The sequence below is a fragment of the Ostrinia nubilalis genome, chromosome 7 (assembly GCF_963855985.1).
Source record: "Ostrinia nubilalis chromosome 7, ilOstNubi1.1, whole genome shotgun sequence".
In the NCBI taxonomy this organism is placed as follows: Eukaryota; Metazoa; Arthropoda; class Insecta; order Lepidoptera; family Crambidae; genus Ostrinia; species Ostrinia nubilalis.
In genome coordinates this window covers 7,305,473-7,366,908 of record NC_087094.1, presented here as the reverse complement: position 1 = coordinate 7,366,908, position 61,436 = coordinate 7,305,473, and the positions used below count along the sequence as shown (strand labels likewise).

The 61,436-nt window shown below is 36.2% G+C and overlaps 3 protein-coding genes across 3 annotated transcripts; 2 read left to right on the top strand and 1 right to left on the bottom strand.

The window, feature by feature from the left end:
* Nucleotides 1–696: 696 nt before the first annotated feature.
* On the top strand, nt 697–10,737 carry LOC135073481 (uncharacterized). The gene is made up of 10 exons (XM_063967665.1): nt 697–971; nt 1,492–1,703; nt 3,084–3,275; nt 5,433–5,500; nt 6,507–6,684; nt 7,125–7,302; nt 8,803–8,868; nt 8,915–9,217; nt 9,823–10,087; nt 10,543–10,737. The coding sequence occupies exons 1-10, from the start codon at nt 838–840 to the stop codon at nt 10,735–10,737; spliced, it is 1,791 nt and encodes a 596-aa protein (XP_063823735.1). The 5' UTR covers nt 697–837.
* A 1,303-nt stretch (nt 10,738–12,040) lies between these two features.
* LOC135073480 (uncharacterized) lies at nt 12,041–16,065 on the top strand. Its single transcript, XM_063967664.1, has 6 exons — nt 12,041–12,274; nt 12,745–12,821; nt 12,864–13,059; nt 13,628–13,757; nt 13,923–14,103; nt 15,647–16,065. The coding sequence occupies exons 1-6, from the start codon at nt 12,041–12,043 to the stop codon at nt 15,804–15,806; spliced, it is 978 nt and encodes a 325-aa protein (XP_063823734.1). The 3' UTR covers nt 15,807–16,065.
* A 3,527-nt stretch (nt 16,066–19,592) lies between these two features.
* LOC135073160 (cytochrome P450 4g15) lies at nt 19,593–27,206 on the bottom strand. The gene is made up of 9 exons (XM_063967208.1): nt 27,100–27,206; nt 25,321–25,546; nt 24,680–24,883; nt 24,162–24,341; nt 21,218–21,414; nt 20,637–20,924; nt 20,310–20,547; nt 20,020–20,205; nt 19,593–19,820 (listed from the first exon to the last, which is right to left on the bottom strand). Exons 2-9 carry the CDS (start codon nt 25,526–25,528, stop codon nt 19,639–19,641), a joined length of 1,683 nt encoding a protein of 560 aa, XP_063823278.1. The 5' UTR covers nt 25,529–25,546; nt 27,100–27,206; the 3' UTR covers nt 19,593–19,638.
* Between the last annotated feature and the right edge of the window lie 34,230 nt (nt 27,207–61,436).

Here is a 61,436-nt window from a genome sequence, read left to right as displayed (position 1 = left end):
TGATAAAATTAATATCAAGCGGAATTCTGAGAATACTCACACCGCACTGTTATGAAAGTTATGCCAATATGGTGCCAATATTGTGCCAACACAAGCACATTCGTTTACAATCGAATGTACCCACTGGGGATAATATTTTGCGAGACCATCTATTGCATACAAATATGTAACGTATCAGGAAAAACTTTGCCTCATAAATGCACACCACACTTATTTTTCGGTCAAATAGTAGCCATATTCAGGAAATGCCGTCCCTTTTGTCGAAGGGCAAAACCTATAAACCTTAACAAGATTACACATAAAAAATAACAAGCCGTGCCATTCAAAAAATATATCCGCATTAGTAAAATAGTGCCTGTATTTTATGGCAAAAATGTGGTAAAATGAAACGCCTATCATTTTCTTAGAGCAAAGTTTCTTGATCAAGAACTTGCTATTTTCTGTTTTTAGATAATAATATTTATATGTATTAACGCATGAAGGTAACTGGTATCTGGAGAATATTTTTATGGTCCAAGCATTTAACATTGACCTATTCTTTCTTATTATTGTAAACAGGTGTATTCACAACATCGTAGATAGGCATAGCATAGATAATACTTTAACAGCCTTAAAACCTGTTTCGTGCGTCACTCTTACTAGTTGTAACTGACCACAGACGCGGAAATGTGTCGTAAAATGAAGAAAAATATTTTTTGCCATTGATATCTGTCATTATTTATCACAACAAAATCAAATGTAAACAGTTTTATTTATTGAATAATATCTACAATATTTATTCAAAGTTTTTTACTTAATAAGAAGTTTTGATGAGGGTATTGTAATAGAATTACCGTCATGACGTCCCGAGCCGCGATGAAGAGGCGTGAACTGCCCAAACTTATGGCCTGTATGACCAAAACTAGTTTGGAGAACATGAGGAATAAAGCCCTGTTTAGCTTGGATATGCTTGATGCGAAAGGGATTCGAAGGTTTGTATGATGTCCATATAATAAGGAACCTTGTTATAGGTCAAATTAATGACTTTGTACTTCTTACTCTATTGAGTGAATTACATTCCACAGAAATCAGAATCCTAGTAAAATTTAGAGTAAAATACCTAAAGGAACTGCTATAGGCGTCTCACGTGGCTCAATAGGGTAACGTGCCATACGAAACAGAGAAAATAAATCTTTATTGCCATGGTTATAATATCAAGATTATAGATACGCAATTCGATTCTAAAACTCATTCAACTATTCAAAATATTATTTACATTTCTCGCATTTTACTTACGTTTTTAAATATTCTGCAGATCCATTAGGTAAACGGTCCAAGGTTGCAAATCCATTAGGGAGATTGACTGTTTGCCTGACATATATTTTAAACTGCTTGCATGCGTTCTATGAAGGATTAAAAGCTCTATCTAAACTGAGTAGTTGCAAACTAATTTCCTCAACAAGATTCTAGAGCTGTATATTTAATCACAGTCACATTTCATTTCTATTTCAGGAGGAAGTTTCCTTTACACGAGTGTCTCATTTTAGAGTTGAGAGAGGCAGGTTACACAGAATCCTCTGACTACCTGCAGGATCTTATTTACGATAATATGCAGCTCGTAGCAGAAGACGAAATTGGTATAGTCGTGGATTTAAGAAAGAGAGTAGATTACTTGGAGCACATTTGTTCCGGTCTGCAGAAAGCTGAAAAAGAGAGGGATAAAGGTAGCTAATAAAAGTTTTCCCGATGTTTCAGATGTAAATTAAATTGTGTCTTTTTCGGACAAAACATAAAAAAAGTATTTAAGATAAGGAACAGTTGGTTTACCAGTTTCAATTCCCTACTTGTGTAATATAACTAGTGTGATGGGACTTAAAGCTGATTTTTTCCTAAGGATAATCTTATAGTTTCGGCTTTTGCGTGCAGGTGTAAATAAAAGATTCCCTTCTATTGTATACAAAATCCCAGTACCCAACTTACGTCCACATACATTACCCACGATTTATTCCGCACACGGAACAACCTTATGTATGTCTAGATTATCTTGTTATAGCAGATAAATGCTCTACTTTCGCTGAACGTTTGTTTCGACAAAATAATTTGTACGTTACTTAACTTATTTTCACAACAAGCACAGATAAGATTGAAACAAACTAAAGCCGGATACAGACGAATGTAACTAATGTGTAATGTAAGACTACGTGTATTGTAACACGAATTCTACGTGTGGATATCGTATCGTTTAACGTAGTTCCGCTACGAGCATTACATGTAAAGTGCTGGCCATATTATATCCATTACATTACACGTTACACCCGTCTAGATACGGATTAAGTACACTTTGTCTTCAGAAAAAAATACTTTTAAACACTAAAATTACTAACAGGTGGTTAGAGTGTTAATTGTTGATTAATATTAGTAGTTTGCACCGACTACCAATTTTTTTCTACGATACCACATCTACGCGAGAAGGTGCAAATTCAATCAATGTAGGTATTTACATGAAAAGTTTCTTGTTTCTTATAATTAATTGTTGAAGTTTGGAATACTTGGCATCGATTTTCCTCTGTAGCACCGGATCATTAATAGTGGGTAAAGTATTCTGTTGTCGTTCATCTTTATTTCTATTTATCCACCGCTATGGTTTTCGCCACGGGACCGCTTAATGGCCCATAAATTCCTGTCGCAACTATAGGAACTATTGTTGCGTAAGCAATGGTATTAAAAATACATTTTTGGACTATTGCCCTTCGAGACTTGACTACGATATTACTTCGGAATTTTTGGAGTAAGTTGGCACTTAATATTTTCTGAGATACGCAAAACTTAATCGGTTCTGAAAGTTAAAGTCAAAAAGCTTTTTCAGTGATCTAAAACTTTTAAGTTGTTTTATTGGATTTGTCATCTTCAATAGGTACTTATTTTAGGTATTCAAAGTTTTAACTTAGGTATAATTTCTTAGAATATCTAGTCATATTGTGTTTTTCTGGCAAATAAAAACAAGATACTATAATGTGCAAATAACCACTTGAGCTTGTTAATTGCCACTAAGCATCGTCATTATGCTTGATACTCGGCACAATATTAATGTTATACAATTTCAGGAAATACGAAAAAGGAATGCCTAGGACTTCTAAGCCTAGCCATGCATTACGCAGAACAGGGAAAAGGTATCTTATGGTTGGCAGAAAAGTTCTATTTGGCATCCATTGCGGTATCCAGCCAGTATCTCATAGACGGCGGTCGCCAGAAAGCGTGCTGTAAATACCACTACGCCAAATTCTTGCTGGACAAATGTAAGTTTTAAATGGGACATAGAAAATAATAAATTATCTTTATTTACTATTGGGAACAATATCAAAGTAATAAATAAATACTGGGCAGTAAATAATGTGCACAAACTTTTTGAAGACGACCGTTCGGAAGATTGAGTCAGATCAACGTAAAGATATGCTATTTTTGTCTTTTTCCTGTGCAAGGTTGATTTATAGTCTAGATATGGGTACAAAAATAGATGTCACAAGGATCTTTTTATAGATGTTAAGAAATAATTCTAATTTATTTACAACTCAGTAGTATAAATATGTGATCTTTCCCACAAAAGGTCATACTGCGATTATTTAAATAAAACTTTCACATAATCCTAATAAAACTAGTTAGTATAGTATTTTTAGAATTTTTATTACGAAATAATCAACACTTAATGACTTTTACTACGTATAGTTCATAATTGACTGTTGATAGGATATCAGAGGTGGAATTGTGTAAAGCAATCGTAATCATTTAACAGTTCATAACGTACGATAAAGTCAGCTAAACAAAGCGTTTGACAAAATAATCGTACGTTATGAACTGTCAAATGATAACGATTGCTTTAAACAATAGACAGTTTGACACCATACCCCAATAATTCGAAACCACAACTGTTTTAAAAAGACCCTTCATTCTGGTCTTAAAAACTTAATTCATTTTAAATTACCTGTAAATTACGATTTTTGTTCGCATTGTAATTGAAAAAAGTAGTTTGATTGAGTTGACAAAATAGTGACGTCACTTGCTTGTAATGCCATACAAAATCTATGGGAGAGTTTCGTTTTGACAGTTTTAAAAAGTACGTCAATTGAGTGGTGGTGTCAACATGTCTATTCCACCTCAGAGACCAGCAGGGCTAGGATGCAAATATTATCGACGATTTTAGATGACAAATGTATGGATTTATCGGATAAAATCGATAAAACGACGCGATAAAAGCTTATCGCGTATCATCCTAGGCATAGGCCTTCTGCCTAGAGGTAGCTCTTCGTATCGAGTAATTATGTCCCAGATAGAGAATAACTAGACCTCGCAAAGGTCGTAGTTATTATTTGCCAATTTATACCGTAAAGGATATACGTATAGGCAAATAATAGTTCGCGAAGAGGAAGTAATGTGGTAAGTTATCCTTCGTCATGAGGAAATTCTTGTTTACAATCTCCATAACAAAAGTAAAACTGGAATACCTACTTAGCTTTATTAATTCGAATCACATTGTAGAGACCGCTTATTTGTAGAGTATAGTGGGCATATAGGTAAATACCGAGTTTTATCTTCCGAAAAATACCTATACTTACTTTAATCATATTCAAGTCTAGATTATTTTTAGCTATGCAAATTACAAGCTTTAAAAGAAATACATGGTACCTTCTTTTAATAATAGGTCTAAATAAACGAAATCGATTCTCTATTTAGACAGGAGTCTTTTACAATTCTGAAAGGATAAATTTTAAAATATTTTTTTTGCGAACGAAAATTGAACGAACGACGCAAAAAGCTGTCAACTAACTATAAAATATATCTTTGCGTCTGTTACTGAACTGTTCAGTTGCTGAGCCTACGTCTTAAGTAGATGCATATAATTCGTAATTTGGCAAAACGCTCATTAAAGAGTGTCAAGCGATTTAATTACAAGTTTAAGTGCTAACAAGTTTAATGTCCACAATATACTGCCTTGATATTAAAGTTTTAAATAGAATGGCCATATCGTCATTTATCGCTTTTTATGTGCATACTTAACGTAAGTTGTGCAAAGTGTTAGAAGTTTACCTATTTACTTATCTACCTAAATGTATGGAGAGCAGATCAACTGGCCCAAATTCTCCAATCTCTATCGTCACCGCAAGCCTGGACAAGCTGCTCAAAGGGTAAAGTTACAAGGGTAAAATGGGCTGTTCTGGATTGGCTGAACCACAAATCCAGTCAGAAGTCAAGTCCAATCAGAAGGCTTATCATCGTCATCATCATCATTTCAGCCATAGGACGTCCATTGCTGATAGGCCTCCCCCAATGATTTCCACATCGCCCGGTTGGTAGCAGCCTGCATCCAGCGCTTTTCTGCTACCTTTATGTAATTGAGGAAAACTATGCCCGTCCAAATATGTACCTAAATGTATATAAATACAAATAACCAATGATAGTTCCAGGATCTGATCCGGAGGAACCTTCAGCGATTCTTACTGAAGTAAGAGACAATGCTATAGGAAAGGTACGTATAATATTATAGTATCTGTTTGTGACAATATCTGATTATTTGAGTAGTATCAAAGGCTGCTGGCGATTAGCTTTTTTAACAGTAGTAGAAATATAAATTATGATAACTGTATAAATCGTTTCATCCATGAAAACGCGCCCCACCAATTTTTGGTCGAGGGAAGCACGGGGTGCGGGGAGTTTGTTCCGAGCAATCCGAGCGTCATTATTGTAGTGTGCGTGTGCACTCATTGAATTTAGCGTGTACCGATAACATTCAAACATTCGCGGAAGAATGGTGGGGCGCGTCTTCGTGTATGAAACGATCTATCTATACATAGAGCTTAATCACATAATTTGTTAAAATCTTTGAAAATTGTACTTTGGTTCCTGTTTTTTTTTTTGGTATCGCGACTTTGCTGAGGACAGTTATGTCACTGTCCTCGCGCGTAATAAATATCATGTCATGACGCATCCCATTCGCGGTAAGCAGTCTTTTATATCCATCAGCGACTTTTTTGGCTATTATTTTTTATTTTCAGTACATACTTGTTTTTGAATTACGTGAAATGTTTTTATAGTGACACTTTTGTTCCTTAGGTATAATATTATAAAAATAATCGTCTGCCATGACGAATCAAAAAGGTTCACTTGTTACCTCACTAAATTATCCTGTAAGGTACAGCCAGTGTCAAATAGTTCATGACACCCCATGTAGCCAATAAAGTTCGCCACACGTCTTTGATACAAATGGAATAAGGTTGTGTGTCAACTTATTTGCTACTTTGGGTGCTACGAACTATTTGACACTAAACTGTACAGTCTAAATTAGGCCTTGTCAAAGCGGACACAGTCTTGTTATTCCAGTCATCTTTACATTATTGCAAAAACACATTTTTATTTTTACGATCTAAATGATTTATTCAAGTTTTCAAAATTGACAATGTCTTTTTTACCCGACTGCATAGGAGGGATGTTTTTACGACTAATTTAATTAAACATTTTATCACTATTTTATTTAGGACTGGCCGCTCTACGAAGCTGAGAAAGAAGGTGACGAGGTGCCGCCGGACACGGTGTTCGCCATGACGGCGGTTCAGCTGCATCGGGTGCTGCTTGCCAAGGCCAGGGCAGCCAGGAAGACCGACCCCGCCAAGGCGGAGAGGCTCTCGCGGTTGGCGGAGAGAAGGGCTAAAGATGGTAACTAATTAATTGAGCTTTTGAAGTTATATCTGTATTTTTTCTTTAGTTAGTAAAAGGTGTAAAAAAAGATAATATAATACCTGCTGAGTTACATTTAACTAATTTTGCTTATTTCTATGCATATTTTTTCGAAAGTTAGTGGTTTCCTTAGACGATATAAATTCAGAAGAATCCTATGGTCTGTATTACGAAATGATGCATAAATCTTGATCAAATCTCAAAAAAGTAGGTCTAGTTCTGACTGGTTTAATTTCAATAATTCCACCAATCACAGAAAATAATTAACTAGGATAAAATCGAGTTTGAGCGTTGTTTTTCCATACGGACTTAAATATTCTAATCCAACGCCCAAGGTTGATCTCGTGAGATTTTGCAAATTGTTTTTGTGTATTAATGAATCCGCCTCAAGGGTAAATAATTTTCTATGTTTTTCCTAGCCGACGACATCAATAAAACCGCGGAGGCGATAATTGAAATTGGCGTGTGTCAGCTAATGATGAATAACTTAAACAATGCTCAGAAGACTTTCGAGAGGGCGTTCAAGATCCACACAGCTAGTAGCAACGTGGAGGGCTTGTGCGAAACGAGAATGCACCTTGCTGCTGTCATGCAAAGGTACACATTTATACAGCAAAATATTTGTAATTTTCCAAATTTTTAACTCAAAACTTCAATACGTTTTCATTGGAAATAGCGCCAAAGCTGTTATGACGATGCGTTATGACAAAACACCTTAAAGCCTAAACATGTTTATTTTTGTATTAAAATATACCATGATGTCATTAATTACTTATTAAAGGTATACCTGTTTACGACCTCGATTAGATTAATATTCATAGTAATGCACTTTTATGTTAACGCGTGTATTAACAATGATGCGCATTTTACAGCTTCATCAATATTCATTGTTTACATTCTAGTTATAATATAATCAAATTAATTTGACTTTCTAATCAAAAGAAAAATATGTGTGAAAAAATATACGTATAAAAATACAAAATATCAGACGTCAAGACCACGTAAGACGACGTAAAGTGCACGAAATTTATTTATGAGCGGATATGAAATAGCCAAAACCAAAACTCTAAACCAATTTCTGATAAAGTTTCAAGGAAGTTTATTATTTACCTGTAACATACCTTCAGCCCAATTCCTTAGTCCGAATCCTGTGAAACCAAGGGCCAGTTTCACCAATGGTGCTCCTTGCTTGAGTAGTGATCTACGATGAACTCTCAAATAAAAATGTATGGTCTTGGAGAGATGCTTATTGAATTCAACAATCAGTCAGCAAGTCTGCTGACGAAGATGGACTACGGCAGCGTTTGGGGCCGCGCTGATGATTAACAATGCGAGATTTATAAAACCATAAGCTGTTATTCCTGAATCCTTAACCTTTGCAACTGACTATGCGAGCTCGAGCGAGACTGCTGACGGAGATGAACTATAGACGGGACTTGTATTAATTAGTTGCTCCTGCTGATAAGCCTATCACTTCATGACATCAGACTGGGTGACCACGAGATGGCGGCGCGGCTGCTGACGTTGACACTCGCTAATAGTTTATCAGCAACTTATCTGTCAGATAAAATGCAACTTTTGGATTTGCAAGTCTCGGATACAGATAATTCAAAAAGTTGAAATGGTTTATCAGCAACCTTATCTGTCAGATAAACTACAACTTGGGCTGACATGTCTCAGATGAGTAAGTGATATCAGAGCAATGCAGTCACTGGTTATCACCAACTTTATCTGTCAGATAAACAGCAACGTCGGTTTCAAATGATGTCTCAGGTTTCAAGAGATAGGTATCTGACAAAAATGAAGACACCGGTTATCAGCAACTTTTATCTGTCAGATAGCAGTATTTGTCAGGAGACTATCAGAAATGTCAGGTAATGAAACTGACCCAACTTTTGGTACTTATCTGCTAGATAAGTCCCAGATAGACTATCTGAGACTTTATCAGGAGACCTGGTCATAACGGGCTAGGCAACTACGAGATTGTGGCGCGGCTGCTGATAGAGATGGACTATGGAAGCTTCTGGAGCGTGCGCTGAAGATGTCTTATTACGAGTATATCTCTAGTTGGTCCTGATAGCTATCACTTGACATCAGGCTGGGCGAGCACGAGACGGCGGTGCAGCTGCTGCTATGGAAGCTTCTAGAGCGCGCGCTGAAGATGTCTGATATCTCTAGTAAGTCCTGATAGCCTATCACTTGACATCAGGCTGGGCGAGCACGAGACGGCGGCGCGGCTGCTGACGGAGATGGGCGCGCTGGCCATGGAGCGCGGGCTGCGGCGGCAGCTGGGCCGCGCGCTGCATCTGCTGGGCGAGCTGCATCTGCGCCGCGAGCGCCCCGAGCTCGGCACGCAGCATCTGGCCGAGGCTTTCACGCGCTCCATGGGCCTGTGTCGCCACTCCCTGATTGTTTATCAGCAACTTATCTGTCAGATAAAATGCAATCTTGGGATTGACAAATCTCGGAAATCTCGGATAGACACAGCTCTTGAAAAAGTTGAAAATAAATGGTTTATCAGGAACTTATCTGTCAGATAAACCACAGATTGGGATCACAATGTCTTGAATATACCTAATCTAATGTTTGGCAAATGAAAGCCACAAGTTATCAGCAACTTATCTGTCAGATAGCGGTGTATGTCAGAAAACTAAAGAAAATATCAAATACCTAGTATTGAAACTAGCTAAAAACTTAGATCTTATCTGTCAGATAAGTCCCTGATAGCCTATCAGAGACTTTATCTGGAGCTGGTCTTATAGACTGGGCGGTGCGGCTTCTGACGGAGATGGACTATGGAATCTTCTGGAGCGCGCGCTGAAGATGTCTGATATCTCTAGTTGGTCCTGATGGCTATCACTTGACATCAGGCTGGGCGAGCACGAGTCGGCGGCGCGGCTGCTGACGGAGATGGACTATGGAAGCTTCTGGAGCCCTCGCTGAAGATGTCTTACTCTAGTTGGTCCTGATAGCTATCACTTGACATCAGGCTGGGCGAGCACGAGACGGCGGCGCGGCTGCTGACGGATCTGGACTATGCCTCTGGGGCTGGACTAATATCCTTGTTTAAGCTATAAGCTGCTCCTGATAGCCTATCAGTTCACTCCTTGGCATCAGGCTGGGCGAGCACGAGACGGCGGCGCGGCTGCTGACGGAGATGGGCGCGCTGGCCATGGAGCGCGGGCTGCGGCGGCAGCTGGGCCGCGCGCTGCATCTGCTGGGCGAGCTGCATCTGCGCCGCGAGCGCCCCGAGCTCGGCACGCAGCATCTGGCTGAGGCTTTCACGCGCTCCATGGGCCTGTGTCGCCACTCCCTGATAGTCTCTCAGCAACTTATCTGTCAGATACAATGCGACTGCGATTTGCAAGTCTCGGATAAAGAGGTCTTGAAATGTTTTATCAGAAACTTATCTGTCAGATAAACTACAACTTTTGGGCTGACATTGTCTCGGATGTAATACTGATATTTGACAAATGAAGATACCGGTTATCAGCAACCTTATCTGTCAGATAAACGGCAACTGGTTTCAAATGTCTCAGATTTCAGAGATAGGTATCTGACAAATGAAGACACCGGTTATCAGCAACTTTTCTGTCAGATAGCGGTGTTTGTCTGAAAACTAAAGAAAATACCTATCAAATATTGAAACTAGCTGAAAACTGGAAAGTTATCTGTCAGATAAGTCCCAGATAGCCTATCAGAGACTTTATCTGGAGCTGGTCTTATAGACTGGGCGGTGCGGCTTCTGACGGAGATGGACTATGGAATCTTCTGGAGCGCGCGCTGAAAATGTCTGATATCTCTAGTTGGTCCTGATAGCCTATCACTTGACATCAGGCTGGGCGAGCACGAGACGGCGGCGCGGTTGCTGATAGAGATGGACTATGGAAGTATCTGGAGCGCTCGCTTAAATGTCTGATATCTCTAGTTGGTCCTGATAGCCTATCACTTGACATCAGGCTGGGCGAGCACGAGACGGCGGCGCGGCTGCTGATAGAGATGGACTATGGAAGCTTCTGGAGCCCTCGCTGAAGATGTCTTACTCTAGTTGGTCCTGATAGCTATCACTTGACATCAGGCTGGGCGAGCACGAGACGGCGGCGCGGCTGCTGCTATGGAAGCTTCTAGAGCGCGCGCTGAAGATGTTTGATATCTCTAGTTGGTCCTGATAGCTATCACTTGACATCAGGCTGGGCGAGCACGAGACGGCGGCGCGGCTGCTGACGGAGATGGGCGCGCTGGCCATGGAGCGCGGGCTGCGGCGGCAGCTGGGCCGCGCGCTGCATCTGCTGGGCGAGCTGCATCTGCGCCGCGAGCGCCCCGAGCTCGGCACGCAGCATCTGGCCGAGGCTTTCACTTGCTTCATGGGCCTGTGTCGCCACTCATCTCGGATAGACACAGCTCTTGAAAAAGTTGAAATGGTTTATCAGGAACTTATCTGTCAGATCAACCACAACTTGGGATCACAATGTCTTGAATATAATCTAATGTTTGGCAAATGAAAGCCACAAGTTATCAGCAACTTATCTGTCAGATAGCGGTGTATGTAAGAAAACTAAAGAAAATACCTAATTAAACTGGCCCAACTTTTGGTACTTATCTGCTAGATAAGTCCCAGATAGACTATCTGAGACTTTAGCAGGACCTGGTTATATCAGGCTGGGCGAGCACGAAACGGTGGCGCGGCTGCTGGTAGTCATAGTCATAGTCATAGTCATAAATGTTTATTGCATATAGAGATAGACTATGGAAGTTTCTGGAGCGCGCGCTGAAGATGTCTGATATCTCTAGCTGCTCTCGATAGTCTATCTCTTCTTGGCATCAGGCTGGGCGAGCACGAGACGGCGGCGCGGCTGCTGACGGAGATGGACTATGGAAGTTCCTGGAGCGCGCGCTGAAGATGTCTGATATCTCTAGTTGGTCCTGATAGCTATCACTTGACATCAGGCTGGGCGAGCACGAGACGGCGGCGCGGCTGCTGCTATGGAAGCTTCTGGAGCGCGCGCTGAAGATGTCTGATATCTCTAGTTGGTCCTGATAGCTATCACTTGACATCAGGCTGGGCGAGCACGAGACGGCGGCGCGGCTGCTGCTATGGAAGCTTCTGGAGCGCGCGCTGAAGATGTCTGATATCTCTAGTTGGTCCTGATAGCTATCACTTGACATCAGGCTGGGCGAGCACGAGACGGCGGCGCGGCTGCTGCTATGGAAGCTTCTGGAGCGCGCGCTGAAGATGTCTGATATCTCTAGTTGGTCCTGATAGCTATCACTTGACATCAGGCTGGGCGAGCACGAGACGGCGGCGCGGCTGCTGACGGAGATGGGCGCGCTGGCCATGGAGCGCGGGCTGCGGCGGCAGCTGGGCCGCGCGCTGCATCTGCTGGGCGAGCTGCATCTGCGCCGCGAGCGCCCCGAGCTCGGCACGCAGCATCTGGCCGAGGCCTTCACTTGCTCCATGGGCCTGTGTCGCCACTCGCTGATTGTTTATCAGCAACTTATCTGTCAGATAAAATGCAACCTTTGGATTTACAAATCTTGGATAGACACAGCTCTTGAAAAAGTTGAAATGGTTTATCAGGAACTTATCTGTCAGATAAACCACAACTTGGGATCACAATGTCTTGAATATAATCTAATGTTTGGCAAATGAAAGCCACAGGTTATCAACAACTTATCTGTCAGATAGCGGTGTACGTCAGAAAACTAAAGAAAATATCAAATATTGAAACTAGCTAAAAACTTAGATCTTATCTGTCAGATAAGTCCCTGATAGCCTATCAGAGACTTTATCTGGAGCTGGTCTTATAGACTGGGCGGTGCGGCTTCTGACGGAGATGGACTATGGAATCTTCTGGAGCGCGCGCTGAAAATGTCTGATATCTCTAGTTGGTCCTGATAGCCTATCACTTGACATCAGGCTGGGCGAGCACGAGACGGCGGCGCGGCTGCTGATAGAGATGGACTATGGAAGCTTCTGGAGCGCGCGCTGAAGATGTCTGATATCTCTAGTTGGTCCTGATAGCTATCACTTGACATCAGGCTGGGCGAGCACGAGACGGCGGCGCGGCTGCTGACGGAGATGGACTATGGAAGCTTCTGGAGCCCTCGCTGAAGATGTCTTACTCTAGTTGGTCCTGATAGCTATCACTTGGCATCAGGCTGGGCGAGCACGAGACGGCGGCGCGGCTGCTGACGGAGATGGGCGCGCTGGCCATGGAGCGCGGGCTGCGGCGGCAGCTGGGCCGCGCGCTGCATCTGCTGGGCGAGCTGCATCTGCGCCGCGAGCGCCCCGAGCTCGGCACGCAGCATCTGGCTGAGGCTTTCACTTGCTTCATGGGCAGCTCTTTTCAAAAGGTAAGGGGGCGAAACATTGTTCCTTATTTCTTTTTACATAAGGTAACTAATTGCGCCTGTTAAGCTCTCTAGGAGTGTGTTCACTGCCATAGTTCTTAATATCTTAAAAACTTTTAATACCTTCAATTAGCATGAAAGGGTTCTAGGAGCCTAGGCACAGACCATCGACTTTTATTGGCTGATAAGTTGGAACGGGCTGTTAACCAGTATGGACATGTATGAAAGTGCGCACATTATATCGATTTGATATCGGCCGCAATCGGCCGATTCCTAATACAAGTTAGAATTGGGCCCTACTATTGGCCAACTAAAAGTCGATCCCAGGCTATGTTTTGAGCTTGCCACCGCACCGGCACATAGGCTGAGTTGCACGACCTTATTTTAACCATAACTATAACCTTGACCGGTGATTTTTGTATGTTGTTTGACAGACTTTTGACGATTGTTAAAGTCCATCTTGCTGATGGTGCATGCCAGCCTTATTGTGTAATAAAGAACGTGTGGGAAAGAATTTGATATTTCAAGTTATAAGAAAGACGTCTTGTTCAGTTCTTGTAAAAAATTTCAGCCCAGTGTCAGTCAATTTGATATCGGCGGCGGTGAAGATGACGATGAGGGTTTCATTTACCAATCACGGAAAAGGGAAATATTCGAAGAAGAAGCGGAACAGTCGCGACTAATGATGGCGATATCTGCAGGTAAAAGTTTACATAAATTTCTAAAATATGTAAATAACATAGTTTAAGTGATAATTTGTCATCTTTTAACTATCTTGATCATCAGCTACATAATATGGTAATTTGGAAATCGTATCATTTTATATGAATATAACAATAATATAGAAATTAAAATTCATAACTTAGGTCAGGAATTGATGGCGAGTTACTTCAGCCTATTACGAGAAGCAGGTTCATGCTCTGTGGCACAGACGAAGACCATAGAGTGGAAGCTATCACACGCAGGCTGGTGGGTCAGGAAGAAGAAGCATGACTTTGTGCCTTGTCTATGCCCGAAGCATAATCGAACGCCACTGGATATTTTAAGGTATGACACAAACATTTCAAGATCTTCTATCTGTGCATTTTATATTTTATATTTGGCGTAACTTTTGTAGGAATTTCTCGCCTCCAACTTTCACGATCAGGAGAATTTGATCCCTCTGATGATGTCTTGAGTATTTTAAAAGGCATATTCGTATTCGGCCGATTCGTAGATCTATTCGTCGTGTTGGTCTCCATACACGTGGTCTACTTGTCTTTTTTAAAGAAGTGTGACCTTCTAGAGGTCACTAGCTGGTTCGCTTTGCAAAAATAGTTCCTTTGTGAACCTAATTTGTACTGGGAACTATGGTGTATAGCTATCTATAGTGCTGTTTAGCAGTCACATATATCCACTTGCGTACGTGCTTGCAAACACGTGCTCTCGACGTGACGTCTTAGTGAAGTCACGTGAAGTCGTCTTTTAATGAGTCTTTTATTAGGGTGGTTTGGTTTCGCCTGCTTACTCATAATAAATTAGGCAACATGATCCCGACAAAACAAATGACAACCACCTGTCACATAGGAGCATAGTTCAGAAGACGTTCCTACAAGTCCGACTAACGGCCGGTTCACACCATGTCCCCGTTTTACTGTTCCGTTTTATCGTGTACGTTTTTTTTTTCGTCGATGTATGTATTACTGTATACAGAATATTGTGTCATGTGTGAAGTCGCTCATACAACTACATACGCTATCGACGAAAAAAAACGTACACGATAAAACGAAACAGTAAAACGGAGACATGTGTGAACCGGCCGTATCACGTGCCTGCAGGATGATGAAAAAAATTCGTCCTTCAAGTCTTTTTCCTACTACTGCTAAAATACTACTAAAATATTCATATCAGAGATAACTAATAGACTTAACACTACAGTACACGCGCCCCTTTTTTTACACCAATACACGCGCGGCCTACTCTGGTAAGCCAATTTAAAATCACTGTAAATCAGTTTGTAAGCAATTTAGGAATAAAATTACTATGTAAATAATAAAAGTGTTTATTGTAGTTCTTTTATAATCAAAGTTTCTTTATAAAACTATTTGGGATTAAACAATATAAACGGATTTAAAATTTGTAAAATTTTTGGACCAAAATTGCACTCTGATCTCCACGTTAGCAAAAAAATTTTTTACTGAAAAAATGTGATTTGTTTTTTATCTTTCATAGTATTCAAGACTTTCTACTACCTGGTACATGGGGTGAATCCATTTTTTGCAAGTCTTCCATATTTTTTTTGTCAAGTGATTTCGGGCTTTTGAGTAGACTCGCAGTTTTGACTCCCAATTTTAGAAAAATGCGCAGACTCTAGAGACCCAAGCTTTACTGGCTTATTGACAAATTTAGTAAACGAGGCTTTCCTGGAATGCCAGCTCTCTGGCGCAAGTTTTTAAAAAGTTATAGCGTAAAATGTTACCCTGGTCTACTATAGTAAGCCACGCGTGTACTCCAGTGTTAATATTTATGTATTCATATTAAAGTTCAATGTACCTACACTAGGGCTTTTTTCCTAATAATGACACTGATCTTGTGATTTTTCACTCAACAGGATGCAACTAAATATGAAAGCGTCTTCCACACTTGTGGAAATGGATTTCTCTGAAGGGGATGCCCTGCTTGGAAGAACTGACACCGTTGAGGACATAAGGACCCTACGCAGCAGCTACTCTAGAGGTCAGCGAATGGACTCCAAAGACGAATCTGTGTGATTGGGTAGTTGATTTCAAGTCTAAGCTTAATAACAGACTTAATTTTAAATGCGATTGATATCAATAACTAAATGTAATTGAATTGATTGGCGATGTCAACGACCCAATTAGCAATGATCTTAATAAATATCTAATTTCAGTTCTTTAGAATATTTTAATGTAAAGCTTTAATTTTATAATTACGGTTATTTATGTCGTAGCGTTATAATAACGACAATCCTTTGTGGTGATTAAAAACTAAATTACCTAATAAATAAGATTTCAGCACAGAATAATGATCTTTATTGCCAACCTGTTAGTTAAATCTTCTTTATCCACTATGGTAACAGTCGTTATGTTAGTGACAACATTTTCCGCTGCTTCATTAAATTTTGAACTGTAAGTGATGGTTGTATGTGAGGTTCAAGTTCAAGGACTTTCCTAGGGAATTAGAATGACGATGTTGTCTTTTCCTCGTAAACATCACGGTCATACAAAAAACTAGACTATTTTTAAAACAAAGTCCAAAGAATAGGCATAGGTACAATTTGTAGTGTGGTGTCATAAATCTAGATTAAGTTAAGATTAAGGCATACCTACACCTTAAAGTAGGACTTTAGAATCCCTAAAGTTCTGCAACTTGTTTTCCTTTTTTACGGCAAAGGGAAAATAATAATGGTATTGAAAAAGCCGCCAATGATAAAGGAGTTTTCTTACCAAAAAAATTCTTTTGAGAATCCGTCAAAATGTCACTCTGACATTTGCGCTTACTATGAAGTGTCGTAACAGGTTTTACTATTTTTTTTACGCATTATGTGGCTATAAGCTAGGACATAAATCTTTCTACATATGGGCTACCTTTTCTTTTATTTACTATATTTGACGTTCATAAGTGCCACTCGTGGTCTAAACTGAATAAATATTTTTAATTTTGATTTTTTCAAAAAAGTATAGAACAGTAATTTAATAGAATTGAATAAATTGTTTTAACATAAACATAAATACCAATTAAAAGTCAATAGCATTAATATTGTACAGCTCGTGTAAGATTTATAACGTACTATCTAATTTGTTTTTAATAAACTTTTAAATGATTTTGTTATCTTTATGAGTTTATTCAATTTATTTCCACTTCTCAATTGGGTGCAACGCGATTGCATTCGGTTGCCCCGCGGTTCAATAACAATGGTCATTATTTGTCCATTACAACATTTACATTGTCTTTTAAATAACATTAAAATCAAATTCAAACCCTGTTTATTTACTACAGACTTCAAAAATTTATACTGACATCTACTGATAGGTGTTAATAAATGACAGCATTTAATTGGCTGCGTTTGGCGAATAATAGCATTGTTAGAATTAATTTGCTAGCAAAATGGCGAATGCCATGGCAACCGCCGAAAACTTTAGCATGTTTTCGGCTAGGACACGTTTGCTAAGCTTCAAAAGTGACGTTTTCCATACATTTTTCGACAGTGACAGCACCTACCGCTAGAAGGACGCTATTTTATTTACTAGCGCTATTTTCCGCCAAACGTTTCCATTGTCAACATCAAGCTTACAAAATCAGGAGTCTCGAGTAACACTTGACGGAGTGACCAGTACGAGATTTCAATTTAATTTTACTCCGTATATCTCTAGACAACCACGTAGATGTTGTTGTTGTTGATGATGCATTTTTTTTTTTTAATGTAAGAATTTCCCAATGCACATCACTTTAATATGTTCATGAAATTCAATTTGAATTTACTGCATGACATAATTTAATTTAATAACGTAATTAGAAAATTATGGCATGAAAGTGCAACTGGCTGAAAGGTCATTAGGTGAATAAAATTGCAAGATTTTAATTATATTTTATTTATAACCAAATTACATTATCATAAATCACAAAGACTTAAACTAGTTATTTACAATGCATCGAATAGATGAAACTGAGCAAAAATGCAATCTTTTACCAACATCACTCCCCAGAATTACTGCCACCAATATTATCGAATCTCCTATTTTGACAGTAATGTTCTATTTTAATAATTTATTTATCACAAAATATGACCACCAACAAACTGCCTTCACATTACTTAAAATACGATTTGAAGTTAATGCTGCGCAAAGATATTTTGGATTCAAATACCGTTACCAAATTAGGAACAATTAAAAACCCCACCTAATCGTTTCTTCGTTGTTATTGATATATTTTTAAAGTAGGTAATATCTAGGTATTTAGAAATATTTTTTTTACTTTCGTTGTCACATTTGGCAACATTTAGGGTGAGTTTTATACTTTGAATTATAAGCAGCGTTGAAAATGTTCACTCTATCTATAGTCTATTCATGTTTGGCCTTTATTAACCCTTTTCTTGGCATTGTGCATTTAAAGATACGTTGACCAAAACAAAAATATGGGGGAGAAACCAAAAACTATTTTTAAATGTTTTTTTAATATTACGTTAGCCCAAATACTACTGATTGTGTTACACAATATAGAATCGCTACAGGCTGCACAGATTTAACAGTAATATTCAAAATGTCAGACCGTTGACAGGCGTCTACGCACCGGCTAATATTTTTTATCATTTTCGGTGTTTTTTTTAAAGAATATTGGTGATTATATGTAGTAATATGGATAGTAAATAAAGGTTTCTTGATGATAGTGCGGTTTTTTCATCCCAAATTTTGTATCATTATTCTTGTACGACGCGGATTGTCCGAATGTATCTCTAAATGCACACTGTCAGATACGTAATAATTTACTTTCAATTTTGAATGTATCTTTAAAGACACATTGCCAGGTTCTCGTTGACTTTATTTTATAATTTTTTTCATAGATTTTATCGCATAACAAAGGGATCATGTTATTAGTTAGTAATATTTAAAGCTGTAAATTATATGCCGATGTGAGTTTTAATTCATGTAAAAAATAATGTTGTTTTTTGGACAACTTTGTGCTGCGGCAACAAAATCAGGCGTGCAAAATGCTGGTTCTGGTTCCAAAATCTGGAACCAGGTCGAAAGTCAGTGGCGGTGACACTTCAGTTGATGAATTAGAAGCCGCACTTAGCCCCCTGATTCTCTTGGGTGGTTATCTTCCTACTCCAAACAACCCAGATCACCTCCAAAAAGCGAGCAGCCTATTCAGGCTGCTGCATGCTTCTGGTTATAAAGCTAGTGATTGAAGAATTTCAGCCAGTTCGACTGCTGCATAGTTTCCCAGAGAGTTCCAGAGATCCATTTCCGCTATCTTGCGTTTCCATTGTAAGTTGGGTATCAAATTATCTTCAATCGAAGACGTGAACACAGTTCGGTACCAGTTGGCGTCAATACCCCTCGTATTTCTTTAATGGTCTTGCAGGATTCCTATGTGTCCTATCTGCATTTGCTTCTCCTGGATGGTAAGAGGGGTGCGAGGTTCAGGAGGTACTCCAACGACGCTGATGGAGTGGTTCTCATACATCCAAATGCAGCTATACTTGCAAGGCGTTACAGACTTTGAAGTGGGTTTTTTACTTTGTTTTCAGTTTTTTGTAAAATATACTTATTTTTTATTTCTCAAATAAGGTATAGCTTAAGGTTTTGTAGTAATTTTCATTTAAATAACTAATTTTTACTAAAAAATAAACCATGTTTTAATTTACTACAAAGCTGGCAATGTGCACTTAAAGATACATACTATATTTCCAAAACTACATACCTAAGATTTTTTTTCGTATTTTTTACATGATTTTTACTCGTCCTAAATCCAATATTTATAGTGTAAATCACAAATATTAACCAAAACCGTCTTTGCCAAGTATAGGGTTAAATAAGTGTAGTAACTTATAGAAATAGGGTTTTGGGAACGTAATGGTGCCTATGAAACGACCTTTGGTGCCCGTTTCCTGGGTTCTAGACGGACTTTGAAACCTTCTGCTCTCTTCAGGATGATGTCAGCTTGGAGATTGAAGTCTGACTCTTTCAGGTCGGAGTGGACTCTGAAGTTTCTTAGGATGGTGGAAAGGATGATCTTCAACTTCAACATGGCGTATTTACGACCTGTTGGCAAAAATGTCTAATTAGAAAAATATTTAAGCTTTACTACCTAATAAGGAATTTTGTAGATATGTTATGTAACTAAATTCATTGGTTGCATAAACCATAGATAATGTTTTATTACAATATCTATTTAAAAGTTCTATAAAAACATCATCAACAATAAATACCTAATATAAAGTTTCACTTTCAATTCACTCACCTACACAACTCCTGGGTCCAGCGGAGAACGGTACGAAGGCATAGTAGTGGCGATTAGCTGATTGTTCTGGCAGGAAGTTGTCTGGGTTGAACTTCGTTGGGTTGCTGTATACGTCAGGCCGGCGGTGCAGCTTGTATGTGGCGATAATCACAGTAGTTCCAGCTGGTACTTGCTTTCCACATGACGCTGTATAAAAAAGAAATCAGTCAGGAAAAGTAAATTTTATGGTTCAATTTATGCATAATAGACGATGGGTCTTTTAATGTATGTTCTATAAACTCTCTACTTACGTAGCGTGATATCCTGCTTGAGGTGACGAGCTATGATCGGCACTGGAGGGTACATCCTCAGAGTTTCCATCAAACATCTTTCCAAATATTTCATTTCTAGTGTGTCTTGGAAGGTAGCTGGACGGTCTGAGTCTCCGAAGATTTGATCGAGCTCTTCGATCACTTTGTCTTGAATGTGTTGGTGGATTCCCATCATAGATAGGAAGAAACTACTGCCAGCGGCAGTGGTGTCGTGACCCTGAATAAATTATTTTTTTATTAAGATGTTCTTGCAAAATTAATATTTATTATGCAAAAAATATTGCAAACTTTAGAATTCAATCTTACCTCAAACATAATAGTGTCGACTTGCTCCTTAATTTCTTCATCAGTAATGACGACACCGCTCTGCGAACTCTCCAACAGCAAGTCAAGGAAAGCAAGACGCTTCTTCTGTCCTACGTCGTTGTCTTCGACGTCCAAGTCATCCTTGAGACCAGCAGATTGTCCAAAGGATAGACCTTCTACAGACGTGGTCTTGGCTGTAGGAATTTCAGTGGTTGTAGGTTCAACAGTTTCTGTTAAGACTGAAGGTTTCTTTCCAGCTTGGAATTCTTCCTTCTTCCTCTTTATAACCTGAAGGAATAAAAAGTCGTTAGTTTATTTATGTTTATCAAATAAATTCCTAACCAGAGAGGAGCTTAGGTAAATAATAAAACGTTAAATATTCAAAAAAAAGTAGTGTAGCTGATAATAATAGTAATAAATCAACTACGACTAAATCGGCTATTTGATTAATATTCTATACGGGTGCAAATCTATTTGACGCAAGTAAAAATTTACATAAAGTATGGTTTAAACCTGAATGGCAAACTGATGATTCTTTAAACCCATCAAACACGTAGCTAAGGTTACTATGCCAGGATTACCTTCTTGGTCAATCCATGAATGACGTCAAGGAGTTTTGTTTGGCTTTTGGCGTACTGCGTGAAGTTGAACAAGAATTCCGGCCTCAGCCAGATCTTGGTGTGTCTCAAGTGAAGGATGTCGCACATCTTCATCACGGCCATCGCGTACTCAAACCCGCTCTGATCTTGAGTGCTCTTGCTAACGCCCATGGCAGTTTCTGTAACACATAACAAACTATTATAATCACTGGTTTCATGACTCACATTAAAAAAGAAAGAGCTATTAACCTCCATAGTATTTAAAGTGGTTGAGTAACGTGGAGCGTAACGTGACAGCACGGCGTAACATTCTGTGCCCGTTGATGGCGAATATTGGCCATTATCAATACGTGTGCCGTGGGAGGTCGCCAAACTCATTTCAATACTACGTGTCATCAACAAATGATTCAATAACTACTGTACTTCTTGTATTATGAGTTAAGCAGACCTACCACGATACGGGCCTCAACTGATCCAAAGAAACAACATAATTAGCCGTTCCATAAAGTCATAGACGTAATACTCGTAGCAATTTAGTGAACATTTCACATTACAACTAAAGTACAGAACTATCATTACTTCAATGAAGAATGTTCACTATTTTTGTTTTTTAGCTTTCTGTATTCTCTGTTAAAAATAAAAAATACACGTGAAATAATTATTTCGATACGTCAATTAGTTTCCAAGATATTGAATTTTAAAAGTGCGGGCGGCGGCCGGCCCGCCATTTTATGCGCGTGACGTCATATTTCAGTGACTGGCTCATATTTGTATGGGTGGAATCTTGCAAGCTGAATTAAGACCCACTTCCAGGCAACCGATTAAGCTGAAATTTCGCAAACACATGTGATTTGGATGACCATGCAATATTATGATGACATGGAGCTGATCTGATGATGGAGCCATAGGAACTCTATAATAAAACGACTTAAATCCATCGAGTTTGGGCTCGTTCGTTTTGTATTGATGAGTACTTTAATTCTATATAGTAATCAGGGTGTAATGATGGAGCTGGAAGGTAATTCGCAATAAAACGACACAATCGCATCAAGTTTGGGTTTGGTTCAATTTTAATTTCTGTGATGGGTCTGGGTGTTAATATGTATAATAAGTTTGTATTTACAAAAAAAATGTATTTAAGTATGTTTATATCCGTTTTCTAGTGAGCGGACACTGTGAATGTACGTCACGCGGGGTCACGTGACCGTCGGCGGGACTCGATATTTAAGCGAACTTTGAATGCCTATAAAATCATAACTACTGGGTATTTTTGAATGAAATAAAAACTAATGTATTTGTAAATGTAAAAGCCTAACTGTAACATAGGTTTCAAGTGATTTTGCATACCTAGTAAGATTCTCAATTATTTCTAACGCCATTGATGAAAATATTTGCCATCGCGCTGTTCCGCAAATGGGTTAAATGTTAAATATTAACCAATGTGGTATAATCAGCGTCAGTTTTATGTGGTTCTTCGACCAGTTTTGTAGTGATGTAAATATTGTAGTCATCGATAGCTTGATGTGGTGTATTTACGGATAGGTGTGCAATTCTCGAATCGTTTCGCAAACTTTAAATCGCACTCGCTCAAGAACGGCGAACGTCCAGTGTTCCGGCGATCGGGCTTGACCTGCGTTGTCACCTGCTCTACGACGTGACTCTACTAGGAATTGCCCATTATCCTAAATTATTTTCGCGCAGACACCTTGAGTTTTGGCCCGATTTTTAATACGCGATTTATGCTTATACGTTTTTTTGCTGACCACGCGCTTCCGTTGTGACGATCGCAGATTGCGTAATTGTTACCGATAGTTTTGTGTAATTTTCCTCATTATGTTGTCAGCAACTGTATTACTTAACTAATATGTAAATATATCAAGATCATCGTTGATAACTTCGTGTATTAATTTTGAAATAATTCAGAGCAAGTCACGTGTAATATTACTAATTTAGTAATAATTTATTTTATTCGTGTTTAATAAAATAAAAAATCTGACCAATCAGGTTAGATGTTTTTAATTAAGTCATGGTTTAGCATTTTTTTGAAATTTAAAAAAATATTTGCAAGGATGGGCTTTTGACTTGCTAAATCAGCTCAACGAGACATAGTATAATATTATCATCTTATTTTTTTTTAAATATGACCAATTCAAACTATTTAGAATTAATTGACAGAAAAACAATCACAATTTTGCTTAAATTTTCACAGTTTGTATTAACCAACTCCAGCTACCCCAATTTGTACGAGTGTATAAATCATAACATAACATATTATCCTAATGTGTGCAAATTTTATATGACCTCTTAGTGCTAGCATAACGTAAAATCCATTTCTCAGAAATACTAGAACAATGGCAAAGATTCCAGTCTGCGATATATCTCACGTTGATCTTTTAAAAAATGAGAGTCTTGAAAACAACTGAGCGATGGGCGAACTCATGGGTTTCAAGAATTGACACAGCACACACATACTTTGCCGTTTGACGGAATCGCAGTTGGTTTACTATTCCACTCGCATTCATCATGATGAGCGTCTATCGAATAACTCATTCGCGCTGGGACGATAACAACTCTATTTTTTGCTCTAGGCCATAAATCCATAGGGCTGACCTGATGATCATTCAAATTACCATTAGGTAAACGATATATTCAGTTAGTGAATTGATGTTGATTTAAACATGTCTTTATTTGGACCTCCGAACATAAACCTTTATGTCGGATTGTTTAATTATTCATTATAATTTATATACAATGTATTATATTAATCTATTAACGTTGCTTGTGCAGCAGTTATAACATCTATGTGTATTAAGTATCATAAAATAAACTTCTTGCTACCTCCCAAATCAAATCAATAAATTCATAGTTAAGGGCCGTCAACTCGAGCGTTACTTAACCTAACGAATGCAATGAAAAATTGACTTACCAAGTAGGATTTCGACTGTGCACTCGCTCATGTAGTCATGGCAGTCGAAGGCACCGCTCTCTTTCTTGAGTTTGTCGACCACAGCTCTGGAGTTGGCGTTGAACAGGTCGATGAAGCTCTTCAGGACATTCAAGTGGAAGGTTGGGGCAATCAGTTTGCGGTGAGAGCGCCATTTTTGACCTAAAAACAAACGAGCCTATGTAACCAACACTTGAAATTCTTCGGTCTACGGAACGTTGAGAGTAGTGGTAAGCACGTAAGATGCACCGTGTCCTAAAAATTCACACTGACAAAATATTTTTTGCAGATAAATTTAAATATTTCAAAACTTTTGGACAGACACAAATAAACACGTTCTCCTCTCCGAAACATTGCTAACTTCGAGGCTGTTGTGGCCGTGATCTAGAATTACGTGTAAGAATTGTTTGTGTAAGTCAGTTTCCTTATTTATCACAAAAGTTTTAGCGGAATTATGGTACATTATGGAAAATTGACAAATCAATAATAGTTATATTTACCAGTGCTGATAAGGAGTCCATTTCCAAGCCATGGCTTGAAGAATCTGTATTCGTCAGCCTTGTCAATGTAGACATGACTGCTGAGGATCAACTCCACGTCACGAGGGTCGTAAAGGAACACCAGCAGCCTGGGTCCAATCCAGATCTTCACAACACCTTCCTTGTCATAAGGAGCGCTTTTCGCCACAAGGTTCTTGAATATGTCTGTAAACAAACATTGCTCAATCAGTATTACGTCATATAGATTAAAATCCGTTGAGAAATTGCACCCATTCACTGCCTGGATGTATATCACCAGAACAACACGAGAACACGACACTCACGAGGTCAAGGTTGTTCCAGATTCAGACGAAAACAAACATTGGTTTTGTTACTCAAAGACCTTCCATATTTTTATGGGCATTGATTAACATAGTGCCCATTAACATTCAGATAATGAAAGCAAGGGATGAATTTAATTTTAGTATGTTTTCCTCGTTTACTCTAAGTATGCTATTTCTCGGAACGATGTGCAGTTTTAATGTACAGTCAACATTACATGAGACTACACATTTTTGTTGCAAAAAAGGACTTATTACAGCTAGATAAAATACTACAATATTAATCTTGATGTGCTATCCGTACCTAGTTTTTAGACTTACCAGCTGATCCCCCAGTGAACTCCAAAGCGTTGCCGATGAGTGGCAGACCTGGAGGTCCATCTAATTTGTCAGCCAGCTCGTACATGCGTCTTCTGGACATCCTCCAATAGGCGTACCATAGTACCAACGCTGGTACCAGCAACACGTAGAAGAAACTCGTCGCTGCCCAGGTGCTGGTCTGCACCACATTCTCCGCTGAGTAACTCATCTTGAAAACTACCTATTCCTGCGAACAAAAGCACAGAAATAAAAACCTGACAGTGAACATTGTGACTGCATATGACACGCTTGCAAATGCTGATTAGCATTTTAATATGAAGCAACTGCAATCCTGCTATATTTGCGAAATTTAATAGCACTGTGACCAGCTAAAATTATTTAACTACTCAACTCATGAAATTCTCGTAAACCTAATATAATATGAATACTTATTGTAACCATTAGGTACGAGTATTACAAGACTAACATAAAATGATTAAGTTATTGATTTATTTTAATGTATTCTAGACAAGGTGCTTATAAAGCTGTAATACCAGTAATTGACTTCGTTTTATTATCAACACATATTTTGTTCATCTTCTTCTTTCTACAGTAGTAATTATAAGAGCTTATAGCTAACTTAACAAAAATAAGTAAAATGCAATTTCCGAAATAACGTTGCTAAGGCTGAAGATAATATGAGTCATTATTTCTAATTCATAATATTATGTATGGCTATGTGTATGAACTCAATGATGTTTCAACATACATACTTAATATGTTTATTTTGCTGCCGAAATCAATTAATGTGATAATATGATAAAATTACCTCATGCTAATAATAACAATCAAGTAAGTTGAATTTTTGCGCCCTAATCATGAGCCTAAGGTGAAATTTCGTTTGAGATGTGAGATGCGTCTATCAGGAAATAATCCGACATTAGTTATAATCGTTTGAAGGTTTATAAACTTACTTAAGTAAAAGTAATAACTGTTATTAACTTTCTCTCTGTGGTTTTGTGAGAAAATTGTGAATTACGCCTGCACTTTTAGTTGGTCTACATTTTTCATAAATACTCTGGTGAAATATTGTGTTTTTAAATTAAAACATACTTTATGTGAAATGTAGAGTCTATCATGTGTAATATTAGTATGGATATGTTTTAATTTGTCATAATATGAAACAAATACAATCCTTTTAGTGGGGAAAGTTTAAAAACTGAGAGGATTTCTACTACTTTGCATTTTGTACGACAGATTTCGCTCGATCAAGTTTTAGAAATATGTAAATTGGGTTCATTACATAACTCCGGCTTATGAATATTAAAATTAAAGTTTGATCGTTTTTCATCACGTGTGAATATAGTATCAGACATATTTTCTACAACCCTTACGATTATAATTATTGATTTTAATTCATAAATGAAATCTATGATAAAAATATCCAAAAAAGCAGCAGTTATTTTAAAAATGTTTGATATTGAAAATACCATTAATGTTATAATAATATGTATTTTGACACACTAAAATAAACACAGCAACTATATTTATAAAATACGTTATAGAAATTTGGATAAAATATTATGCATATTAAATAAGTTTAAAAAATAAATCTTTAAATTATTGACCCAAAATTTTAAATCGTTAATTTTTTTTGTCACTTATTACTCACCACAATTTCGCGTTAAATATTATGCAAATATTAATTTAAAATTTCCTTTCAATGCACTCAAATTATTTTAATGTAATTTTGAATTAATTTACTAAGCTGAAACAACACACGTCCAAGCACTGCCCTACCTTATTGAACACGAACTTTTCGGGGCCTCACTGTGTACTTCCTTTAATCTTTTATTTCTTATCCCATAAGGAGCGGAGGCGTGCGCGATCTCGACTATTGAATAGAATCCTGCGCAAGCGACTATATACACGGAGCCTACGTCACTGCAGTTTCATACAACGTACGCGCTGAGACGACGCGGTTATTCTTGATACGAACGAGCTTGCTTTAAAGAAAAAAAAGAAAAATCTGTCGGCATTTGTTTATTTTGTGAATTTAGGTTTCTTAAAGTATTTTTAGAATAACTGTACGTTGGCATTAGTGGATTCGAGATTAGTTCTTTGATCGTTAGAGACTTAGGCACTTGTTTAATCTATACTTATAATAAATCTGTAGAGAGGTCAATTCTGTACATGAAATATATTTTCAAAATAACTATCAAGGGGTGATTAGTGATCGATACTGATGCCAAAAATGGAATTAGCGGGAAAATCCTTTTGTATGAAAAATCTAAGCCGCTTAAGTTAGACTCTTGAAACTTGGCATGCAGGTATCTTAGTAAACTTAAAGGTTAGTTAAAACAGGATATTGCAAAATTCCCACGGGAACGAGAGTTAGCGGGAAAACACATTTGTATGAAAAAATCCAAACCGCGTAAGATAAACTCTTGAAATTTGGCATGCAGGTACCTTAGTAAACTTAAAGGTTAGTTACAACAGGATATTACAAAATTCCCACAGGAACGGGAGTTAGCGGGAAAAAACATTTGTATGAAAAAATCTGAACCGCGTAAGATAGATGAAGGGGGGGTAAAACGAGATCCACGCGTACGAAGTCGCGGGCGGCCGCTAGTTAATAAATATTATATTTAATAATTATTAGAATCATATTTAAATTGCTATCTAAATATTTCCTCCAAAGAAAAATTTTTCATTTGAAAATTTTGTTCAAATCTATAAATTTATTCAATTTTTAGACGATACTAATATGCTTGTATAAATATTATTTTGTTTGCTGTTTATACCTTTATCTCGAATTCAAAACTTACGTCTTGCGTGAGTAAATCGAATATTCGCGACTGATCGCAAAATTACGCCCATTAGGGCTGCATAATTTTTACTAAAAGTAAACAACCAAGGTTCAGATGTTTTTTTCTATTTGTTAATTTACTAGCTACCATAATTATTAATTAAACCATCGTGAACAAATGTAAAATCTATTCTTATTGTAAAAAATATAATGAAACCAGCATAAGGATACGTACGGACGACGGCAGATCGAGCTCAATACTGTGAGATCTTATGTTGTTTCAATAGGTGCGATTTTGTAACAAACTTAGTGTGTAAGTATTATCACAGAATAATAATAAGTACTACGTACAGAAGATTTACTTCGCGAAGGTATTTAAAAAAATGTATGCTCAATGTCATTAACAATATGGTGTAATTTAGCTTGTCTCAAGAGTCAAGCAAGTTTGTCAGAAGTTTTGTTGACAAACGTCAGTGATCGGTACTGCGCCGAAGCTATAGGGCTGACTTCGGTAAAATGATGTGACGTGAGGTGCCAATCTGCAGAAAATGGCGGAGGAAATACATGATTTAGCATGAATTATCATGAATAATATTAACTACTTATTTACCTCTCAGTGTCTTCAGGCAACTTAAAAAAGTACATTCTGTGTTTTTATTATTATTTAGGCAGTTAAATACTGCACAGTATTTAGTACACCATTTTCTTTATTTTTTTCCATCATACACAAGAATACGCGTGCGTGAGTCAATGTTCGCTCGTATGTGAGGCCTTGTCGAATAGTACTCTTGTAGGGGGCAATCGTGCGTGTTTTGTTTTCGATGTACCTAAACTCGCGGAGATGAACAGGCCTGGTATTATACTTAATACACATTGTATAATGTATTATTTAATGAGACTTTAGTTAATTAAAATTTATAGTTGTTGCAATTCACGAAGACAAGTGAGCTTTACATGTGTGGAAAAGTTTTGATAGACAATAATTACACTATCGTTATGTGCATGTACACGTACACACGCAAGTAAAGCTCACTCACCTTCGTGAGTTGCAAGAACTACGTTTGAGAAGAGACTTTCGTCTCAAGGAAAAGGATTAAACGTATAAATGTTCTTATTTATAACCATATTAATTAAACTTCATTACTTGATTCTGATTCCATAATAACCAGACGTGTTTAATCTTGAAAATGTAATCAATATGATATGAGAAAGTAAAGGTTCAATGTTACCTGTTATGTAATTGCATTATCGCCGTACGTTTTACATAATAATCATATCAAAGTCGTGCAGAACAAAGAACTCTATGTGTGAGGGCTTAATGGGCCCTAATGTTATGTGTTTCTGGATTTAGTATTTACATAACTGAGTAATGAATACCTACTTGAGATACGGAAAAATGAAAACATAATATTTACAAATTACGACTAGTGGAAATTATGTGTGCTAACTTTGCTAAGTGATAATTTCGAGGGTGATCGAGAAGAGAAAAAAAAAGAAGATCGATAAATTTCTTCATCGGAAAATAATGTAGTTTTTGTTAGTGGCCAGCGTTGCGCGGCCAAGGAGCCGAATCACTATGGTGTTAACTACACTGTGCACTGGCAAAAAAAAGAAAAAATCTAAAATATAGGGTAACGGCACCAGTGGTCAGCCTCATAACAGCTTTTTGAAGTTTTGACAATTGCCATTTCTACAACAATCGTCGAATAAAAAAACGTACAACATGTATGGATTTATTGTTTATTGTAGTTTCGAATCAACGTTTATCAAACACAATAATTCTCTTAGTAAAATATATAATTAATTTTAAACAAAAAATGGCCCAGTGTCCCAGTGAACAGCCTCTAAAAACCAATAAACAGCCTTGTTGAACCCAGTGTTCAGCCTATAGTAAGTATAACTAATAATGAGATCAAAATAAACAATGTAATATCAAAATCAACGATATTATTCACATTTTTATAGCAACGATTTACTTAGCACAAAAAAATGTATATCGCACATTATACAAATATTATTTTAAACATACTGTTACAATCTCTTTGTCTTCTTATTTTCTAGGAACTTCTTATTACTTATCATAATAAAAACAGCAATATTTATTTTTTAAAAAATCAACGATATTAGTATATAATATGTCCTATTGATGTATCTATAATCCACAATATATACAGGGTGGAAACGTTAAGTGATCTCACTCGATTATTTCTAAACTATACAAGATATCGAAAAACTGATTACTGATTCTGAAAGTGCTTCACAAGCTCTTTCAAACGGTGTCAATAATAGGTTACAGAATAAACTAAGGAGGCTGAAAACATTACATTTTCGGATGGATCCAGTTAATTCTGTAACCTAATATTGGTACCGTTGGATAGAGCTTGTGAAGCACCTTCAGGATCAGTAACCAGTTTTTCGATATCTTGTATAGTTTAGAAATAATCGAATGAGATCACTTATCGTTTCCAACCTGTATATATAATTATAATCAACCACAATACTAAGAGGTAACTTCAAATCTCTAAAAAGAAACGAGTTTTTGCCATTCGGCACTTTTAGCTAAAAAAAAGTGAACAATAATAACTTTTGGATATGAATACACATTATACCATTATTTCAGGTAAAACTTAACTAACATGAAGTATTACTCATAGATTTACACACAAGCATTCGCATTTATACTTAAAATATTATTTCAATAACATCGTGGCTGAATACTGGATCATTGAGACCCAGTGGTCAGCCGCTTGAAAAAATATTTTGAAATGCGGCTGACCACTGGGTTTTCTAACAATTAGGAAATACTTGTCTCACTAAATATGCAAATATAAATTTAACGGTTTTAATGGCTCGTTTTGCTTTTACTGTTAAAAAAATAGAAAAACCCAGTAATCAGCCCCGGGGGCTGTCCATTGGATCTTTCATAAAAAATCAGTATCCAATGGTCAGCCCCTCAAATTTTTAAGTAAAAAAACAATATTTTTTATAAAATTTCATAAAATTAAATGCACTAAGTAATGTATAAAGTTATTATCTATAAAACACAATCACATTTCATACTAAAATATGTTATTTCTCACCTTTCAAAAGAGCACCACGTGAAACAAAAAATATGGCGGACATGACGCTTCTGCTCTTGTCGGCGGACAGCACCTGTATGAACGTGTTTACTTCTCTCCCCTGACCCCCTGCCGCTCCTATCTCGTGATGCATGAACCAATAAGGAAACAGAGCTTCTATTTAAGTGCGCGTGATTTGGTTATTTTGATTATAGCGATATTTATGGCCAATAAACAACGCAATAGGCTGATCACTGGTTCCTGGCTGACCACTGGTGCCGTTACCCTATAGCCTGACCAGGAACATAAAAACCCTGGCATAGAGGCGCGTCAATTGCATTTGATAGTGCAACACTGAGTACAGTCGTACCTGTGTTAAATTTATAGGCTAACTTTATGTATCAGGATTCAGAGCCCCGATTACGGTAACTTTTAACGTCTACAATCCAGACGCGTTTCTGATTCTGCAATACGATTGGTCAAAACAGCTGACGTACGCTGTTGAACGACCAATCGTATCGCAGAATCGAGAAGCGTGTCTGGATTGGAAACGTTAAAAGTTACCGTAATCGGGGCTCAGGATTACGGGCTAAATTTTATATTTTCATAAATTAAAATTAAAATATTATTATAGGTAACCTGGTTAAATAAATTAAATGAAACCATCAATCGAGCTAGTAGGATTTATTTTATTATTCATCAATAATCCAATTCAGAACTTGAATATTCAACTGCAATATTTGCTCATGAACGCTTCAAACTCGGTACTTCTATCCCAATTCCATTAAATTCAACACTTAGAAAGTGACAATTTTTTTTTAAATAGGTAGTTGAAACAAACCACAGCTAATTTTCATAGTGGACTGTACTATGCGATAAACATGTCAGTCAATTTGACAACCTTTGTCGGAAACATTATTCAATGAAAATATTGTCCGAACCCTTAGTATTTCTCTTCGACAAATACTTTAACACATTGTGAACCACTTTTCTTTCACGACTATAAAAAGATTTTAGCAATTTAATTCACAAAATCAATTGCGCACATTTAAAATAAAGTTTGTTTACACTTTGACAGCAATAGACTGACATGCAAGGTGACATGTCAATGAAGTTTTCAGTTACTGTTGCCATTAAAAGAAATTAGTACCATTAGTTTTCCGCAACATGGCGAGGGTTTTTATGTTCCTGGTCGGGCTATACCACTTTCAAGACGTTTACATAAAATCAAATAGAGCTAGAGCCACTAGAGCTAACGAAACAATAATAATTTAAAATAAGTACCTATTAAACCCTATTTTGTTCGCTCTTTTCATCACTCTTATGTAAGAATCATCTTCAAATTAATAGTTCGAGGCATTGTACTTATCTGTAAAGGTTATTTTTTCTTAATTTAGTTTTAATCGGGTTTTTCATCGAAGATCACACAATATGCCACGCGTGTTAATTGATTTATCTATTAACTTACGGCATGGGGCCAATATTATAGCGTCAAAATCATAACATAAAAATATATGAAAGGAGATTGTTTTGGTGTTTAAATAAACAACCTACATAATAACTAGCTGTCACAGCGAACTTCATATCGCCAATAAAAAGTTGTCCTACCTTAACTATAAAATCGCAATATTAATTTCTGAACGTATCTTATTTGACACGTAACTATTTATTTATTTTTTGCATGCAGAAAGTGATATACTACTTACGACTTACATATTTATAATTTTGTTACACACAGCCAAAATTGAAAGAACCATACTTTACCTTTTAATATTTCCTCCATTTTGCTCCAAAAAATTAGTGAGTTAGAACTTAGAAGTAGAATAGCTAATACCTACTTTAATTAGGTAAATTGACAAATAACAAGTAATTAAAGCACACATTACTTTTAGGGTACTTACCAGGACAAGTGATTTTGTGTAAATAAAGGGGTTTCCCCATTAGCGTAGAAGCTAGAACATAAATAATCTATTATCTCTCAAACAATAAGCTGACAGGACAAACTTTGCTTAAAAACTCAATGTCAAATTAAACATTGCGGTAATTTTTTTATTGTTATACAGCGTGTAAGGGACAAAAATATCAGTACGTTTTTTTATCGGAAAAGAAAATGTATTTTATATTAAAAAACGTTTTTTTACCATATTTCTACAAGGTTGAAATTTTGTGCCTACACCCTGTATAAATGTTTGTCGACAAGTAAATGCAATATATCCTTCAAGGCAATTCAGGCACAACACCTTGTAGCAGTGGTCATTTATTTAGACTTACTTAAAATATAATTTATTCACAAAAATGCACGGAAATAAAGTACCTAGTAACCTACTTTTATGTCATCGAGTAAGTACACATACACATAAATGGCGATCAATTTTAAACAAGATCTACAGAAAACAAAAATTTTCATGGTCAGTGCAAAATTCGTAAAGGTGCAGCCACAGTGGTCAAAGTCACAGTTTTATGTTGATGAAAAGTGTTTGGCACATTTTTTGCAAGTAAAAAACGATGCATGTAGTTTTTTATTCAAAATACCGGTTGGATCATTGTGGATCTAAATTCACGAATTGTAGAGCTTTTCAGAAGAATTTATTGTATGTTTACTAAATAAAAATAATGATTATGTTTTGATGGAAATTTTTAAGTTCTAATTGGCTAAAGTTCATTGACGACAAACAACTATTATAAAATCTATTTCTATTAATAACTTATTGACTTCATGTATAGGTAATGTGATTTAATTTTAGCTATTTTTAGCTTACACTGTGTGTCAATTCAGATGATTATTAGCAAACCTAAAGTAATTTCTTCATTAAACATTATCTACAGATTGGTTAATAAAAACACCTTAGTGCACCTTCGTTTATTGCCGACGTCAGAAAAAAAGAGAATATCTGCATACTACCGCTTTGTATTTTTAAATCCAAAAATAGCTCGGCCGAATCTGTATACCAGTTATGATCGGGTCAAAAGATATTATTAGCCTGTACAATTCCACAGTCTTTACGTCATTAGGGCCTTCGAAGCTTTAATTGTTTATTAATTCAGAAACAGGGCTTCAATCAGTATATTATCCTAAATTAATGAGAGTGTAATGACTCAAGTCGGATGCTTCAATAAAGTTTATTTGCAATTTAAGGATTCACAGATAATCAATTTACAGACATTACCAAAATTGTAATAGTACTTAAGAAAGTTGGAAGGAACTCTATATTCCGTTGTCTCTACGAACGTCTCACTAGGCTAGATGCTCGTATTTGTATGAATGCGTGGTTTTTTAAACCGGTTATTTTTTTTAATTCATTGCATTGATTTATCAACTCGAATGCATTGTGGAAAACTTTTTTGTGAAAACGATGAATGTGTGAAATGAAATGATGTTTATCGAATTTTTAGAATGGTGTAAAACATGATTACATATTATATTGCATATTCTGATTAAATTAATTCGTTTTCTAAGACGGGTAGCTATCCCCCGGGATTACTCAACCAACATTGATTGGTTTGAAAACCAAGCTACCGTAGACCTGCAGGAGTTGCAGTAGTAGCATAACCGAGAGTCGGGATTAGTCCTATTTGACAGCAGGCTGTATTTTTTTAAAGTCCTCTTGAATAAAAGTTACGTTACGTTTATCTACTGTAAATTAATTAAAACAACAAATAAAATAAATGATTTAACTAACGATGACAAAGTGGTAAACAAGCATTGATATTATATGTAAGTAATGATGGTGCATACTTATTGTAAAAAGGTCTGTTGCATTTCGGGTTTTATTTATATTATTTTTATAAGCCTTATGACGTTGGCCCTTCGCCGGTTTGGACTCACATTTGCTCCAGAATGTTCTTTTTTAACTGGTTACAGACGCATTGACGTCATTCGAAGGTTAGTAAACTGTGGAAACTTTTATAATATGTACTTAATTCACTTCTAGTTAAACGCATATCCAATAATTTTTTCCTTTCATTTCATGTTATTCTTCTAACTACTGATACAAAGCTTAAAATAACCTGTATTTTAAGAAAGTATTTATTTATAGAAAACAATATTAACCTACTTAAAATAGTTTATTAATGAACTTTTTTTATCCGCAACGAGGAAGCTCTTGGCCTAATTCTCTGATGGAAAGAGTGTGAATCCTCAACCACAGAGGAACTGGCTATTAACCTCCACCTGTCGGAAAGATTCATTATAATTAACTTATTTTAATAAAACTTTTCAGTAATGTAAATTTGGGAAACACATCGCTGGTTTTAAAACCACATTACTTGAGTAATGAGATTTGATTTTGAACATCACACACTGCCACGGGCTTTTGCTAGCATTTTATACAGGGTGTTGGGAAAATGGGTATATGGGCCAACACTAGCCCATGTTAACATATGCATATAAATGGTATAGTGAAGTCAGTTAATTGATATCATTTTAATGTTCATACAAAATAAAATTTATAAAATCAGATTTGTATGAAAATTAAAATAATTAAAATGATGATATCAATTTTCTGACTTCACCATACCATTTATATGCTTAAGTTAACCTGGGCTAGTGTCGGCTCATATACCCATTTACCTAACACCCTGTATAGTCTCTGTGAGGAGTACATGTTCTATCAATGTGACATTCTATTTATTCTAGAAATCTACGTCAATCTGGGCGTAAAATTAAAAATATGCAAAGGATGCTAATTCTTGCATAATTAAGAGTGGAAAAAAACGGTAGGGTCATTTAATCAACGTTGTTTATATGAGTCCGTCCGTGTCCCAAGGTCCTGCTTTATGAAAAGGCTTTAAGTTCGATGACTCTATCATTATAAGTATGCATATTACATAATTAGTTAAAAGTGTATAATAAGCAATTTCTATTTAATACGTTTTAACAAAATATGTTATGTTATGTAATTTACTCACATCACCATATTTAATTATACGAAATTGTACCTACTTGCCTGCCCTTGACCATCGCATTTTACCGCACCTCATTATTCGTGAATGAGTTTGTATTTTGCCTTAATTGTAGAGGCTAACCAGACTTCTTAAACCTTCTATGGTAATACCAGGGTAATACTACGTAGAGCGTCATTTGCGTCAGGGCACTTTGTATCGCAACATGGTTTCGGCACAAAGTATTGGCACGGCACATGATAGTAGCGAAACAATATTATGATGTAAGAGTCGGAACAAGACGATCTTGTGCCCAAAAACTAGTAGAATTATTGACATTAAATGCATTTACATTTTTATGACTTTTCATTTATTTATTTTTTATTATTTATCTTTGATTTATTATTTTATTTTGAATGTGCATGCATGTTAAATGTTTAGGTAATTAAGTATGTAATTTTGTTGAACAATGTATGTGACTTTGTGTGCAGCACCAAATATTTTATTTATTGATTTTATTTTACTTTATTCGGAAACCAAACAGTGTTAATTGACTATTATTATTAACTGTCTGATATAAAGCTTTACACCACATCTGAATTTTCGCTGACCGCCTAACCCCCCCTTAACTAGCGATTACCGGTCACTGACATTAGAATCTTTACCAATATTGCATACATTAGAGGCTCAGGTTTCAAAATTATCCACACGTGTAAAAGTAATACTATAGTAGTATACAGGGTGGAATTTTGTAATGCCACCTGGAGGAAAAGTATCTTAATACTGTAGATAGAAAATTTTATTGAAAGAAAACATTCCTTTATTTTTGAAAAGAAAGAGAACTGCATTCAAAGATTTTCGATATTTTTTTCGAAAATTCTCTACCATACCATACAATTTCCTGTACATAATCAAAATAATTTAAGATTTCATGGTTTTCCTTTCATTTGATTTATCAAGTTTGTTAGAGAGATTTCATCCTTATAAACCCTAACGATCGATGCAATAAAAATACAGGGTGTAATTTTTAACAGATTTTAGTTGGTTCGAATCCCGGGTGTGGTAAGCAATTTTTTGGAAATCTTTGAATGCAGTTTTATTTCTTTTCAAAAATAAAGGAATATTTTTCTTTCAGTAAAATTTTCTATCTACAATATTAAGAGTACTTTCCCTCCAGGTGGCATTACAAAATTCCACCCTGTATACTCTTAATCACGATAATTATTTCTCTCATCGGTCAACCAAACCTAACTAGCCTAAACCTGATAAGTAGGTAATTTTCACATCTAGGAAAATTGTGGCACACGTTTTTAGTTCGTGATAACAGACAACTTTTGCTTTGTAGACTCCGTTAGTATTGCGCTATAAACTAGGCCTTCACTGGTTTAATGGCGGTCAAGATGTTAATTCATCTACATTTTCAGCAGTGAGGACGATGTTGGAATATTCGCGTTTATTTTATAAAATTATAAATGCAAAAGTTACCCTGTCTGCTACGTTTTCATGTTTAAATCACTGAACCGATTTTGATGAATATAGAAATAGTTTGAGTTGAGTCTTGGGAAGGGACATATGTTAGATTTTATCTCTTTTTTTTGTAAAAGGGACACGAGTGACAGTTTTTCTGTAACTGAAAAAATTACACGGGCGCACGGTGGATCGAAATTGCTATAAAGTGGACATAGGGATTTTTTCCGGAAAATCGAATTTTAAAAATAGCCAGTCGATAGTCCTTTGCTCACTCATCACGACATGTCATATCACATTTTTCTCCAAACCTGATACTTTAGCTTAAAAAAAATAATTTGTGTTTTTTTTGTATGAAACGAGACATAAAGTACTAATTTTCTCCGAAGACCTGCTAGATCGTGACTTGAAACAACCTAGGTCGGTACAACTGCATTATTTACTAATATTCTAAGCTATTTCCAGCTGCTCCAAACCGCAACTTGGCCTGTTAAACGATTCCGAAAAAAAATTAAAATTGACTCTTCTTGTAATTGTATTTTAGTTCTTTTTTATAGAAAAAGCGTCGATTACGGTACTAGAAAGTGATTTTATCGTTAGGTGACATTGTTATCTATTCGCAGAATCTGTTAAACCCTTTTGTTCCTATCAGCACATGACTTTAAAACAACAATGAAGTTACAAATACCTCGTAATTAACGTGTTTTGCGAATAAGCAGATAATGGTCAGGGGTGGGGGTAAAAAACAGATAAGGATTGTTTATTTTTTTTAAATTTAGTTTGGGCTGTGTGACGTCACCAATAAAATTCAACTTTAAATGCCTTTTCAACATGTAATTACAATGTAAACTATTGTGAATAATATAGATTTGTTAGTAGTCTTAACCTTTAACTATGGACGTGAAAAAATAATCACACTCCCATGGACGTCGGGTCTCACAGACCCCTATCTAAAATTCGTCATAATTATATCTGAACCAATTTGAATTTATCAATGACTTGATACCTATATTATATCTAATAACTATTAATGAAGGATCTAGTAGTAAATGTAATAAATTTTTAATCATTATTTAATTATTTTTTGGCAAATTTAAAAACCATAGACATTTTTCAGTGTTAATTGACTTGGCATCACATATAGGCTCCTTGATTACAGTCGATTAATAATAAATCAAACTAATATTTTTTTCCTTGCTAATTAATAACCGTGTAACATAAAAACATAAACAGAATTTCTGAAAGACATAAAAATAATGAAAATTTTGACAAGGGTTAAAATTACTAAAATTATAAAAAGTGGAACACTAAAGACAAATTATCTCTACAGGCATGTGTCATATTTCTTTGAGAGCTTTTATAGGCAAAATGTACACCATTTAGAATCGGAATCTGCAGCAATGGTACCTTCTAAGACATCTAAACTCAAAAGAAGGATCGTCTACAAGTAAAAACTTACTTCTGGAATGTTACTTAGATAGTTGGGCTAATAATATAGCTGATGTAGTCAGATACTTTCTGCCATTATGTATTCTTAAACTAGAACAATTTACAACATATTATAATGTTAAAATATATAAAAAATATGGTTGACAAGTCACATCCATACTAGTATGTTTGTATGGAAATTATAGTCATCGGGTCTCGCAGACCCCGATAAAATTTTGGATGGTTATTACTCACGTAATAAGTGCCGGAAGACGCGATTTTATGCCTCTTCGGTCCAAACACAGTTAAAACTGAAGCTACTGAGATGGTCGAGAACAGCACGTGGTGGGAAGGTGTTTAAACCGAGAAATTGAAAAGGGGGGTGGGCCTCTGAGACCCGACGTCCATAGTTAAAGGTTAAGAAATACGTTTGAACCTTTGATAGACAGTGAGGAACTTTATAATCACCTTTTTCAGGAAATGGTACATTTAACAGAAGAAAACAGTGTTAAGTTAAAAAAGTTTTGCCGGAATTTTTGTACTAATCTTAATGGACGATGGACAAACTGTCATCTATCTCTTCCCAATTTTTAAAAAGAAACAGTGATTGGCTGGAACCTTCAATTAACTGGGTCTGGCAACTAGTTTTTGATGAAGACAAAATTGAGGAAAATGTTGATTCAATTACTGAACCTAGTGAAAAAACAACGTCAAATATAGATGCAATGAAAGAAAACGTGCAACCTTCTACACCACATGCTTCGACTACTTCCTTTATCCCGAGGAAACCGTTACATAAATTAACTCCGAAACAGAAGAAAAAAAAACACGTGTGGCGCGTATAAGTGAGTCTTATTGTCCTGAAAAAATAAACGCAGCTACTATACATACATTAAAAAGATCTGAGGGCCTAGTGTGAGTTTACATCAAAGGCGCTCACTAGTGAGCGCGTCAAAAAATTACATTAAATGTATGACATTGTGAGCGCGTCAGACCCAGTTAATTGGAGATTCAAGCCAATCACTGTTTCTTCTTAAAAATTGGGGGTAGAGATAGATGACAGTTTGTCCATCGTCCATTAAGATTAGTACAAAAATTCCGGCAAAACTTTTTAAACTTAACACTGTTTTCTTCTGTCAAATGTACCATTTTCTGCAAAAGGTGATTATAAAGTTCCTCACTGTCCATCAAAGGTTTTAACGTATTTCTTAAGACTACGAACAAATCTATATTATTCACAATAGCTTCGATTGTAATTACATGTTAAAAAGGCATTTAAAGTTGAATTTTATTGGTGACGTTACACAGCCCAAACTAAATTTAAAAAAAATAAACAATCCTTATCTGTTTTTTACCCCCACCCCTGACCATTATCTGCTTATTCGCAAAACACGTTAATTACGAGGTATTTGTAACTTCATTGTTGTTTTAAAGTCATGTGCTGATAGGAACAAAAGGGTTTAACAGATTCTGCGAATAGATAACAATGTCACCTAACGATAAAATCACTTTCTAGTACCGTAATCGACGCTTTTTCTATAAAAAAGAACTAAAATACAATTACAAGAAGAGTCAATTTTAATTTTTTTTCGGAATCGTTTAACAGGCCAAGTTGCGGTTTGGAGCAGCTGGAAATAGCTTAGAATATTAGTAAATAATGCAGTTGTACCGACCTAGGTTGTTTCAAGTCACGATCTAGCAGGTCTTCGGAGAAAATTAGTACTTTATGTCTCGTTTCATACAAAAAAAACACAAATTATTTTTTTTAAGCTAAAGTATCAGGTTTAGAGAAAAATGTGATATGACAAGTCGTGATGAGTGAGCAAAGGACTATCGATTGGCAATTTTTAAAATTCGATTTTCCGCAAAAAATCCCTATTTCCACTTTATAGCCATTTCGATCCACCGTGGGGCGTGGAGTTTTCAAAAGCTGGTTGTTTATTAAATTTATATTTTTTTACAAAAAAGCCTCTATTACATTTATAAGTGTATAAAGATACCACAATATTTAACTTTATCTACGTGCTGTCGTCCAAATCCGTGACGTACTTACAAGTCCTACAACAGGTAGAGCCAGTATCGATAATGTAAATGAACCACGACGTTCGGGAGAGCGACCTAAGTTCACTGTTTGCATAAAGGTGAGAAATAAAAACGTGATTTTGTAACGTTTTAAAGGACACAAGGGACAATTTATATCTCTAAATATGAAACAATTGAATATAAACAAAATCAACTTAGTAAAAAAATAAAAGCTAACTAAAAGAAGTGTCCTCAAACCAAATATATTTGTATTTGCTAGCTCATAATACTTATTGTAACAAAAATAAAATGCATACCTAATTTCAAAATTATGTTAAATAAAGGTATTTTTAGCATTTAGAGACTTAGAAAATTAAAAATGTAAATACTTTTATTTTAAATGCATATTTAGTGCATCATTGACATTGCTTATTTTAAATGACAATAACCTCTTTGTAGGTATAATCGTACCAATAAATTGTATAATTAATATTCTCTGTTATTATTATAAATTTAGATTTTGAATAAAAGTAATCAAGTTATAAATAAAACACATAATGTATTTTTTAATATAGGAGCGTTTCAGGCTGCACTAACCAAATACAATTCAAGAACGTCGTACCCAAAAAGAATTCGAAAGAATGATAAAGTTTAAGTCTTTATATTTTTTTTACCATTGTAAAGAGAATATTTAATTTTACTTATTGGGCAGCATTATTAGCATAACTCAATAGGTACCAGTTTAACATAATTTAATTTACATCGTTTAATATTTGCGTTGGTAAGCGGATTACAGTGTAATTATCATAGAATTTATACTTACGGCCATTAAGCTCTGATCATAATCATAATCATAATCATTTATTTATTGATGTACCTACACTGAAAAAATTTCTACTAGATTCGATACAAGGATTGACAATGTCCTTCGCTTTTTGTTATTGTTCTTTCTATGTAATAAATAAGGGTCATGGTCTCCATAATGCTTCTACATAATTATTATTTTAATATTTCTCCCTTCCTTTTGTAATGCAAAGTAGGATTTAGTTACTGTTGTTACAGAAATTAAAGAAGTATTAGGTTTTTGGGAAAATCGCAAGGCAATCGTTCTTTCTTTTTATTAGTTGTGGAAGCGAGTTTAAAGTTTTGTAGGAAAAATGCTCCATAAATCTGATAAGTGAAAGTTAATAGGCAGGTAGGCTTATGTTTCGACAGCAGGACGCTATTTTTCTTTTTTATCATTCCGTTTATTGTTCGCACGTGATCAACTCACGTTTTTGATCATGAGTAACTTATGCCACACTAATAAAAAAAAAATAGGGAGTTGTTATTAATTAGATGCTATAAAATTTATTACTACTACATTTGATGTCATTCCATAAACGAACAAATTCATACATAACAAAAATTTATGAGTTTTCAAACTAGTTTAACTAACTAGTTAAACCAGTTCATCGGCGAACTTAATAAGAGAGGTCTAAAAACTAGGGGTGAGAATTACTACAGTCGGCGCCAATAAAGACCCTTTTTCGACTTTGGACAGATTCTTGTAACGACAGAATCTTTTTTCAACGGATTCGTAACATGTACCATAATCAGAATCTTTTTTCAGCAGATCCGTAATTACCGTTTTTTCAGACACAAGATTTTTATTGAATATGAAATTGGACTCCTTCGTTCCGGAGGTTCTGATTTGATTCGTAGGTCCTCTATTTGTTCTGAACTGAATTTTAGCCACCTGAATATTATATTTAGAATACAATTTATTTGGAGGACACGTTAGTCGTTAAGCCGTTGACCAATTTCAGCCAATAACGCCTGTGGTGGCCTAGACTAGGGTACCTAGACAGACACTATTACGAAAACTTGGTTGTTTTTTAATTTTTAAAGTTATATTTCTATGATTTCTTCATAGAAACACTTATTCGTTAAATTGTTATGTACCTACTTACAGCAATAAATAAGAGCAGCGTGTGTAAAGCAAGCTTGTGTCTGAAAAGCGCTTTAACTACATTAAGTACTACGAGTACTCAGAACTGGAAAAAATGATCGTCATACGGATGACCTAGTAGAGTCAATAACTGCCAGATGCTGTTGGCGTCGACTTTGCAACCATCGGACCTCGTTTATTGCAGCTAATTCGCAACTTTAAAGACGTTGTGTGTGCGTCATCACTGACTGTAAACTTTTTATTGCATAATTAGTAGTCTATAACTAAGTACTATCTGGGGGCACGGCAGTGCCCCCACCAAGTCGAGCAAAAAAGCGGCACGGCCGTACCATCCTTTTCTCGAAGCAATTCAGGCCATTTTCGACTGCCTGTAACTTCGTTGTGGATAAAACTAGAAGGCTGAATTTTCATTAGCTATGCAGGCATTGTAAAGACACGGTATATTTAAAATTTCATTCAATTTGAACCAGTAGTTTAAGAATTATAACGGGTCAAAGTTACTTAATTTTGTCACTCACTGACTCACTGACTCACCGATCATCAAAACTCTAAGGCACTTCTAGCAGACCTAGAAGCTTCAAATTTGGAATATAAGTAGTGTTTGGTGTATGAATCAAGGAAAAACTAAAATATTTGGGGGCACGGTAGTGCAACCGCCAAGTCGAGTAAAATTTTTCAATTTCGGTCCAGTTTTCTAGATACATAACTGCTGTCTACAAACTACAAAAAGAAATGAGATTTGGGGGCACGGTAGTGCAACCGCCAAGTCGAGTAAAATTTTTCAATTTCGGTCCAGTTTTCTATATACATAACTGCTGTCTACAAAATACAAAAAGAAATGAGATCCCATCAAAAACAATACTTGTCAAAAAAAACCAAGTCTCGCAACTCAGTTGTTCTACGGTAAAAAGTTGTGAGATCCATGTAATACCACAGAATAATAATAAGTGTAATACCAAGTCCAGGCCAGGAAATCTTTAACGTTTTACATAAATATATTGACTTGGCCATCGCATGAAAACACGTGTAAATTAAATTATTTAGTGCGATGGCCAAGTCAATATATTTATGTAAAACGTTAAAGATTTCCTGGCCTGGACTTGGTATTACATGGATCTCACAACTTTTTACCGTAGAACAACTGAGTTGCGAGACTTGGTTTTTTTGACAAGTATTGTTTTTGATGGGATGTCAACTTTTTTCAACGAAAAAAAAGTGTGTTTCTTCTTTAGTAAAGTTTCTAGGTGCCATAGGATACTATCGGTGATACTTATAAGCTTCACTTCTTCTGCTATTGGATAACAAAGGACGAAGGTCCTTCCCTTCACAAGCAGCATCTGATAAATGCACAGTATTTGAATTTCCGCTAAAACAATATGAACTTGAACATGCCTGTGTGGATCAATTTTTGACGAGTTTCTCTTAATTTTTTTGTTGGTTCAAATAATGATTTTTCTGCGTCTATAATCTTCCTCTCGATTTCATAAGCAGATCCGACTCGAATCAATGGACATTTAATGAGTAAAGAGGTTCCAATCCTCAGCATACGGCGTTGGCGTATGTAATTATCAGCAAGTGAGATTGAAATTATAAATGCAGACTAAGTATTAATACATATACTTATACTTAGATTTTAGTCAAAAAAGTGAACCAATACTTTTATCGTGGGAAAATGAGCATAGGTATTCTTATGTATTCTGTGGTTTAATAAACAAGCGCCGAAACATCCGGTCACCACAATAATGATGATATAAGTTGTTGACCGAAGCTTAGACTCTCAAGGCACGTGGCTGGGCCGAAGGAATTAATTAAAATCAATAGAAATCGCGAATGTGAAATCTCCGCTGTGTATAAAAATATATTATTTCCTGCAGTCTCCATTGATTTTATAGACAGTATGTAACATTCTACGATTCTGTAATTTGGCTTTTCGATGGTAAATTTTAGTTTTGAACGTCAATTCCCTGGCCACCGTGTATATTACATTTCCGATTGCTGTTTAGGAAATGTGTTATTATAATTTACATCACACATTTCCGGGTGATTTAGGGAATTCTATACAATTCCTAGGAATTGTATACAATGACGGATTTCATACATTTCCTGTGGTAACACATACATAAATTTGCCTTTCAAAATTATTATAACACTTGTTTGAGGGGATATTATTTTTGGTACGACGAATCAAGTTTTCTAGACATTATGCTATTTTTGTTTTTTTTTTTTGAATATTTAGTTGTTAATTAATTGCTTATTAAAATATGTTGGGCGGTGAATATCAATTTTGTATTTTAATCAAAATCCAAGTCACTAAATAAAATTTTTTCCTGGTTCTTTCAAAGAAAATTCAAGTTATGGTTGAAACTTAATGGTTATGATTAAATAATTAGTGAGCAATAAAGGACACAAGGCTGGGTTGCACCATCTTACTTTAACTGAGACAAACGTTAAATATCTGTCAAACTCCATACAAAAAACACCGGTTAACGTCATAGTTATGGTCAAATTTGGGTGGTGCAACTCAGCCTTACTGAAAATTGCGTTTATTACGCTGGTTCAGGGAATTTGATTTGAAAGTGGACTGTATAGGTTTTTTATAATAGAAAATTGATGAAAGGTAGATCAGTCCTCGCAACACAGAGACAGGTAATCTGAGCTTCACCAACCTTAAAATCGACCCTCGCCACGGACGGAAGCCAACCTGCAGAGCACGGCGTTCTGGGCGGCGGAGCACTGCCAGAGTATGCTCGGAGCTGATGCTGATGGTGATGATGGTACGCGGAGCACGGATACACGCGAATTATAGCAAAAGACACGGTCTTTTCAGGGAGTGAACGTCACTCGTAGACTCGCTAAGCGTGCGCGACACACGGGTGTGCGCGATGAGCGTCGCCGGGCAAGTGGGACTTGCTCCGACCATTGGACGATGGTAGGAAAATAAAGTTGGCGAAGCAAATGTGAGAATACCCGCCAATATTTTTACAAGGACTGGACACTTAGATACCTAGGTATATCTACTTTTTTGTGTGCAAAGTCCATCATGATACTTATTTGTTTCTTTAGAGTGTCATACTTATCTTAACACGGCCAATGCCAGGCGTCCTAATAAATGTGAAAATTCGTGAGAATGCAATACCTATAGATATTGGATATTTGACGCAAAAACTACTGAAAGAATTTTGAGGATACTACAGTCACGGTAATAATATCATACAGTATTATAACTTCATATAAACCGACGAAACGCGAGCTTTCCTTCGAATTTCAAATCTCGGGACGCGGTCGAAATCCAAAAGTTAGGGTTAGGGGTGTCGCGAATGTGCCGAACGGACGTCGATGGCCTAGCTAGTGTTGAAAATGACTAAGGTGATTGAATTTGACTTCATTTACGGTCAAATTTGTCAAAAACAAGTTATTAACAGTCAAAAATTGTCATTTTCAGTCAGTTTGATTTGAAATAAAAATTATATTGTATTAAACCAGCTTTTGCCCACGACTTCATCCGCCTGAAATTAAAGTAACAGGTCATTAAGTACTCATTTATGATTAGTAGATTCAAAATTATTTTAGTATATTTTTTTTATTAAATCTACTAACACAAAACAACGCGCATTTTTATCCTATTCCATTCACAAAGTATTTTGTTTGTCTAAATAAAAAAAAATTACAATAAACAAAACTAGATAGAAATTCTAAGTAGACAGATGTAATTAGAATGGGTACTGTAGGTGGGCAGCCCTATCGCATGTTGTCATACCGTGACGTACCGCGGGGCTGTTGACATTTATTTCAAAAATATGGCCGAGTTGGAATACTGTATAGATAGTATTACCGTGCTACAGTATTATCTTGAGTTTATAAATTAGATATAAGATATTATTTGTGGAAATCATTGAGGGAGGACTATGATGACGGCTGAAAATGATGATGATGATTATTTATTACGATATCAAAGGCATTACATTAATACCTATTTATATTGTATGCACCCTAAGACCATAAAGTTCTGGTGAAGATCGCGGGAAGAACCTGACCGGTCGTTATGGAAATCCTTGGGGGAGACCTTTGTCCAGCAGCGAACGTCATTTGGCTGAAACGAACGAACGAAGGCCATAAAGACAGTGGCCCGCATTTTCCTACATAAAAAGTGCAGTTACTATTTTACACCTTAAAACAGAAGTAATAATTGCCCAATAGTTTATGATCGAGACATGTTTGTGTTTGTATACTAATTGAACACCTTTATATCTTATTTATATTCTCATCCACGACTCTATTATAGTGTCACAGTAACGATTTGTTAATTAATTTCCTTAAGTTTTATGTTGGTGCTATAAGTTTTAGGTCTAGTATTTCATAAATAAATAAAGTATGTTACTATAAATAGACAATATTATTCTTCTTCAATGAATGATTCTTCGATAGTGAAAAATGCTAGAAAATTGTTTTGAATGCTTACGTTTTCCGCAAGTTTTCCTTCAAGCATCGTGAACGTAACCAAATTATAGTGTTGATTAATAGTTGATCGTTTTTACGAGGTATGCAACACAACAAAGTTGTTTTTCCTAAAACTGCCTAAATAAACAAAACAAAACATAAACTAAACATAGCATACTCTTCATAAACATATAACAAACAAAAACAATACAGCTTAGAATTGACGTAGATAAAATAAAAAAGGTGAATAAAACATTAAACGTAGAGCCTTCTAAATGTTTTTGAATACATTTATTGCCATTATAATTTCGGTACCTATACAATGAACTTGTTTATTAACTGGAAAAACGAGTGGTACAAAATCACACAAATATTATACAGGCGAAAGTTTGTGAGTGTGTATGTTTGTTACTTCTTCACGTCTAAACAGCTAAAGTGATTTTAATAAAATTTGGTATGGAGATAGCTGACACCCTGGATTAACACATTAGGCTAAGTCTAGTCAATTGATATTTGCAAACTAAAACCAATGAAAACTTAGAAAAAATATCGTAAATACATTATAGTGTTCTTTATCAACAAATATGCCTGTTTTTTAAAGCTACATCAAGGTTTCCATTCTTTACCCGGCAGCCAGTGTAAGAGTGGATAAAGTTGGATTCTTGACTCTGAGGTTCTATACCCAGGTTAGATGCATTACTATATTTTTTTTGTTTTAAATGTACAATGATTATGTACAAAATCTAAGTTATCTAAGAAATTATCGGAATTTACGAGTAGCACAATTAAACTGTGAAAGTTAATAATATGCAAATTAGAGCGTTTACGCCGTTTGGCGCAAAAACAGTACTTTTTCAACTCGTTACAATCATTAACCAGTAATATTACAAATATGTTATAGGCATAAATAGTTAGGCAATTTCGTCGTCTAAATAGTTAATTGAGAAAATATTGCGATTAGTTTAGTATTTAAGAATTCTATCAAGATAAGTCCACACAGGTTTTGTAAATTTCCACTTTAGCGTCAGTTTACAAGCTGAAATTTTTATAAAAATACTGTGAAAACGATTTAACAAACATTTATATCCTATAGCATAGATCCTTGGGCAAATAGTTATCTGAGAAAATTTTTAGATTTAAGCATTTTACAATAAGAAATCACAAATTAAAAGAACGTGAAATACCCAAAAATCAACGTGATTTTTTCACCAATGTTCTTCCTTTTTTCAACACAAAAATAGCTTAATATAATAGAAGAATATCTTATCTAAAATATTTACTTTGAAATTTAAAATAATTCATTGTAATTTTTTTTCTATGAGTATTTGAAAAGTACTATAAAACGCCGCGCACAAATCGTTCAAATTCAGTCCGCCTCGAGGCGTTCCAGAGTGAGGTCACGTCGCTCGGTGCTCTGCTGACATGTGTCACGCGTACGTTGATCTTTGACAGGTAGCTGGACTTTTATAGTGTATCCGCAAAATCTTGGTGGTAGATTTTGCGATCACGTGGTAATTAAAATATTTTATTGTTATTTTTCATTACAGTCTATTTTTACAACAAATTCTATTTCAGACTTAATGAAAAATAAAATTAAGTTATTTTTAGCGATGAAACGAAAACGAATGACGAAAATTTGGAACAGAAAGTTATGAATGTATACTAATATTATAAAGAGGAATAATACTAATAATTTATTTGCCATAAATAGGTGTTTACAGAATAGTTAATAGGAATGCTCTGCCAGCAGGATCCCACCTAGTTGTAGGGGGAACATACACAACATATTACAGTCGGAAAATCTTTGCGGTAGGTACCTCGGATTGTAGTTAGTTGGACAGTGGTCATTTGACGGCCACTTGAATCGTCTCACCCCTAAGCTTTTGGCTACCGCCGGCGCACTAAGCCTAATCTCGGAGGCCCGGCTGCACTGAGTCGCTGACTATACTTTTGCGTCGCGCGTTATATGGTCCTATATGGGGCTCGAGTATGGCACAGTGCTGTGTAGTCGTGGAGCATCCTACTGTTGAAAAAAGCGCAACGCATGATATCACTGAGGCACAGGCTGAGGTAATTCGTGGATACCGCATAGTATCCGCAGTCCGTCTATTCCCGGTTGTGGACACTGACTGACTATGTCCCTACTGAGGATAAATGGGAAAAAAAATATTGTCATTAGTGGCGACGTATAACAATCCTACTAATATTATAAATGCGAAAGTTTGGATGTCTGGATGTTTGTTACTCTTTCACTCAAAAACTACTGAACGGATTTTGTTGAAACTTTACGGTATTATTGTTTATAACTCAGATTAACATATAGGCTATAATTTATGACGATATGTGACAAATAAATTTCAATAAATAAATAAGACGTGTCTCAAAAGCGCAATCTATCGTCATTGGTTAAAATCTACAGCGCTGGACAAACTACTGTTTTTGACGTTCGTAAATATTCATGCGGGGGAAGCCATGAAACGCCATCTATCAACATGATATCAAACAACAGATTTTACGAACTAAGGAGTAAAACTAGGTCCACGCGTACGAAGTCGCGGGCGGCCGCTAGTTCAACATAAAATTAATAATATTTGTATTCGTCTGGTCTTACTTGACTTTTACTTTACGCATGTCATGCACGATGACATTTGCGTCAATATTTGTGTACGTCGCCACTAGGCATAATTGGGATGTATTTTTCTAATTTGTCATAAGTTGTGAGAAAGCCTGTAGCTACAACTGGGAAAGTATGTGTCGCCACTGGTGACAATCGATATTATTTATGCCATTTATCCTCAGTGGCGACAAAGCTAGTGTCGACAACCGAGAATAGACGCCAGAATGGGAAATGTACGTGTACGTGCACCACGAGAGGTGGAAACCAAAAGGTAGATGCTTGAGGATCTAGGCCCTAGAGTGCTGAAGGGTACGCCTGGCCGTCAGACAAATTTTACGTCGCACCATAGAGGCAGTTCTGCCTGTATTAGAGGAGTGGGTGCGACGGCATGATCGCCTCACACATAGGGCGACCCAGGTTCTATCGGGCCATGGGTGCTTCGGACCATTCTTCCACCGTATAGGCCGAGAGCCTGTAGATGGTTGTCACTTAACACTGCAGTCTTGGCACGTGAGTCACCGCAGCAGACTGACACGCTCCAACAGTGCCCAGCCTAAGCGAACGAGCGGCGGTTGGAAATGACCTCTCCCTACCAATCGGGAAGAGGCGTGAGATAGATAGATAAATTGTTTTTGTTGTAACACACACTTTTTTTAATGCTTTTAACACACATATTATGTATAGTTGCTATTGAAATTCAATTCAATATCGAAATAAAGTTAGTCAAGAAACACACTAGGTGACACCACTGGTATTTTGTTACACAGATTAGTAATAATTTCAACAGTTGCAACATAACAAAAGTGACAAAACAACAGAATATAAAGATGACTAGCGTTTCAAATAGTTCCCTGCGTCAGAGTGATGTGTGCCGCAGCGATGCAAAAAGCAAAGAGCTCAGTATAAACACTACCCTCAAAAGGGCAGAACACTAATTTTCAGCTTTTACTAGAGAACGCATGAAGCGTACAGGTACGTAATGAACCCGCTTGCTTTCGGAAACAATATCTACATTAGTATAAAATATATTCTTATGAGACAAATAATCTTATGGTATAGTGTGCTTACTTTCTGTGAAAGTGTTATTTCACAGAAAGAAGCAGTGGAAAGGGGGAGCGAGAGGCCTCAGCCGACACTCCGGTTATCCGCCGCCGACACCCTGGGCGCAAGAGGACAGCTTATGGTCTCCAACTGTCCCTTCCTAACAGGCCTCGGTCGCTAGACATGGAGGTGTCTGGTGGCGGCTAAGGACGAATGCTACAGGCAACAGCCAATGGCGATGTCCCGCGTTCCCTCATATCACTCATATGGATCATGGCAGAAACAGTCAGGTTTTTAGTGGGTGTAGGGGCACCCCACCTTCTGGTAGGAAGAACCCCACATAACCCACTAGCTGCCCCCGCAGCTGGTGGGTATGAAATGTTATGCATTTTCCGGATAAAAAAAGAATAGTTAACAGGAAAACTTTGTTTTGAATAGAACCGATTTGAAAAAATCTCTCACCATTAAAATTAAATTTTTTTTCTGCTGAACATAGGCTGTATAAAATATTCTCAAAATAGTAAAAAACCTTTGATAATTTACTATTTGATAAAGAATTTACGTATTTAATTATTTATTAGGAATAATGTATACCATGATTTATAATTATGGAGTCGGTGTTGGAAGATTTGAAGAATTTATAGTTTCCTTGAGCTGTCACTTGACAGCCTGGCACACTTTTACGATGGTGGATCAAAGTATTTTGGTTTGACTATAGAGCGCGAAAACACGCACACAGTCACAATTATTTTAGTGTGAATAAAAATAGCATCGAAATTACCTAAACTTGACATGCCACGCTAGACGTAAACGCTCTTAAATATGGTTGACATTAAAATTAAGACAAAAATGTTCAATTATCAGCAAGGTAGATCGTGATTTTAATTAAATGGTATGTACACATGAGTTTTCAATGTTTCTTTTATGTAAAAGTTGTTGGAAATAAATGCATGTGCATGTGGATTGAGTGATCCTTGCTTCGGCTCTGAAAGAGAGGTTACCTAGAACTGCTAAAATCAAAACCTTCGAGTAGCTTCCGTTCGCGGTTCTGCCCATGTGGAATAACGATTTTTTTAAATTTTTCCTATATTACCTATATTTACCCGTTGTGAAAATTATTAGGATTAGAAATTCGTCGATCACCATCAATATTTTTTTGAAAACTTGTCGAATACATAGGTGCTTCGTCCTTGAATTTTGTTAGCAATAGTATATTGACTAATTAACGATTATTTGTAATTTATATAGATTATTCCTGACGGCAATCAATTGACATTCTATAAAGTTCAATGTACAGTCACGGAATGAAAAGGTTCGTCAGTTTTCAAATTGATTCCTTCAACGAATCGCGAACACATATTACCTTTTGAAACTATGTTACAGAATAATCTCGAGTTAGAGAAAATAATCTTTAACTGTTCGTCAGTAAAGTTCAAAATTATTGATCAAAGTTGTTTGACGATTTATCTTGTCAAGAAGATTATTATGATTGATAAACTAAAACCTTCTTGTTGGTTCAACCTGCCATTATTATTTCTATTAAATAAAAAAAACTATTGTCAATTGGTCAATGTCATCATTGCATTGCACTGATGGGATAGAAAAATAAACAAGCAAAACCTTCCCCCCTAGACAAAACGCACTTTTTGATCGAATCGAAAATCGAATCCGTCAAAACTCCATACAAAAAAGGGGCTTTTCGACCACTTTTCGACTGGTTTGCGATTATAATTTGCACTTTGTCTAGACCCACTTATTCGTTAGCAAACGTCATATTTATTTAAATGTTAGCAGCACTGTTTCTTGCACTGTTATGTTGGCAGGTTTGACTCTTACAGTACCTACCTAGTGCAAGCGAAAACCGACACTAAGGTGACGAACCTTTCATTCTGCGACTGTACCTCTGCTATTGGCACGTGTATTTCTATACGAATACATTTATAACGAACACTACCAGTTGCATCGCGCTTATGTATTATGACCCACATTATCTGGCTATGTGAAGAATATATTAGAAAACAGGTTATTTGAATAAAGGTACTTAAATGTCCAGATATTTTAGTCCTAAGTATCTAGCCTTGTAAATTGCGCCTATTCCTATTCAACGTAGCGTAGTCCATACTGAAGTCCATACAGAGTAAAATAAATTGTGACATTTGAAGAGAGTGTGAAAAGAGACGGTTAATTATTATTTAGCTTACTACTTATAAACATGCTAGATAGCAAAAATTGCAAAAAATTAACAGGTTTGCCAGGAAGTGGGGTTGTTTATTTTATAGAGCAGCAAATTTCTGATGATAAGTATGCTATTTAATGGTCTCATAGCTGAGGTTAATGCCATCATTAGCAACGTCACTAAAATCTGCTGGGTAATTTGTTTTAAGGTTAACAAGTCTACGTAGGTACCTAGAAATAAGTACATATTAAGGAAAAAAACGTATATTGCGATGAACCCATCTCAACTAAGTCTAAAATACTAAGAATTACTTTAATTGAGTCTCTACAAACAAGAGTTAAAACTCACTTAGTCTTAATGCCTTAATAAATTAACTGTTACAAAGTGTCTAGAGACAATTTAGATAAATTCTAAATTGTGTAAATATCAAGAACTCCAAGACAGTGCTAAAAACCTAAGCACATTTATTTGAGGAGCTAGGATCTAGGTAAGGCAACCTTTTTCATTCATTGTTTCAGATCAGCTGTAAAAACAAACTAATGTCATTAGTGTCAGAAACAAAATTAAAGGTGTAATTTATTATTCAGGAGCAAAATATGTATCAAAAGCAAAAAGGAGTAAAACCCACATCACCACCATACAAGAAAGGGCGACCGATTCCGGGGCCAGTGAATTATATGCCCCAGATAGAGAAATCCAACGCAAGTTTAGAATCACAGCCGATCAAGGAAGAAACAAAAGCGGAGTTAGCTGAAGAGAGTCAGGAGCAATACGAAAGCAATGAAGCCTTCAAATCTGAGGTCGAGCGTTTCATTGAAATTTCAAAATATTTTTCGAGCCCTCTTCGAAAAACGGCGTCATACATATGCGAGAATAGGCTCATTTCATATCCGAATCCGTATAGAATCGAATACAAGCGTGGTGGCGTTACGACACAGCATATAAAGTTTTGCAACTTGACGCTAGAGCCGGTGTACATCAAGCTTTACAAACTGATACCGGATTTGGAACAGCTCAAGTACATAAACTTGTCTTTGTCGAGGTGCAAGAGGGTGCCGCCAGGTCTCTCCTTCAACTTGGGATTCGTTTACGACGATGTCAATGAGAAACCGTCGTGTAATGCGAAGATGATATTTGTGGCTTCCCGTAAAACGACGACGCCATGCTACCAGATATGCGAGATAGAGTTACAGATCGACGCTCAAAAGATTAGATTGGTTACTGTTTGATGAACAAAATTTGAACCTTGTATGCCGTGTTGTGAAACAAATATATTATTTTGTCTTCGTAAATCAATCGTCGTTTTGTTTACTGATTTATAACATTATCACTGATTATGTTAAATAATAATAACTAGCATATGCTAGTTAGTTATGCCAGGCGGAATAAAGGTCACAATAAAACCTTACAAGTAGGAGAAAGAACTCTCCCTATACCAACATCAAAACTGATGAGAATAACTGCAACAACCAAACGGTGATAAAATAATTACCTACTTATTTTTTTTATAAATAAGGGGGTAACTTACGATGCTTTTTATAAGGTTTTCAAAGCCCTCAGAACTGAAATGTAGGCATCCGTAAAGTAAGTAAAGTGCCTTCTTACTTCAACAGAATAAGATTTTATAACGGATGGATGTACCATGAAAAAGGTCTTACTTTGTTAAATAATAACTTTATAATTGTTAAGTTCACCGTTTAATCGAGATAACTACAATACCAATTCAAAAAATGTATTAAAAAAAAAGATAACAGGGACTCGCTGCCTGTTTTTGATCGTGTTAATGAGGTTAATTACTATCCGTCTGCATCTGAATACTGACCTCTTATTACTTATACGTGTTAAGTAGCAAAATAATACATAAGCAACATTATAACTACGTAAATATACTGCAAGGAAAACCGGTAAGTGCACGCGTCGGAACATTTCAATGCAATATTCAATATAGTTCTGGAAAATTACGCATAATGATGATTAGCAAGTAATGTACTTTACATGCTTGTTATCGTTATACTGATACAATGATACGTTATTTATTAATATAAGGCTACATAACAATTTTATTGATCCTTGTATAAAAAATGTTTGATCAATCCGAAAACAAATGAAAATGTAGAGCTTTAAGAAGGCAGATTTTGGTTTAGGACAAGTAAGTAGTTATTTATTTATGAGTTTAGTGTAAATTTTTTTATGAAAATCTATGCTATTTTATACATTGCAAAAATCATTCCCTGAATAGGTAAGTTTAAAGTACAAAAACTTATTAGAGTTACTGCCTTTGCAAAAACTAAGTACCTACTTCAGCAAAATTGGAAAAACTGCAGTTATTACAGGCTATAGGACTATAGGGAATGTAAAGAATCTCATATTAAAGTCTTTACATTGTTATTGTAATAAATATTTCCTCCACGCAGTCGGAAAATTAAAATTTCTGTTACCACTGGCGCACTCTGTGATAGTTTTCTTGAACTTAGTTGTCTGCCAACCACACGCTAACTCTCGTGGTTGTGCTGTTGCGTGGAATTAACTGGTGAAACATAAAAACGATTTAGTTGCTGCGGAAGGGTAGAGATGGCGCTTTTTACAATATTCAAATGAAAATTTAATTAAGGTTGTATGAAAAGTTTTCCACTGGCTGTCGTAATTTTAAAAAATATTTTTGTAATATGAGTTATGGTCAGTTAATAAACCAGGACACAATATTAATATTATTATACGATATACCAAACAGGCAAAATACAAAAGAAAATAATTAGAAAATTATAATACTGTGTACCTAGTAATGTGAAATCCATTATTTTCTATAGAGTTATTATCTGAATGCGTCTAGCAGCATAGTTAATCCAAAAAACCCTACTGGAATCAAACCTCAGATCCCTTACCACGATAGAGTTGCCACCGAGCCGTGCCAATAGAGTTGGAAAGGTGCGTTCAACTTCGACCTATTTATTATTATTATCAATATTACAAAATCAAATTAAATGTTACTAGTTATCTCTGATAAACCAGTCCTACAACCACTCTATAAATTATAGACTTGACAAGTAACAGTATTTGTAGGAAAACATCATAATATTTACGAGTAAAGTTGCATTTTGCAAATTATTTTAGACTACATCCAGCCTGTTGCTTCACGTCGTGTTTAAGAAAAACAATTATGAATTTTGATTAAACTTTTTATTGCACCAAAGCTCAGTCTTTACGAATACCATTTTCAATACCAGCAGTAAATCAGTTCATTTATCTACTAAAAAACAAACAACAACAACTTATGAACTATAGGTGTATAATGACAGTCATCACAAATATTATGGATTTAGATCACAAATATCACTTACAAAACAATTGATTTTAAAACGACTTTCGAAATATTCAAAACTGAAGTTTGAGCCAGTTTGTAGCCTCATTATGTCTACTTGTATCGTTATGTTAATGAAATGAGGTTTAAAAAGACTTACTTAAGTCCAAAACGTAACAGGGTTATTAGCGAAGTGTTGTTGTTGTGACGTTGCAGAGATAGCATAGCTCAAAAAACCCAAACAGCTCACTGGGTAAAGTGTTTATGGTATTATGCTGCTTTGTTAAAGCAACGAGCTCTACCATGATTTTCTTAGCTTTTCCCACAATCAACATAATTAAAAGACGAGTGCAATATTTTATTAAACTTATTATAACCTTTAATTGTGAATGCTCATAATTTTTGTAGAGTTGACTAAAAAGTAATTGAATTTAGAAAACTTGTGCTTTGGAACTTTTGGTAAATGGCATCAAATGCACAATTTTTTGTTCGTAGGAAATGCAACTGACACGGTGTAGTAATTTAGAACAATGTTTAGACATAAACCTTTCCCACTGATAAGTCTTTTTCTCGTACTCGATTTCACAATTTTAATGAAAATGAAAAATCTTTATGTAGTTAAGACCAATATTTGGCACTTATAAACTGTCTGTCTTACCCGTCCTGTGGACTCCGGCGCCTCGCCGTCAGGACTTGAGATCCCGTTACCCCCAAGTAGGCCACGCGACTCAATGCCATTGCCGTGAAAGAATTATGTGGACATTTTGCAGATCTAATCTTGAGGAGCACCGAGTGTTAAGACAATCAGGGGTTTTCCGTATTGCGGTGGGCGGTGGTGGCTCATGAATATGCAATCAGTTACGATGTATTAAATCAATTGGATTCATGGGGCCAATTAGAAGTTACTGGTATAAACATCTACAAAAACTTGTTGAAACAGCGCAAGGAATTTTTAATGATTTTTAAATACATTCTCATTTGAGTGTATATAGAGCAAGATTTGGTTTTCTTTTTTACCATACACATAATTAAATTTTAACTATAACGAATAATATCTCAGATTTAGTATTTCTCTGTTTGGCCAATAAACTACTGAAGTCATATCAGATGATTACGCAATTAAAATTTTTTGTACAAGTATTTAGCATCGTTATTAAATCCTAGCAAATTATGCAATACTGACCAGTGACCACTAACAATAGTACAATGTTTAAAAAAAACTCTATTTTGAGTCCATGATGTAATGATTAGTTTCATATCTAATAAGTTGCTCATCGTGCTTTTTTCCAACAAGTTTTTCGACCGTGTCGAGTTCGACATGCGTTCCGGGATTTTCGGCGGTTACGGTTTCTGATTCTCGGAACCTAACCCTTTGCTGGTTGAGTCAGGTTAAGTAAGACGTCCTTGAGGATAACCAAACAATATTAACCGTTGATTGAAATAGGTGTTTAAACTCGGTATGCCAGGATGTTTAAACTCGGTGGTACTTATGGGCTTAGAGGCTTAGAGAATATTTCAGGATTGCTTCAGGAAAACTTTAAGGGATATGCAAAGACTTCAGAAGTCTTTGGGTATTCCTGTTAAATTCTAAAACTATTCGGGAAGTTAGTTTAATTTCATTAGATAAAGCATAATAGAATCCCCACATCAATAAATACAGAGAATGTTGAATTCAGTACAAGTTTTACCTGTACCTATAATCCAATGGCAAGCTAAGCTAATTCTGTTAAGAAAATTATAAATAGTGTAAAACATTTATCTACACCTGAAATAAAAAAAAACCCATGAAACTTTTTACTGACGAAAAATGCTACTAATAATCTCTGTATTTTTCCTTGTGTCTAGAACATTCTCACAGTTTTCATTGAGGTGCACTTCTATGAGATTGAGTTAGGTCCCAACGACTCATTGACAATGACGCAACTCAACAATGGGTACAGTTATAATAATGGTTGGTGCGTTGTGTGTCAATGGTAATGATATTAACCTTACGCTTACTTGGAGCACTTCCTATTGAACTTTAGTGAGATTTGCGGGTGGCCTTAATAGATAATAACTCCTTTATTGTAGTCATTGTTTTGTTTTAGGATCATAGATAAATAATTTGAATTGGTGGGTATACAGATGATAGCATATCGAGCTAAATATTGGCATCTTATGTGTCTGTATTAAAAACGATTCTGCAACAAAAAATTAAATTCTGACGTGCTATTTGATTGTACAAGAACAAGCACACTGTATCGATAAAAGATGCAAGTCATCCATCGAAAAACCTTATATCTATTGAATTCGATTAGTCTGTAAAGAAAACCCACTAACATCTAAAAAAAAGTGAACATCGACATGTTTTTGTTTTTTAATGATTCCAATTAACTGCTGCCATTTAATTTACCGCTCATGTAATTAACTGTTTTCTTTGTTTTTATTGGGTAAGGTTGCGATGTCCTTGAGCATAGTGTACCGTTACAATCACACACATGTTGCGTATTATTTGTGCGTCACTTCGCCATACCACAGAATAAGTAATAGTACAGGTACAGAAGGATTACTCCGCAAGACGATTTAAATAAATGCGAGTCTTGCTACGACGCGATACAGTGGAATTCAGCTCGCACAGCACTACGTACCTACAATTTTATTCACCTACAAGTTTTGTCTCTTTCTATCGCGTGCCTCTGAACTTTTCTTACGCTGTTAGGGTTGCTGTCTAGTGAAAAAATATTAAACTACTTATTTGTAATGAGGTACGTATGTAGGTAAGTATGCATTCATTATGGAAAACCTTGGGAGAGGCCTTTGTCCAGCAGTGACGCAGAGGTTAGGTTCCTATACTATCCTAGTAATTATTGATTACCCACTTGGCCAACATACCTTTCAGCATCTTTGGGAAGCGAAAAAAAAGATGAATCCGGTAGATTACTTTTCGAATTTAAACACCCGAACGCCGCACAATATTTCTTTCTCTTTATGTCCATTTTTAAATACTACTTCGATCATAGAATTATAATCATACTACAACGCACGCCAGCGTCCTGACGAGCGCGCGCGTGACACTCGACTGATATAATACCCGCCGGCGGGGCGCTTCGCTGTAGGTAATTATTTATCGGATGTACCGCGCGGAGTGAGCCAGGCCTGGCCATACATAGCCTTGAGATCGGAATGAGTTGAGGCTACGGAAACAATGATTCAAACAAGAAAATGGGTTTTGAGAGTACAGCTGACGGCAAATCTGAAATGTGCAGTCATGCTGTATTATGGGTAATGTATTGGCGAATCGTATTTACTTTACATTATGGAACCATTATAGGATTTGAAATTGTAATTTTACTGATAAGACCCACAATTCAAAAAGTAGGTAAATTCAAATTGAACGCCATTATGTGTAAGTATTAAATTACTTGGTGGAATCCTTATTTTATTTAAATATACATAAACAAACATAACGCGCGTCTTACTCTAACATTTTGCTCCCGGCAGAATTGGATTCTGCAACCATATCTAGCAAAAACATAACCCTCCTTCTGGCGCAGTCGGGTAAAAACAAACCACCCGGCCAGACGGCCGCCTGGTTCCATTTTCTTAATTGTTACTTTTAACTGTAACTTAAACGTATTTTGTCTGCCATTGGGGCAGAAAAGTTCCGATCCGACCAAACTTTTATCCGAGAATAACTCCTGGTATAACTGGCACATTGACAGTTTCAGTATGGGAAATATGTCAAAACTGACGATTTATTCTGAGATTAATATTTACTCTTGTTTGGTCGAATCCGCCCTAAGTAGAAGACGCAGTTACTTATAGACAGGCAGACGTCCCACACGATTGACCGATGATCTGATAAAAGTAGTGGGAAGCGCCTGGATGCAGTCAGTAGAAATCCTTGGGGAAGATCTTTGTCCAACAGTGGGCGTCTTCGATTGAAAAATACCTTTTTTCATAAAGTAATTGCAGTAACTGTTTGCGTTGTATACAGCAGCAAAAATCGTTATCTACCATGGAGTTTCATGGCCTAGTAGACTACGGATGTGACTAATGCTACCATTGACATAAAATGTTCATGCGACTGATAATGGCAATGATATTAAGCGGGAAAATTGAAAACGGCTGAGCACCAACAATAGAGGCGCGATGATAACATATTTATTTAGATCGCCTTCCTGTCTCTGAATGGTTATTGTAAAATTTTCAATGAAAGTGGTACAGCCGCCTATGCATATAAATAACACCTATTACAAAGTGCATAAGATAATATTTGGCATATTATCTTATGCACACTGTGGCCAGTGTTTATCTTGATTTATTGCCGTCTGTTATTCTCACTGTAGAGGCATGACTTTTTGTACAGAGCTCTGAGTTTGCAGATGCAAATGGCATTGATGACTTGTGAAATCACCAAATAGTTAAGTATGTATTTATTTATTTAAACTTTTGCACAAAAGAAGAGTACCTACAGTGGCGGACTTAATACCGAGTGGCATTCTCTACCAGTCAACCACGGGTCAGGCAGAGAAGCTAAGTAATAGAATATCACTGAAATGAAGATCACTGATCAGGAGTATTTTTCGGGCTTCGAAACAAGGTTCGAAACAAACCGCATTTCTTTGGAATGCGAGAACAACCCCGTTTAGCAAAAATTACCTGTAAATGAGTCGTCAGTGACATGAGTCATGCTAACGCCGCGCTTGTTTCCTGCGCTGCGCGGGCGTCGGAGCTGGCCCATCATGATGCCACAATGGTCCCGCTTAACGGGAGCTTTCCATCTCGCCGTGGACGCCGTAACGGGATCGCTCCCTCCGATTTCAGTTTCATAGGCTTTCGATTTCGAGTGTTGTGTCGCCCGACCTCCACCTTGCGTCACCTCGCTGTAATCGGGTTTTAGAAAATGAAATTCAGCACGGTCGTGCGCATCTTTATATGGACACACTATGATTTGATTGCCGTCTGTGGA

What these genes read in the sequence shown, in the direction of transcription:
- LOC135073481 (XM_063967665.1), top strand. Translation starts at nt 838, where the DNA reads ATGACGTCCCGAGCCGCGATGAAGAGGCGTGAACTGCCCAAACTTATG. An exon ending in CTAGAGCGCGCGCTGAAGAT is followed by an intron (nt 8,869 to 8,914) that starts GTCTGATATCTC and finishes ACTTGACATCAG; the next exon opens with GCTGGGCGAGCACGAGACGG. An exon ending in TGCAAGTCTCGGATAAAGAG is followed by an intron (nt 10,088 to 10,542) that starts GTCTTGAAATGT and finishes ACTTGACATCAG; the next exon opens with GCTGGGCGAGCACGAGACGG.
- LOC135073480 (XM_063967664.1), top strand. Translation starts at nt 12,041, where the DNA reads ATGGAGCGCGGGCTGCGGCGGCAGCTGGGCCGCGCGCTGCATCTGCTG. An exon ending in TGGGCAGCTCTTTTCAAAAG is followed by an intron (nt 13,060 to 13,627) that starts GTAAGGGGGCGA and finishes AAAAAATTTCAG; the next exon opens with CCCAGTGTCAGTCAATTTGA. An exon ending in ACGCCACTGGATATTTTAAG is followed by an intron (nt 14,104 to 15,646) that starts GTATGACACAAA and finishes TTCACTCAACAG; the next exon opens with GATGCAACTAAATATGAAAG.
- LOC135073160 (XM_063967208.1), bottom strand. Translation starts at nt 25,528, where the DNA reads ATGAGTTACTCAGCGGAGAATGTGGTGCAGACCAGCACCTGGGCAGCG. An exon ending in TTCATGGATTGACCAAGAAG is followed by an intron (nt 20,925 to 21,217) that starts GTAATCCTGGCA and finishes TTATTCCTTCAG; the next exon opens with GTTATAAAGAGGAAGAAGGA. An exon ending in CAAGCAGGATATCACGCTAC is followed by an intron (nt 20,206 to 20,309) that starts GTAAGTAGAGAG and finishes TTTTTTATACAG; the next exon opens with CGTCATGTGGAAAGCAAGTA.